Source organism: Papio anubis, chromosome 20, assembly GCF_008728515.1.
Source record: "Papio anubis isolate 15944 chromosome 20, Panubis1.0, whole genome shotgun sequence".
NCBI lineage: Eukaryota > Metazoa > Chordata > Mammalia > Primates > Cercopithecidae > Papio > Papio anubis.
This window is the reverse complement of record NC_044995.1, coordinates 21,788,170-21,853,849: the sequence shown is the minus strand read 5'-3', so window position 1 is coordinate 21,853,849 and position 65,680 is coordinate 21,788,170. Positions and strand designations below refer to the sequence as shown.

General features: G+C 49.6%; 1 protein-coding gene across 1 annotated transcript; it reads left to right on the top strand.

Annotated features, from left to right (window-relative positions):
• The first annotated feature begins 11,088 nt into the window (after nucleotides 1-11,088).
• On the top strand, nucleotides 11,089-32,242 carry WTIP (WT1 interacting protein). Its single transcript, XM_031659667.1, has 8 exons — nucleotides 11,089-11,755; nucleotides 20,388-20,489; nucleotides 23,889-23,956; nucleotides 24,117-24,179; nucleotides 24,344-24,474; nucleotides 25,518-25,569; nucleotides 26,644-26,712; nucleotides 31,064-32,242. The coding sequence occupies exons 1-8, from the start codon at nucleotides 11,089-11,091 to the stop codon at nucleotides 31,202-31,204; spliced, it is 1,293 nt and encodes a 430-aa protein (XP_031515527.1). The 3' UTR covers nucleotides 31,205-32,242.
• Nucleotides 32,243-65,680: the final 33,438 nt, after the last annotated feature.

Sequence of the window (65,680 nt, the reverse complement as noted above, 5' to 3'; positions counted from 1 at the left end):
TTTGCATTTTGAAATTCTGTCCATTCTTTACACATCATCCTGCCTGCCTTTATTTTATTTTATTTTATTCATTTATTTATTTATTTATTTTGAGACGGAGTCTCGCTCTGCCCCCCAGGCTGGAGTGCAGTGGCCGGATCTCAGCTCACTGCAAGCTCCGCCTCCCGGGTTCACGCCATTCTCCTGCCTCAGCCTCCCGAGTAGCTGGGACTACAGGCGCCCGCCACCGCGCCCGGCTAGTTTTTTGTATTTTTTAGTAGAGACGGGGTTTCACCGGGTTAGCCAGGATGGTCTTGATCTCCTGACCTCATGATCCGCCCGTCTCGGCCTCCCAAAGTGCTGGGATTACAGGCTTGAGCCACCGCGCCCGGCCGCCTGCCTTTATTTTTGCAATGGTGCTGTCACAGGTCACTGCAGCCTTGACCTCCTGGGTTCAAGCAGTTCTCCCGCCCCAGCCTCCTAAGTCTCTGGAACTACAGGAGCTCACCACCATGCACAGCTAATTTTTTTTTTTTTTTTTGAGATGGAGTCTCGCTCTGTCGCCGAGGCTGGAGTGCAGTGGCCAGATCTCAGCTCACTGCAAGCTCCGCCTCCCGGGTTTACGCCATTCTCCTGGCTCAGCCTCCCGAGTAGCTGGGACTACAGGCGCCCGCCACCTCGCCCGGCTAGTTTTTTGTATTTTTTAGTAGAGACGGGGTTTCACCGTGTTAACCAGGATGGTCTCGATCTCCTGACCTTGTGATCCGCCCGTCTCGGCCTCCCAAAGTGCTGCATGCACAGCTAATTTTTAAAACTGTTTTTGTGGAGACAGGGTCTCATGTTGCCCAGCTTGTCTCCAACTCCTGGCCTCAAGTGATCCTCCCACCTTGGCCTTGCCAAGTACTGGGATTACAGGCCCTGAGCCACATGCCCTGTCCTCACCCTGCCTTGTAGACACAGTTATCAACAATGTGTTTCTGATATTTTGTGTACGTTCTTTTGTTCTTTCCCATTTGAATGTATAGTACCTGGTGATAAGTGCCAGTTAGGTCTGCGGAGGTGTTTCTAATTTGGCAGACCTGTGGTTTTCATCTTTGCATTAACTATTACTACCTTTTTCAGCAGGTTTGTTAGGAAGGCAGGTCTGACTACTAGTTGCCGGGATCCTGTACAACTAGACAGTGAATCAAAGCCTATCCAAGCTTCTCCCAGGTTCCTAGAGGGTGGAGACACTTCAGATCTTGTGTTGTATTCATGGTTTTTCCATGTAAATTGTCTCACCAGCTGGGAGCTGGGAGTAGGGCTTGCAAAGGGAATTTCCTCAACAGCTTCTTTTCACCTCCAGCCTGAAATACGGTGTTGACAAACCGTCTTCCAGCCTCACTGGGAACAGTGTGGTGAAAGATTACCTGGAGAATCCATTGTCCTAAAGACTACTGGCTACTCAGCATGTGCCATGAGAGGTTCCAACATTTTAATATAGAGCCCAGCCCATTAATGAGATAACTGATGAGGCAAAGATCACTGGATGCCAAAACCTGTCAGGTAAAAGGCTGCTGAGGAACAGAATTTTAGCACAATGCTCAAATGTTGCTGCACAGGTCACTTGCAAAAGGAAAACATCAGTCTTTATTTATTTATTTTAGAGACGGGGTCTTGCTCTATCCCACCGGCCGGAGTGCAGTGATGTGATCACAGTTCACTGCAGCCTTGACTTCTTAGGCTCAAGTGATCTTCCCACCTCACCCCCACCGAGTGGCTGGGACTACCGGTGTGAGCCACCACGCCTGGCGAATTTGAAAAACACCAATCTTCACAATGGACAGATCTGACTGCTGCCACCATAATCAAGTGATCAAACCTAGTGTCACTTATGGGGTGGCTTGATGTTACTGTGCTTCCTAAGATGATACCAAGAACACAGCAGTATCTCACCAAGAAATTGTTGACTGGAATCTAACCAAGCATCTAGACCTCCAGCTGACAGGAAATGGAGAGGGGGTAGAGGAACAAGTTAACGTTCAGAAACAATCAGGTGAGCAGAATATGTGTGATATTCCATCACTGCCAGGGCTCTTCGGTAAGTCACTGTCATTTCAAAAAAGGAAGGAGTAGGTATTCTGGGTTAAAAGGCATTTAAGAGGGAACCCAATACAATGTATGAATCACTTTTTTGCATCCTAGTTCAAAATAAATGATTATAACAATTCTTGTGACAATTGGAAATTTGAAAATGGAATGAATATAGGTAATATAGAATTGTTTTTTTCAGTACGATAATGTGACTGTAATTATGTTCTTCTTTTTAGTGTATTATGGGCAAAGCTTCAATACTAGCAACTTTTTTTTTTTTTGAGATGGACTCGCTCTGGTGCCCAGGCTGGAGTAGAGTGGTATAATCATAGCTCAGTACAGCCTCAAACTCCTGGGCTCATGCGATCTCCCTCTCTCAGCCTCCCACGTAGCTGGGACTGCAGGTGTTATGCCACCACGCCTGGCTAATTTTTTCAATTTTTTGTAGAGGGAGTTTTGCTGTGTTGCCCAGGCTGGTCTCAAAGTCCTGGGCTGAAGCGATCTTCCCTCCTTGGCCTCCCACAAAGTGCTGGGATTACAGCTGAGAGCCACTGCACCTGGCTCAAACTATATGGAGAGGAAAACAGCAAAATTAACATTGATTGAACCCTGGTACTGTGTGTGTGTGTGTGTGTCATTGTACCATTCAGCTTTGAAAACTTTCATAATAAAAGTGAATATATACATACACAGGCAGTCTATTTTCCTTTTGTGCCTGTTTGACTTTTCCAAGTTTGATATTGAGTATGTCCTATGATTAAAGTCAGAAAGGCAATAAAGGTTATTAAACATGTAAGGTGGAAAGAGCAAGTCCTAGTGGGATTCCGGGTTCAACACTGTTGAAGTCAGCTTTACCCATCCTTCTTGTTGCTAGGCTGTGACTTAGGAAGGATTCTCTTTCATTTGAGCCTCCAGAGAACTAAGCCAGGTGGTTCCCACTAGATGAATGGCCCACTCAGAGGCTGCCAGAGAGCATTTGGTTGATAATAGATGTTCCTGAAAATTGTCCATCAGTGGCATACATGTCTGACGTGGACTTGGCCTACGCCCAAGGAACATGGGCAAATGTAAGCCATTTACCAGCCTTTTGTAATAGACAAAAAACAAAAATGTGGGCGAGGTGAAGTGGCCCATATCTGTAATCCCAGCACTTCGGGAGGCCGAGGCAGATAGACACTTAAGGCCAGGAGTTTGAGACCAGCCTGGCCAACATGGTGAAACCCCATCTAAATTAGCTGGGCGTGGTGGTACACACCTGTAATCCCAGCTACTTGGGAGGCTGAGGCATGTGAGTTGCTTGAACCCGGGAGGCAGAGGTTGCAGTGAGCTGAGATGGTGTCATTGCACCCCAGCCTGGGTGACAAAGTGAGACTGTCTCAAAAAAATAAATTCGTGAATGAATAAATAAACAATAAAAATGTCAAAAGTAAAGAAAATCCAAAAAGATCAGAGAAGAAAAAACGTCAGCAGATGTTTGTAGTCATTGTGACGTGTAGAGGTAAAGAGGACCTCCCGTTTCTTTGCATTTCACAGCAGTATTCCTGAGGTCCATTGACCGTTTTGAGGGAGGATATATTTAGAGGAGTATTTTTATTCCGCGCTGGGAACACATTATTTGCATTCTGCTCACAGAAGGAACATTTTCTTTTTCCTGCATCCAATTCAAAACACATTCCACCCAAAAGCTTATTTGAGAAATTTCAGAACTCAAACTAAAAACATAAAAAATCAACAGTGGAAACACAGGGCTACAACGTCACTGTGTAGTTTGGCTATGTTTTGAAGACAATTATCTCCTGGTAAAGTAACATTTTAGGAAGTTTTGCTAAATGTCTCTGACTCATGCCAGTTTAAAAAATTTTAAGTCTAGCAACAAGTGATGACTCACAGATCGGGGAAGATTCCGAACAAAAGCTTTACCAGAACGTACAGCGTCTGAGAAGGTCCTCAGCCTTTGCACTTTAGATCTTTCAATGGTTTACTTTGATTCTTAGATCAACCAATCTCAGGAAATTTAGGCACTGTGCACACGATGTCATTCAGCCATTCTGTCAACACGAATTGCATCCCTGCCCTGTGCAGTGCTGCACTCGGTGGAAAACGTTACCACTGTTGCCAGCCTGGGTAGAAACCTTTAAAAGCGGGCCGGGCGCGGTGGCTCACGCCTGTAATCCCAGCACTTTGGGAGGCCGAGGCGGGCGGATCACAAGGTCAGGAGATCGAGACCATGGTGAAACCCCGTCTCTACTAAAAATAGAAAAAATTAGCTGGGCGCAGTGGCGGGCGCCTGTAGTCCCAGCTACTCGGGAGGCTGAGGCAGGAGAATGGCGTGAACCCGGGAGGCGGAGCTTGCAGTGAGCCGAGATTGCGCCACTGCACTCCAGCCTGGGCGACAGAGCAAGACTCCGTCTCAAAAAAAATAAAAAAATAAAAAAATAAAAGAAACCTTTAAAAGCACAATGAACGAAGGACTGGTGTGCATGAAAACCCAACTCCTCATGTCATTTTGACAGCAGTAGGTGGTGAGTTGGGGATCTGAGTACCCGTACACCCTGTGTGCTGCCACACTGAGAGGCAGATGTCCCAGTTGGTTACAGCAGCAGCTTCTAGGTTTGGAAGTCATAAACACCAACCTCATACTGAAAAGCCTAATGCCAGGTTGGGCATGGTGGTTCATGCCTGTAATCCTAGCACCTTGGGAGGCTGAGGCAGGAGGATCATGAGCCCGAGTTCAAGACCAGCCTGGGCAACATAGGGAGACCCTATCACTACAAAAAATAAAAACCACAGACACATGGTGGCATGTGTCTGTGGTCCCAGCTACTTGAGAGGTTCAGGTGGGAGGATCACTTGAGCCAGGAAGTTAAGGCTGAGGTATGATCACAGCACTGCAGCCTGGCCAAGAGAGTGAGACCCTGTCTCAAAAAATAATAATACCAAAAGCTAATAGGTCCTTCCCATTGAGCTGTAGATTGGCTGGGGTTTTTGCCATGGTACAAAGTTTGGGCAGAAATTCGCATTCCTGCATGCATGGTAAGGTTTCCAGACAAGAAAAGAGGGTCTTTGTCAGATGCAGTGGTTTGCACCTGTAATCCCAGCACTTGGGGAGGTCAAGGCAGGAAGATTGCTTGAGTCCAGGAATTTGGGTAACATGGTGAAACCTCACCTCTACAAAAAAAAAAAAAAATTAGTTTGGCATGGTGGCATACGCCTGTAGTCCCAGCTAACCTGGAGGCTGAGGTGGGAGGCTCACTGGAGACCAGGAGGTCAAAGCTGCAGTGAGCTGAGCCATGATCGCATCACTGCACTCCAGCCTGGATGACAGAGTGGGACCATGTTACAGACACACACACACACACACACACACACACACAACAACAACAAACAAAAACCCCCGCGGAAACAGGAAGGAAGCAAGCTGCAAGTATCATGTCTTAGCCTTCTTAGATTAGGGAACCAATCTTTCCATGGTTTCAGCGGTCAATGCTTTGAATCTTCTTGCGTCCTCAGAGAGGCCTAAAAGGGGTAACAGGACCAGGAGAGATTGAAGTTAACTCAATCTGGTAGAGAAGAAGGGATGAAAACTCCCCTTGGGTGCCCAGCCTGATATTACATTTTTTAGTATGAGGTTGGTTTCTATGACTCTTAGAGCTCCTGGAAGCTGCCTCGCAGCGTGGCAGCACACAGGATGGGTGCTCAGAGAAGACGGGATGGAAAAAGCCCTCCCAGTGGATAGGATAGAACATGCACCTTGAGCCTGGTGCTGTGTGTGGGAGGAGTGGCCCCCAGGAGCTGAGCAGGAAAACTGTGTGTGCTTCGGGTGAGAGACTGGTGCTGGAAATTAGACAAGGGTAAAAACTGTCATAGGCTAACGAGAAAGAAGTGTGGGTCCCAGAAACTTCATGTGGAGTTTGGCTGCCATCCCCCTTCCCTTATAACCCGTTATCCAGTCACAGCTGATTGACAAGTGGCCCAGGACTCCATAGGAAAACCCCTGAATTCTGTCAATACCTGGGGTCCATACAGTACAGACAATTAAGGAGGTCTGATGGAAGCTACATTACAAGGAGGGGCATGGGGGGGCTCCTTAAAACATCACCATGGTAGGCCAGGCAGGGTGGCTCACGCCTGTAATCCCAGCACTCTGGGAGGTCAAGGTGGGTGGATCACCTGAGGTCAGGAGTTCAAGATCAGCCTGGCCAACATGGTGAAACCCCGTCTCTACTAAAAAAAAAAAATATATATATATATATATATATACACACACACACACACACACACACACACACAAGTTAGCCAGGCGTGGTGGTGGATGCCTGTAATTCCAGCTACTTGGGAGGCTGAGGCAGGAGAATTGCTTGAATCTGGGAGGCATCGGTTGCGGTGGTTGTGTAGCCTCCTGTGGAGGTTGTGGTGGTGAGCTGAGATCATGCCATTGCACTCCAGCCTGGGCAACAAGAGTGAAACTCTGTCTCCAAAAAAAAAAAAAAAAAAAAAAATCACCATGATGTGGACAGAGTCCGGGTAGGGTAAGCGCCTGGGTTCTGGGAAGATGATGACGATGGTGGTTCAGGACACGGTACAAGACTAGATTGAACATGTCCTGTTCCGGCCTCCAAGTGTGTCTCTGCTTAAACAAAGGGAAGACCAGGTAACTTGAGAGGATGATAAACTAGAAGCCACAGCGTAGTGAAACCCCTCCTTTGGAACAGTGGGACTCAGGCAGTGGTGTGTAGAGCCGGCTTATCCCAGCTTGCAAGAACTGGTTATACCCATCTCTTTCCAGCTCAGTTCAGTGGCCCCATATTTATAGCTTGAAATTGGCCATGCTGGGAGAATTTATACCATGGTAATTGACAAATGCTACACATCAGGGCTCTTGATTTATACCAATTCCTCCCCAGAGAACTGGTTAGACATTTACCAGCACACCACTGGACTCAGGAGGAAAATGCCCAGAGAGAGGTGAACACAACGAACATTCCTGCAACAGGGGAGGACAGAGGGGGCATCAGTGGGGGCTGGACATTGAGTCCATGGACAGTGCTTTAAATCCCTTGAGAGAGCCCCATCCCCTTCCTTCTCCCAGACTGTGCATCTCAGTCAGAAGGAGCCAGTCTGTTGAGATCACTCAATACCCCTGGAGTGAGAAGACAGAAGATGGGGTCAGGGGGACATTTAGGTAATGTAGAGATGAGACCCCACAATTCTGTAGGACTACTTCAAATTCACCTAACATCGCAATAGTCTGATTCCCAAGTCATTCATTAAATCTTTTGAATATAACTAACTGCTTAATGTATTTCCCACTTCAAGGAAGTACTTAAACTATTCTAATGGTGAATATCGAACATTTTAGGTTGTTTCTGGGTTTTGTTGTTGTCATTTATTACTAGTAGAGCAAGTAACAGGTTTTAGCTGACCCTGGATGTGAATATAGTTTAAATCTTGAAAGCTCTAAGTGGGCAGGTGGGGAAAGAACAGTTACTTATTTTATTATTATTATTATTATTATTTTGGAGCAGGGTATTGCTCTGTTGCTCAGGCTGGAGTGCAGTGGTGTGATCTTGGCTCACTGTAACCTCTGCCTCCTGGGTTCAAGTGATTCTTGTGCCTCAGCCTCCCAAGTAGCTAGGATTACAGGTGTGCACCACTACACCTGGCTAATTTTTGTATTTTTATTTTAATAGAGACAGGGTTTCGTTATGTTGGCCAGGCTGGTCTTGAACTCCTGAGATCAAGTGATTCGCCCGTCCCAGCCTCCCAATGTGCTGGGATTATAGGAGTGAGCCACCATGCCCAGCCAGAACAGTTTAATTAAACTGCCTTTGTTTACTGTTTTTGTAGAGACAGGGTCTTGCTCTGTCACTCAGGCCGGAGTGTGGTGGCACAGTTATAGCTAACTGTAACCTCAGACTCCTGGTTTCAAGTAATCCTCCCGCCTGTCTCCCGAATAGCTGAACTACAAGTGCCCATCACCGCAGCAGTTTAATTTTTTATTTTTTATTGTAGAGATGAATCTTGTGCTGTCATCTAGGCTGAAGTGCAGTGATGCCATCACTGCTCACTGTAGCCTTGACCTCCTGGGCTCAAGCATCCTCTCACTTCAGCCTCCCAAACTACCTGGGACTACAGGCATGTGCCACCATTAGCAGCTAATTTTTAATGTTTTGTAGAGATGGAATATCATTACGTTGCCCAGGCTGGTCTTGAACTCTTGGCCTTAAGTGATCCTCCTATACTGGCCTCTCAAAGCACTGGGATTACATCACACTCAGCTCAACAGCTGCCCTTAAATGCAGAGAGCTCCCTTTGAGCATCTTTTCAGAAGGCTGGAGATCCTAGGACAGAATAGATCAGGGGCTCAATCCCTGGGCCACAGACTGGTATACCACGGCCTGTTAGGAACTGGGCCACACAGCAGGAGGTGAGCAGAGGGTGAGGGAGCATTACCACCTGGGTTTCACCTCTATTCTCACAGGAGCACGAAGCCTATTGTGAACTGCGCATGCGAGGGATCTAGGCTGTGCGCTCCCTATGAGAATCTAATGCCTGATGATTTGTCACTGTCTCCCATCACCCCCATTTAGTTGCAGGAAAACAAGCTCAGGGGTCCCACTGTTCCTATGGTATGGTGAGTTGTATAATTATTTCATTATATATTACAATGTAATAATAATAGAAATAAAGTGCAGAATAAATATAATGCCCTTGAATCATCCTGAAACCATTCCCACCCTACCCATCCCTGTCTGTGGAAAAATTGTCTTCCACAAAACCAGTCCTTGGTGCCAAAAAGGTTGGGGACCTCTGTAGATTATCTAAATGATGTTGGGATTATACAACACGGTTGTGATTGGATTACTGTCTGCATTTTGGATAACTTCCCTTGAACAGATTTTTAGAAGCAGTATTACTGCTTCTATGTGTTCGTGTTCGTATGTGCGGGTGTTGACACCACCAAACTGCTCTCCCCAAAAGGATATACCAATTTGCACTCATACCAGTAGCATATGTGCAACTGTTTCACCATAGTCCTGCCAATATTGTCCTTTTTAAATAGTAGATAATGCAATCCGTGAAATGTGACATGAACTGGCTTTTCCTTTCTCATTAGAAAGGTAGACCATTTTTCTTTTTTTCTTTTTCTTTTTTTTTTTTTTTTTTTTTTTTGAGACGGAGTCTCGCTGTGTCTCCCAGAATAGAGTGCAGTGGCGCAATCTCGGCTCATTGCAAGCTCCGCCTCCCCAGTTCACGCCATTCTCCTGCCTCAGCCTCCCGAGTAGCTGGGACTACAGGCGCCCGCCACCACGCCCGGCTAATTTTTTGTATTTTTAGTAGAGGCAGGGTTTCACCATGTTAGCCAGGATGGTCTCGATCTCCTGACCTCGTGATCCACCCGCCTCTGCCTCCCAAAGTGCTGGGATTACAGGCGTGAGCCACCGCGCCCGGCCGGTAGACCATTTTTCATGCCCTGGCTTCCCTGGGTATTTACTCTCCCAAATGCTGGCTTCTAGACCCCGCAAGGAGGCTCATGCCTGTAATCTCAGCATTTTGTGTGGTGGTGTGCGCCTGTACTCCTAAGTAACTCAGGAGGCTGAGGTGGGAGGACTGCTTGAGCCCAGGAGGTCGAAACTGGGGGGGGTGTGGCATCACTGTGAGCTGTGATCACACCACTGTACTCCAGCCTGGGGGACAGAGCGACAGGCTATGGGAAGGTGCTGGGGTCAGCGGCCCAGCGGGTGCTCAGTTGTGTTGAGGCCACACTGCCCTGGGCCATCTGGCTGGGACAGTTCCCGATGCGGGCTCCCTGCGCGCTGAGCCACTGTAGGCGCCTTCCCGAAAATCTCTGAGCAGAGGCCTGGAAACAGTACTCTTTCATGCAACACTTTTCCTGGATCCATCAGGCCCTGACAGATAACGGTTTGGTTTTCTTCCCTATAGCCGTGTGACTTGTACAAGGGATATTAGCTGTGTCCTTGGGCATGAAGCCCTAGTCACCTCTCAATTCCCCACCTATGTGGCCCCCATGGCTCCGCCGGTTCCAGGACCTCCCCTCGAAGCCTCACCCACCACAGTGGGTGCAGGTGCTGGAAAAGGGAGGAGTCCCCACATTTCACGGGGACTGCCTGTGATGACCACAGGGGAGGTTCGCCGCCGACCGGCTCTGAGCTTGAGGCCTGCTTCTGGCCTGGCCTTGGGGACCTGGGCAAAGCGACCCAGCGCGAGGACCAGTCCCCAACCAACCCCCTCCTAGCTCTGGGTGCCTTCCCCAGCAGTCAGACGGGGGCTCCAGAGGCCCGTGCGCGGCCACATGGCCCCGGGCCAGGCAGGGGGTCGTGGGGACGCATCTGCGCGAGGCGCACAGTGTTCCCGGGCGTGGGACAGGCGCAGCGCCTTGGGCTCCAAGCTGAGCTGGGTCAGCCCTGCAGCGCCAGAGAGCGAGGCGGCGCAGGGAAAGGAGATGGGGCGGGATGTGGGGAACGCTGTCGACTGCTTGGATCTCTCCAGGCCGGATGGCGCCAGCTGCCTTCAGCTCAGCCTGCGGAAATCCGAGCTTTTCCAAGCGGCCCGACGGCCCGGGTGCCCCGCGGACCCTGGGCTCTCCCCGCGGCGCCTCTGCCGCCCGCCCCTGCGTCCTGGCTCGGCCTCCACGCCCCTCCGAGGTCCCGGCGCAGCGCGGCCGCCGCCACTCCCCCCCACATTCCAGAGGCCGCAGCGCCGTCTCCTTCCTCGCATTCCTGCCCCCGCAAAGGAGTCCCTCCGCCCCCCGCGAGGCCGCGGCGAGGAGGGGGCGCGGCCCGGCGTCTGGGAGCGCACATTCCTCCGCCGCGCGCGCTGCCGAGTAGAGCGCAGCGTCCCCCGGCCCACGCGTGGCCGCCGGAGCGACCCCGGCCCGGCGCCGGCCCCGCCCCGCCCCGCGCCCAGGGGTCCCGGGGCGGGCTCCGGGCTTCGGGCGGACGATGCGGCGGCCCGGCCGGAGCGGCGGCGGGAAGCGGAGGCGGAGGTGACGCGCCAGGGCCGGCGGGCCGGGCCATGCAGCGCTCCCGGGCGGCCGCGGACGAGGCGGCCCTGCTCCTGGCCGGGCTGGCCCTGCGGGAGCTGGAGCCCGGGGGCTGCTCTCCGGGTCGGGGGCGGCGGGGACCGCGGCCTGGTCCTGGAGACGAGGCGGCGCCCGCGGTGGGCCGCAGAGGGAAGGGCGGCGGCGGCCCCGAGGCCGGGGCGGACGGACTGAGCCGCGGGGAGCGGGGTCCCCGGCGCGCGGCGGCCCCGGAGGTCAGCGCGCAGCCTGCGGGCAGCCCACGGGCCAGCCTGGCGGGGTCCGACGGCGGCGGCGGCGGCGGCAGCGCCCGTTCCAGCGGCATCAGCCTGGGCTACGACCAGCGCCACGGCAGCCCGCGCTCCGGCCGCTCGGACCCGCGCCCCGGCCCCGGGCCGCCGTCGGTGGGCAGCGCCCGCTCCAGCGTGTCCAGCCTCGGCTCCCGGGGCTCGGCCGGCGCCTATGCTGACCTCCTCCCGCCCGGCGCCTGCCCCGCGCCCGCTCGCTCCCCGGAGCCTGCGGGGCCAGCCCCCTTCCCGCTGCCTGCGCTCCCGCTGCCCCCGGGCCGGGAGGGCGGCCCAAGCGCGGCCGAGCGGCGGCTGGAAGCACTTACCCGGGAGCTGGAGCGGGCGCTCGAGGCGCGCACGGCACGGGACTACTTCGGTGAGCGAGCTCGGCCGGGCAGTTCCCTGCGCGCGCGGATTGGGTCCGGGGTTCCGGGACGGCCTTGAGTAGTCGGCCAGATCAGCGGAGGAGATCACGGGACTGGCTGGGGGTGCGGCGGTACACGGGGTTGGGACGAGGAAGGTGCGTCTCCCGGGGACTGGGGAGCGCAGGTGAGTGCGACTGGATCCCCAGCAACGGCTTCGCCCTGTTTCTGGGTGCCCCACCACACAAGGGGTTCTGGCCGAGTGAGTTGATGCGCGGTTCCTAAATTAACCGGCAAGTCAGGTTCATGGGCACACTGAGCCATTTTCTGATACTTTTTTCTTCTCCCTTTTTTTTTCTTATTCTTTCTTTCTTTATTATTATTATTATTAATTAATTTATTTATTTTGAGACAGGGTCTTCCTCTGTCGCCCAGACTGAAGTGCAGCGGCGCGATCTCGGCTCCCTGTAGCCTCCGCCTCTCAGGCTCAGGGGATCCTCTCGCTTCAGCCTCCCGAGATGCTGGGACTCAAGTGCACACCACCACGCCCAGCTTTTTTCTTTTCTTTTCTTTTCTTTCTTTCTTTTTTTTCCTTTTTTTTTTTTTTTTAAGAGACGAAGTCTCCCTATGTTGCCCAGGCTGGTCTTAAACTCCTGGGCTCAAGCGATCCGCCCTCCTCGGCCTCCCAAGGTGCTGGGATTACAGGCTTGAGCCAGTGCTCCCGGCCTGATCTTTTCTTCTTTACACTTGGTGCTCTCATCCTGTCTGATCCTTTCTTGCTTCGTGATCAGCAGAAAGGGGTGCTTCCTCGTCTGCCCCGCCACGGTATGGGTGTGGACAGCAACCGGGAAGTGGAGTGGCCCAGGTACCACCGGACACCTCCTGACCCAGGCTTTGGTGATGGTAGCGGCGGGAGAGGGAAACTGTGTGAGGGAAGAAAAGCCCACTTTGGGGGAGAGGGAAACCATGCCAGTCACACGTGGCTGCCCTCGCCCGGACTGTGCTGTGGACATAGGATGTTTCCTAAAGGAATCCTGCTGCAGGTGCGTCTGCAAAGCCCAGCAGCCTGACAGCCTCCACTTCCCAGTGTGGCCCAGGCCCCCTGATCTCTAGTTCTTGGGACAGCTCTTCAGGTGAGATTGTGAGTGGGGCAGAGGTATACTGCGGGGCCTGGGGAGAGAACTTCCCAACCTGCCTTCTGTATTAAGCATCTGGCTTGGTGGATGGATGGTCAGCATGCCTGGGACTGCAGCTGTCCTGGGGTTTGTGTCTTTGAGCATTCGATGGTGTCAGTAGCTCATGGCTGCCCTAAACTGGATATATTATTTATTTATTTATTTATTTTTTGAGATGGAATCTCGCTCTGTCGCCAGGCCGGAGTGCAGTGGCATGATCTTGGCTCACTGCAACCTCCGACTCCCTGGTTCAAGCGATTCTCCCACCTCAGCCTCCCCAGTGGCTGGGATTACAGGCATACGCCACCACGCCCAGCTAATTTTTGTACTTTTTGTAGAGACGGGGTTTCACCATGTTGACCAGGATGGTCTTGATCTCCTGACCTCATGATCCGCCTGCCTCATCCTCCCAAAATGTTGGGATTACAGGCGTGAGCCACTGCACCCGGCCCTGAACTGGATCTTGAGGGGTGAGGAGGCTGTCAGTGAGGGGCCAGGTGGGGGCATTCCGGAGAGAGGGAAGAATGAACAGCGGAGGCCAGGTGGGATGAGGGATTGCCCCGCGCTTCCCCCAGGGGTTGCAGTCCAGAGGGCTCAGGTGGTCCAGGGCATGTGTGGGCTAAGAGGAGGTGTGCCTGCTTTGGGACGGAGAGTGCCTCCCATCTGTGAGGTCATAGTGAGACTTTGTGGCTGGGCAGGTCTTGTGGCGGCTGTTGGATGGCCTGGGAGCAGGGAGATGTGCCAGGAGCTGTCGTCTCGCGAGCCAGACAGGTGCCAGGAACAGAGGCTGGGGCTGACTTTTGAAGGGCGTGCTTCCCAGTGCCCTCTGCAGGGGAGAGTACCCATTTCCCAGCCCCTGTGTACTGCAGAGCCCAAGTAGGGGTGTGTTCTGTAGACACCCCTGAATCTTTACATGATATAGGGGTGGCTGAGGTCCCTGGCAGGCAATGTGGACATGGTACGAGACGATAGGGTGTGGTAGCACATTTGTTTTCTCTTTTTTTTTTTTTTTTGAGACGGAATCTCGCTCTGCCGCCCAGGCTGGAGTGCAGTGGCCGGATCTCAGCTCACTGCAAGCTCCACCTCCCGGGTTCACGCCATTCTCCTGCCTCAGCCTCCCCAGTAGCTGGGACTACAGGCGCCCGCCACCTCGCCGGCTAGTTTTTTGTATTTTTTAGTAGAGACGGGGTTTCACCGTGTCAGCCAGGATGGTCTCGATCTCCTGACCTCGTGATCCGCCCGCCTCAGCCTCCCAAAGTGCTGGGATTACAGGCTTGAGCCACCGCGCCCAGCCAGCACATTTGTTTTCTAAGGAGGAGCTGCTAGGCCGGGTGTGGTGGCTCACACCTGTAATCCCAGCACTTTGAGAGGCTGCGATGGGAGGATTGCTTGAGCCCAGTAGTTTAAGACCAGTGTGGGCAACATAGTGAGATCTTGTCTCTACAAAAAATTTTAAAAATCAGCTGGGCATGGTGGCACCCACCTGTGTTCTCAGCTACTTGGGAGGCTGAGGTGGGAGGATCACTTGGACCCAGGAGTTCCAGGCTGCAATAAGCTATGATCGTGCCATTGCACTCTGACCTGGGTGACAGAGAGAGATCCTGTCTTTAAAAAAAAAAAAAAAAAAAAGGGCCAGGCACGGTGGCTCACACCTGTAATCCCAGCACTTTGGGAGGCCGAGGCGGGCGGATCACGAGGTCAGGAGATTGAGACCATCCTGGCTAACACGGTGAAACCCCGTCTCTACTAAAAATACAAAAAATTAGCTAGGCATGGTAGCGGGCACCTGTAGTCCCAGCTACTTGGGAGGCTGAGGCAGGAGAACGGCGTGAACCTGGGAGGCGGAGTTTGCAGTGAGCCAAGATCGTGCCACTGCACTCCAATCTGGGTGACAGAGTGAGACTCTGTCTCCAGAAAATAAAAAAAAAAAAAGAGCTGCTCAGATCAGGCTGTTGTAGCGCTGTGAGAGTGTTAGAGGAGTGATGATAGACCTTTTTTATTTTGTTTTCAAGAAAAGCTAGAAATTGAGATTTGGTAATACTTTCCTGATTTTGTTTACTTTATTTTTTTAAACTTTTTTGAGACGGAGTCTCGGTTTGTCACCCAGGCTGGAGTGCACTGGTGCGATCTCAGCTCACTGCAACCTTGCAACCTCCACCTCCCGGGTTCAAGTGATTGTCCTGGCTTCGCCTCCCCAGTAGCTGGGATTACAGGTACTGTGTATCTCCATGCCCGGCTAATTTTTGTATTTTTAGTAGAGATGAGGTTTCACCATGTTGGCCAGGCTTGTCTTGAGTTCCTGACCTCAAGTGATCCACCCATCTTGGCCTCTCAAAGCGCTGGGATTACAGGCGTGAGCCACTATGCCCGGCCCACTTTCCTGATTTTAAAAAATATGGGCAACTATTTGTTTGAACTATATGGTTCTGATGATATTTGACTTTGTTGAGCTACAAATGTGGCAGTTTCATAGAGCAACCAGAATAATACAGCAGTTTACAAAAGGAAATCTGCAGGTAGCGTAAGCTCAAGTGATCTCTGATAAACCTTGTCGTCGGAGTGTGGCTTTTTTGTTTTAAATTAAATTATTTATTTATTTATTTATTTTTAGAGACTGGGTCTCACCCTGTCACCCAGGCTGGAGTGCAGTGGTGAGACCAGCGCTCATTGCAGCCTTGAACTCCTGGGCTCAAGCGATCCTCCTGCTTCAGCCTCCTGAGTAGCTGAGACCACAGGTGCGCATCACCATGCTCGGCTAAATTTTTTTATTTTTATGTAGAGATGAGATCTTGGTTTGTTGCCCAGGCTGGTCTTGAACTTCTGGATTCAAGCAATCCTCCCTCCTTGGCTTCCCAGTGTTGGGATTACAGGCGGGAGCCACTACGCCTGGCCAGAGCATTTTTTTTTCCTCTGTCCAACCCCTCATCCCTTCCTGTCCTTGGCCCTGGTACCAGCTGACCTCTTGGTTGCTCTTTGCCATTCACTGATGTCTTTGGAACTTTCCCCTCTCCCCTCCCCAAGTTCCGCTGCCACTAGCCAGCCAACGGCCTCGGGCTTCCGGAACCTCTTCAACTTTGGTGACCTCCCTGCCTTCTCTTCAGCCACCCACTCTCAGGGCCACACCCTGTTTCCCCTTCACTCCAGCAGTCCGTAGTGGTAACCCCAGCCTGCTTCTCAGCAGTTCCTCTCATTCCTGTAATCGCCGTCTGCCCAGCAGAACCCCAACTCTGGGCCCATGCTTCGACCCCCTCTGCGGCCAGTATACCAGGCTGGGAAGGGCTCTGAGGAAGCCCTCAGGACCGTGAGAGGTTTGTTGTCCTCACCACACAGGTCTTCCTGGCACCACTGACACCCTAAGCCTTTGTCAGTTTTTTTTTTTTTTTTTTTTTTTTTCTTTGAGACAGAGTTTCGCTCTTGTTGCCCAGGCTAGAGCGCAATGGCGAGATCTCAGCTCGCAGCAACCTCCGCCTCCCGGGTTCAAGCGATCCTCCTGGCTCAGCCTTCCAAGTAGCTGGGATTACAGGCACCCGCCACCACGCCTGGCTAATTTTTTGTATTTTTAATAGAGACGGGGTTTCACCATATTGGCCAGTCTGGTCTTGAACTCCCGACGTCAGGTGATCCATCTGCCTCGACCTCCCAAAGAGCTGGAATTACAGGCGTGAGCCACCATGCCCAGCCGCCTTTGTCGGTTTCCTCTCTTATTCTCTCAACAACCTTCCTCCCTCCTGGGACCCCTATGTTTGCTTCCAACTTCGCTTGGAATCTTGAGGTCAGCAGTTGCAGTCTGTCTCCACCAGCATCCTGCTGCTCCCCTGTAGGTGCTCCAGTCCATGTGGGTCTCACTCTCCTGCCGTCTGAGAGGACAAGGGTCCTTCCATCACCAACCTACACCTCCTGCACCTTCAGTTCTCCTCTTTTCATTGGCCCTTTCCCTTTGTTTCTTTTTTTTTTTTAATTTTTTTTTTTTTTTTTAGAGACAGGATCTAGCTCTGTTGCCCAGGCTGGAGTGCAGTGGTGCGATCACAGCTCACTGCAGCCTGAACTCCTGACCTCAAGTGATCCTCCTGTCTCAGACTCCCAAAGTGCTGAGATTGCAGGCATGAGCCACCAAGCCTGGTCCCTGCCTGCTTTTTTTTTTTTTTGAGACGGAGTCTTGCTCTGTCACCCAGGCTGGAGTGCAGTGGTATGATCTCACTGCAACCTCTGCCTCCCAGATTCAAGCCATTCTCCCACCTCAGCCTCCCAGGCAGCTGGGATTACGGTGTGCACCACCACGCCTGGCTAATTTTTATATTTTTAGTAGAGACAAGGTTTCACCATGTTGGCCAGGCTGGTCTCAAACTCCTGGCCTCAAGTGGTCGACCCACCTCAGCCTCCCAAAATGCTGGGATTACAGGTGTGAGCCACTGTGCCCGGCCCCTGCCTGGTTCTGAAGGCATCTGGACTGGTCTTCTCTCTGCCCAGTGAGAGTGAAGCATGGGAGGCCCTGGGCAGAGCAGGGGGTACCCAGGAAAGCAGGGAAGGGAGATGAAGACCTGGAAAGCTGGGTGCAGGCTGCATCCTGGACGCCAGAGAGGAGGGGGTGTCACCCACTAGCAAGATCAGAATGGAAAGTCCATAGATGGGCGCGGCTAGGAGGTGACCAAGTGTGGGCCATGCTCTCTTTGTTGACTGAGGGAAGGTAGGGAATGGGGCGGCTGGTGGAGGAGGGAGAGGAGGTTATGTAAGGAAAGAGATGTAAGGAGAAAGCAAGAGGGTTGGGGGAGGGCAGCATGGTCTGGAGCTGGCAGAAGATTTACGGTCCAGAGGGCAGGTGGAGGGCCATCTTCATGTGCTGTGTGGCATGGGAGACCCTGGGTGACCCTGTAAAGGGGACATGAGATGAGTGGGCTGCCTGCTTACTGTCTGGGTTTCCAGGAGGGCTGGCCAGGGAGTGCCCTGAGGCTGGAGCCAGGCTAGGCCCTGGGGTTGCTGGTCACCCCTCTGCTTTCCACCTTCCCCGCTGCATGCTGAGTACACAGGTGTGGTCCCTGATTCCATCCACTGATCGCAGGCACCTGCACAGCAGCGACTCTCATGTCTTTCTTCTTTTTTTTTTTTTTTTTGAGACAGAGTCTCGCTCTGTCGCCCAGGCTGGAGTGCAGTGGCGCAATCACCGGAGTTTCACTCTGTCGGCCAGGCTGGAGTGCAGTGGTGCGATCTCGGCTCACTGCAACCTCCGACCCCCAGGTTCAAGTGATTCTACTGCCTCAGCCTCTTGAGTAGCTGGGGTTACAGGTACCTGCCACTACGCCCAGCTAATTTTTGTATTTTTAGTAGATGGGGTTTCACCGTCTTGGCCAGGCTGGTCTTGAACTCCTGACCTCGTGATCCACCCGCCTCGGCCTCCCAAAGTGCTGGGATTACAGGCATGAGCCACTGCGTCCGGCTTCTTCTTCTTTTGGAGACATCTCACTCTGTCACCCAGGCTGGAGTGCAGTGGCATGATCAGAGCTCACTGCAGCCTCAAAGTCCCAGGCTCAAGCGATCCTCCTGCCTCAGACTCCTGAGTAACTGGGACCACAGGTGCACGCCATCATGCCTGGATAGTTTTAAAATTTTTTGTAGAGATGAAGGTCTTACTGTGTTACCCAGGCTGGTCTAGAACTCTTGGGCTCAAGTGATCCTCCCGCTTCGGCCTCCCAAAGTGCTGGGATTACAGGCGTGAGCCACTGCACCCAGCCCCCTTCCTTATTTCCTTCAGGCCTTTGCTCAAATATCACCTTGTGAGTGAGGCTTCTGTGAATCCCCAGTTTAAAAATCACACATCCTTGGCCGGGTATAGCAGTATTTGCCTGTGGTCTCAGCTTCTTGGAGGCCGAGGTGGGAGGATCTCTTGAGCCCAGGATGTCAAGGCTGCAGTGAGCCATGATTGCACCACTGCACTCCAGCCTGGGCAACAGAGTGAGACTCTGTCTTTAAAAAAAAAAAAAAGGCCCGGAGCAGTGGCTCACACCCATAATTCCAGCACTTTGGGAGGCCAAAGCAGGTGAGTCACCTGAGGTCAGGAGTTCATGACCAGCCTGGCCAACATGGTAAAACCCTGTCTCTACTAAAAATAAAAAAAAAATTAGCCAGGTGTGGTGGCGGGCGCCTGTAATCTCAGCTACTCGGGAGACTGAGGCAGGAGAATCGCTTGAACCTGGGAGGTGGAGGTTGCAGTGAGCCGAGATTGTGCCACTGCATTCCAGCCTGGGTGACAGAGTGAGACTCCATCTTAAAAAAAAAAAAAAGAAATCTTGCATCCAAGCATTTTGTTGATCAGCCTTATTTTTTGCTGTAGCACTCGTCTCTGCCTGACGTTATTTGCCCTCCTCCACTCGATGCAGGATTCTTGAGGGTAGGGACCGGGTGCATTGCAGACTGAGTGGTACCTGATCTTAGGGGCATGTGACTCATCTGTGTGCCGACTGACCAAGAGAATAAGTGGACCGTGGGGTACAGAGGAGGACAGAGTGGCTGCAGAGGGCTGGTGACTGCCTGGAGTGCCCGTGTGGTCTTCATTATTGTGTCTGGGTCACAAAACATGTTGAAGAACAGGATTTGGTTCACAAACAGTAGGAAGGATTCTCCCTCAGTCCAAGAGCAGGCCATGGGTGAAAGGGCTAAAAACAACTGTCTAGGTATAAAGATACCATGATAGGCTGGGTATGGTGGCCCACGCTTGTAATTGCAGCACTTTGGGAAGTCCAGGCAGGAGGATTGCTTGAGCCCAGGAATTGCTTGAGCGCATCCTGGGCAACTGGGCAACATAGCAAGACCCTGTCTCCACAAAAGAAAAAGAAAATTAGCCGTGTGTGATGGCATGTGCTGGAAGTCCCACCTACTTGGGAGGCTGAGGCCGGAGGACTGCTTGAGCCTAGGAGGTTGAGGCTGCAGTGAGCTGTGATTGCACCACTGCACTCCAGCCTGTGGGACAGAGCGAACTCCTGTCTCCCTCCCCTCCAAAAAAATTAAAAAAGCCTAAAACTGGTTGGGTGCAGTGGTTCATGCCTGTAATCCCAGCACGTTTGGAGGCCAAGGCAGGAGGATTGCTTTAACCCAGGAGTTTGAGACCAGCCTGGGCAACATAGTGAGACTCTGTCCCTATTTATAAATCAAAAACCAGAAGAATCTATCAGAACAGTTGTGATGGACAGCTTTGATTAGCTCCGACTCTGCACTGGGTGCTTGGCCAAGCCCTTGAATCCTCAGACAGCAGCAGCGGCAATCCCTGGGTCGTGGCCACTCTGATGGTGCCCATGTCAGTCATCAGTAATCGAGTGATGTTGGCCTAGGAAAGTTAGCATCCCCAAGGTCACGCGGGTGGGCGGTGTCAAGACAGGGAGTCCGTTGGTGTGGTGTAGGCTGTGGCGCTAACCCCTGGTGTCCATTGGGTGGTATAGGCTGTTGTGCTAACTCTTGCTCTCTCCTGCCTCTCCTCTCCTAGGCATTTGCATCAAGTGTGGGCTTGGCATCTACGGAGCCCAGCAGGCGTGCCAGGCAATGGGGAGTCTTTATCACACCGACTGCTTCACCTGCGACTCGTGTGGTAGGTAACCTCGTGCCCCGGGTAGCTCTGTGAAGGGGACCCGCCACGTCACCCCCATTCCCCTCAAACCCCGTTGCACCTGAGTCCAGGCAGATGGACCACCCGGCTCTGGCCCAGGCGGGGCTGTGGAGGACTCTGTCTGGGGAGGAGGCATGGGACCGCTGAGGAGCCTTTTGCTGGCGGTAGGACAGGGCTGCCCCCTGGTCGTCAGCTGTGGAGCCTCTGTGCCACGCAGGGCACTGATGTCACCCAGCTGCCTGGAAGCAGCATCGGAATCCCATGAAGGACCTTCTGCCTGTCTGGACATATGACTAATATTTCTTTTTCCCTCAATCTATTTTTGTTGTTGTTGAGACAGAGTCTTACTCTGTTGCCCAGGCTGGAATGCAATGGAGTGATCTCGGCTCACTGCAGCTTCTGCCTCCTGGGTTCAAGAGATTTTCCTGCCTCAGCCTCCTGAGTAGCTGGGATTACAGGCACATACGCCACCATGCTCGGCTAATTTTTTTTTTTTTTTTTTTGTATTTTTAGGTAGAGATGGGGTTTTACCATCTTGGCCAGGCTGGTCTCAAACTCTTGAGCTCAAGTGATCCGCCTACCTCGGCCTCTCAAAGTGCCAGGCATGCAGGTGTGAGCCACCGTGCCTGGCCTACAATTTATTTTTGGTCACAATTTTACACCCAACATAAACTCTAAGTGTTATAGTTTAACCTAGACAAAGTTACAAAAAGAAAAAAAGAAACTATAATCTAACCACCCTAAGAAATCTCCACTCTTGATTTGCCCACTGTTCTTCCAGACCTTGCCTTAATCAGACATCTTTTATTTATTTGCACATTTTATAATTTTAATTTTTTTTCTTTTTTTCTTTCCTTTTTTTTTTTTTTTGAGACAGAGTCTCACTCTGTTGCCAGGCTGGAGTGTAGTGGTGTAATCTCAGCTCACTGCAACCTCCGTCTCCCTGGTTCAAGTGATTCTCCTGCCTCAGCCTCCCGAGTAGCTGGGCTTACAGGCACGCGCCACCGCTCCCAGCTAATTTCTGTATTTTTTTAGTGAGACGGGATTTCACATGTTGGCCAGGATGGTCTCTCTCTCCTGACGTCGTGATCCGCCTGCCTCAGCCTCCCACAGTGCTGGGATTAGAGGTGTGAGCCACCTCACCTGGGCAACAAGAGCTAAACTCTGTAGCAAAAAAAAGAAAGAAAGAAAAAAGTAAAAGAAAAGAAAAAGTAGCTGGGTATGGTAGTGTGTGCCTATAGTCCCAGCTAGTCAGGGAGCTGAGATGGGTGGATCGCTTAAGTCCTGGAGGTCAGAGCTGCAGTGAGCTATGACTGCACCACTGCACTCCAGCCCCCAGGTGACAGTGAGACCTTATCTCAAAAAACAAAACAAAACAAAACAAAACTTGTGAGTTTATTTTCCAATTGTTTGTTGCTAGAATATAAAAATGCATTGGATAGGCTGGGTGCGGTGGCTCACGCCTGTAATCCCAGCACTTTGGGAGGCAGAGGCGGGTGGATCACGAGGTCAGGAGATCGAGATCATCCTGGATAACACCGTGAAACCCCGTCTCTACTAAAAACAAAAACAAAAACAAAACAAAAAATTAGCCAGGCGTGGTGGTGGGCCCCTGTAGTACTAGCTACTCGGGAGGCTGAGGCAGGAGAATGGCGTGAACCCAGGAGGCGGAGCTTGCAGTGAGCCGAGATGGTGCCACTGCGTTCCAACCTGGGTGACAGAGTGAGACTCCATCTCAAAAAAAAAAAAAAAAAAAAGCATTAGGTTTTCATATGCTGGCCTTCTACAACTTTGTGAAATTTGCTTACTCTTGTGTTTTTTTAAAATAGATTATTTATGATTTTCAGCATAATACAATCATGTCATCTGTGATTAACGATCATTTTACCTCTTGTTTTCTAGTCTTTGTGCCTTTCATTTTTTTTCTCACTGTTATTATTGCACTGTCTGGAACCTCTGGTACAATGTTGAATCTTAAGGGAAAGGCATTTAATATTTCACCACTGTGCCGATGTTAGCTGGGGGTTTTTCATAGATGCCATTCATTGGATGAGGAAGTTCCCTCCTGTTCCTAGCTGGGTATTATCAGTTTCTTCTGTCTCTGATGGGACTACCTCTAACAGCATGTTACTGGGTCCGCTGTGGCTGTTGCTTTGACAAGGACACCTCTTTCTTTTTGGGGTCCTTCTCCTGGTGCAAGTTGTACTGCTCATGTTCATGGATTAGCAGGATTATTCTGGCTGGGCTCGGTGGCTCGCACCTGTAATCCCAGCACTTTGGGAGGCTGAGGTGGGCAGATCATTTGAGTTTGAGACCAGCCCGGGCAACATGACGAAACCCCATCTCTACCAAAAAATAAAAAAATTAGCCGAGAGTAGTGGTGTGTGCCTGTAGTCCCAGATACTTGGGAGGCTAAGGCAGGAGGATTGCTTGAGCTCGGGAGGTTGAGGCTGCAGTGAGCCATGATTGTGCCACTGCACTCCAGCCTAGGTGACAGGCGAGACCCTGTCTTAAAAAAAAAAAAACAAAAACCATCCTGGCTAACATAGTGAAACCCCGTCTCTACTAAAAATACAAAAATTAGCCGGGCATGGTGGTGGGCACCTGTAGTCCCAGCTACTTGGGAGACTGAGTCAGGAGAATCGCTTGAACCCAGGAGTCGGAGGCTGCAATAAGCCAAGATCGTGCCACTGCGCTCCAGCCTGGGCAACGCAGTGAGACTCTGTCTCAAAAAAAAAAAAAAAAAAAAAAAAGATTCATTCTCGAAAATTTGCTCTGAGTTCAACTGATCTTAAAGTGAATGTGTTTGTTAACCAACACGTGTATTTACATTAGTAAAATATTTCTTCATATATTTGGTTTGGCAACCATTTGCAGTAATTCTTTTTTTTTTTTTTTTTTTTGAGGCGGAGTCTGGCTCTCTTGCCCAGGCTGGAGTGCAGTGGCCAGATCTCAGCTCACTGCAAGCTCCGCCTCCCGGGTTCCCGCCATTCTCCTGCCTCAGCCTCCCGAGTAGCTGGGACTACAGGCGCCCGCCACCTCGCCTGGCTAGTTTTTTGTATTTTTTAGTAGAGACGGGGTTTCACCGTGTTAGCCAGGATGGTCTCGATCTCCTGACCTCGTGATCCGCCCGTCTCGGCCTCCCAAAGTGCTGGGATTACAGGCTTGAGCCACCGCGCCCGGCCCATTTGCAGTAATTCTATCGACAATATGTTCTCTTTAATTTTTTTCTAAAATTTTGTTATTATAACAATAACAACCTAGAAAACCACCCACAACCGAGTGTCTCATCTGTTGGAGGAGGGTGCTGAGAGCTGGAAGTGCGGCTCCATCCCTGGTCTCCAGCATTCCAGGGACCCCTCTCAACCCTTGTCCTTGCAGGGAGACGACTCCGTGGGAAGGCGTTCTACAACGTGGGCGAGAAAGTGTACTGCCAGGAGGACTTCCTGGTGAGTCCAAGCTGTGCCCCGGCGGTGCCAGGGGTGGGAACTGGGGCAGCGATCCTCATTCTGACTCGAGTGGAGACCTGAGGCCAGGAGGCAGGTGTTAACTGGGCCACGAGTGCCCCTTTGTCACACAACGTGTCCTGGATCCTGTGTCCCCTCCCAGTACTCCGGGTTCCAGCAGACGGCCGACAAGTGCAGCGTGTGTGGACATCTCATCATGGAGATGGTGAGCTCCTGCCCCAGCCTCCTGGAGCCCTTCTGACATGGGTGGAATCTAAGGACCCCACCTTCTCCCCTGCTCCAGACCTGCCAGGGGTTCAGAGCCAGAGCCTCTCCCGGGGTGGCGCTGAGCTTCCTGCCCGTGCTGACCCCTCAGTGCCCTGCCCGCAGATCCTGCAGGCCCTGGGCAAGTCCTACCACCCAGGCTGCTTCCGGTGCTCCGTGTGCAATGAATGCCTGGACGGGGTTCCCTTCACCGTGGACGTGGAGAACAACATCTACTGCGTGCGAGACTATCACACGTGAGTGGCTGGCACTGTGGCGCAGGCGGGACTCGGGCTGTCCTCTCTGGCTCCCCTGGAAGCATTTTTCCCACCGGACTGACTGCCCTTCATTCTTGGCCTTTTGCCTTCTGCCTCCCCTTGTGCACCCAGGCTTGGGTAAGGCATGTGTCTCTGCCTGCATCCCCTCTCCCGTCTCTGCCTGCATCCCCTCTCCCGTCTCTGCCTGCATCCCCTCTCCCGTCCTGCCTGCATCCCCTCTCCTGGTGGTCCGACCACCAGCTGTCTTTTCCTTTCCTCTTCTCTCCCTGTCGTAGCCTGTGTGCTTCTCTACTCCTGGCACAGGGGACCCTCCTGGCTGCAGTATCTACCGTCTCTCCCGCTCCTCCCCTCCATCCCCTGCCAGGCCAGGCCTCTTCCGGCTGGGGCAGGGGATTGGGGACGGCAGCCCCCCTCCCTCCCGCTCAAGGTCTGATCCCTCGATCTGTTTCCCTCCCACCAGACTCCAGGTTCCCGGGAGCTCTGGTTCTGAGCAGGGCCTTGCATGGGATTGGAGTCCTGGGCAGAGGTCCCTGGTACTCAGAGTGAAGTCGGGTCTCACAGTGGTCGTAGCTAGCGGTGCCCCAGACCTGGACATTAAGGAGAAGGGAACTCACAGGAAACATGGGGGTGGATGGCAGAGCAGAACCTGAAGCCATCCTGGAGGAGGTGATTGGGTGGAGATGAAATGGGCAGTCAGATAAGAGGCCAGGACCGGGCGTGGTGGCTCATGCCTGTAATCCCAGCACTTTGGGAGGCCAAGGTTGGGGATTGCTTCAACCCAGGAGTTTGAGACTAGCCTGGGCAACATAGCGAGACCCCATTTCTATTTATTAAAAAAAAAAAATGAAGAGGCCAGTACGGGAAGGCATGGCGGAAGCTGTTCCTTGTCTGCCCCGAGGTGTGCACACAGGGAGAGAGGGCCTCTTGGGCCACATCAGGGGATTCCTGTGGGTGCCCCTGTCCTTGTGCCCTTGGCCTCTGGTCACTCAGCTGATCACTTCTGGTTTCCTTTATTTCTCTAGGGTTTTTGCACCAAAATGCGCCTCCTGTGCCCGTCCTATCCTCCCTGCACAGGTAGGAGCCACTCACCCAGAGATGATCAGGTGCCTGGCCCAGCCGGCTGCTGCCCTGTCCAGCCTGAGTCTAGCCCAGGTCTTGGGCCACAGTGGGAGGGATGAGCAGGTGCTTCTCTGCAGGTCCTTCAGGACTGAGGGGTGTGTGTCGTGCTTGTGCACGTAGGGTATAGCTGTCTCCTGGCATGAGGTGGATGAAAGTGGTGGCCGCTGCTGCTTGGCTGCCCCACTGCCAGCCTCCGCTCCACTCTCCATTGACGGAAGGGCTGTTCCCTGGGTCTTCTCAGCTCTGCAGGCTGAGGTGGGGTGCTGGGGGGGCAGATGAGAGATGGACGTGGTCTGTGTGGGAGCCCCCCGTGGGTGCTGCAGCTCTTCTGGCCTGGGGTCTTCCTACAGTGCTGGCTCTGTCCCAGGCTGGTGTGCCCGGCGAAGCAGAACTGGCAGTGCCCTTTCAAGACTCCAAGGAAGTGAAAACAGGCCAGGCACAGGGGCCCACGCCTGTAATCCAGCACTTTGGGAGGGCGAGGTGGGATGATTGCTTGAAGCCAGGAGTTTGAGACCAGCCTGGGCCACCTAGTGAGACCCCATCTCTACAAAGAAATAAAAAATTAGCCGGGTGTGGTGACGGGTGCCTGTAGTCCCAGCTACTCGGGAGGCTGAGGCAGGAGAATGGCGTGAACCTGGGAGGTAGAACTGGCAGTGAGCTGAGATCGTGCCACTGCACTCTAGCCTGGGCAACAAAGCAAGACTGTCTCAATAAAAAAAAAGAAAAAAGAAAAAAAGAAGCAATGAGGTGAAAATAATGTCCACACCCATTGACACCCACATGACCCTCTTGTGGGCCTTTGTGTGTGCTGCGGGCTGTGGCCGCAGAGGATGTCTGAGGCCCATGTGTGTCTGTGTGTATGCACCTGCTGGTGCCTGTCCCGCCCCACAGAAGCATCGTGGCTGTGCTCCCTGGGGCGGGCATGCACCTCAGCCGGGACAGGAGCATGGTGTGTGGGAGTGTACACTCCTGCATTTTGCCTCCAGTCCCCGCATGCTCATCATGTGTGAACTCTGTCTCTTCCTCCAGGGCTGTGAGACAACCATCCGTGTGGTGTCCATGGACAGAGACTACCATGTGGCATGTTACCACTGTGAGGTGAGCCTGGGCCCCCAGGAGGCTGGCAGCTGGGGTGGGCCTCCTTCCACGTGGCTCTCCTCTCCGGGTGTTCTGTGGGCTCACCTTATCAAAATTTTAGCTTTGCTGGGTGTGGTGGTTCACACCTATAATCCCAGCACTTTGGGAGGCCGAGGTGGGCGGATCACCTGAGATCAGGAGTTTGAGACCAGCCTGGCCAACATGGTGAAACCCTGTCTCGGCCGGGCGCGGTGGCTCAAGCCTGTAATCCCAGCACTTTGGGAGGCCAAGACGGGTGGATCACGAGGTCAGGAGATCGAGACCATCCTGGCTAACACGGTGAAACCCCGTCTCTACTAAAAAATACAAAAAACTAGCCGGGCGAGGTGGCAGGCGCCTGTAGTCTCAGCTACTCGGGAGGCTGAGGCAGGAGAATGGCGTGAACCCGGGAGGCGGAGCTTGCCGTGAGCTGAGATCCGGCCACTACACTCCAGCCTGGGCGACAGAGCGAGACTCTTGTCTCAAAAAAAAAAAAAAAGAAACCCTGTCTCTACCAAAAATACAAAAATTAGCCAGGCGTGGTGGCAGGCGCCTGTAGTCCCAGCTACTCTGGAGGCTGAGGTAGGAGAATCACTTGAACCCAGGAGGCGGAGGTTCCAGTGAGCCAAGATCATGCCATTGCACTCCAGCCGGGGCAACAAGAGTGAGACTCTGTCTCAAAAAAAAAATTTTTTTGTTGTTTATATATATTGGAGACAAGATCTCACTCTGTTGCCCAGACTGGAGCCTCAACCTCCTGGGCTCAAACTATCTTCTTACCTCAGCCTCCTGAGTGGTTACCACCACAGGCTTGCGCCATCAGATTCAGCTAATTTTGTTATTTTTAGTTAGAGATGGGGTTTCATCATGTTACTCAGGCTTGTCTTAAACTCCTGGGCTCAAGCGATCCACCTGCCTTGGCCTCCCGAAGTGCTGGGACCACAACGTGAGCCACCGCGATGGCCTCACCTATTTTATGGCGTCTACCCCATTCTATCTATCCGATTCCTGCCCTGCAGAGAGTGAATTGGGGGAGGGAGTGAAGGTAGGTGCTCCCTGAGCAGCTGGAGGGGTCAGGGTTGGGGGCCCGGGTTCAGGGAAGTGATGGTCAGGCCATAGAAAGGACTGGATTTGGCGAGTGTCTGGATGTGGGGGGTTGAGGGTTGGGGATTGGGAGGTATTCATGAGAACCCCGGCAAAGAGTGAGGGCGGGGGAAGAGGGGATGAGACTCTCTCATTTTTGGTAGCTGGAGATGTCCAGTAGACCTGTAAGTGGGCGGGGGTTCAACGACCCTGCTGACAGCTGTGGGAATTTGGGGTCACTGATGTGTGGCGCTCTCTCCTCTGAATCTTTTTCTTTTTTTTTTAAACGAGTCTCACTCTGTTGCCCAGGCTGGAGTGCAGTGGCGCCATCTCAGCTCACTGCAAGCTCTGCCTCCTGGGTTCAAGCAATTCTCCTGCCTCACCCTCCCGAGTAGTTGGGACTACAGGCGCCCGCCACCATGCCCAGCTAGTTTTTGTGTTTTTAGTAGAGTCAGGGTTTTACCACGTTGGCTGTGCTGGCTGGTTTCAAGCTCCTGACTTCAAGCGATCCACCCACCTTGGCCTCCCAAAGTGCTGGGGTTACAGGCGTGAGCCAGCGCACCAGACCTTCTTCTCTGAATCTTGGCCCTGGGAATTCCAGTTGCCTTGGCCTCCCCAGATTCTCAACTCAAGGAGACCACGGGGCTCCCCTGGGCAGCCAGAGCAGTCTCCAGGTGGTCAGTCGGGCAGTGTGGGGTGTACCTGCTGGGTTTCCCCTCTCTGAGAGATGATGGGCCTCCCTGGTCTGTTGTCCGGGGTCTGAGAGTCACTGTCATCTCTTTAGCCTGTTGTTCTTGTTGTTGAAGGTGGGAGGGGAAATCCAATTTCTGTTCCTCTGTTCTGGCGGGAAGCAAGGGTCCCGTGATGGACGCAGGGACGGCAGCTGAAGCCAGGGAGCATATGGGGTCTTCCAGGGTGAGTTGGAAAAGAAGGAGTGGGGGTCAGGATAGCTCAAGGAGCACCACCACTTAAAGACACACACAGGCAAAGTGGCCACAAAGGGAGGCCGAGGAGGCCTGGGCAGGAGAACCAGGAGGCTGCCGGCGACCGCGCCCCAGCAAGAGCAGAGCAAGTGGTAGTGGGGAATCTGCAGTAGCAATCAGGGATCCCCTTGGGTGACAAGGTCTCCTGGGTGCAGGCGAGTGGCCCCATGGGAGCACTGATCGTGCCAGGGGACCCAGGAGGGAGGACGCGGAACAGAGATAGTCTGCAGAGGGGCCAGGGCTCCCCTCCAGCACTAACAGGACCTCCGCATCCCTCTACCTGCTGGGCTGTCCTGTGGACTGTGCAGCCTGGGGATTGTCCAGTACCGAGCACAGCCAAAGGTCCACGCTGAGAGTCAGAGCAGGGCAGGCGGCTGGTGGTGCTGCTGTGCTGCGATGAGGCTGCTGGATGGGGATTGATACCTCTGGGACCCCGCACTCCTCCCTGGCCTGGTGCGCAGCGGTCACTGGCAAGGCCCAGCCGGTGGCCTGTGGTGGGAGAGGCGAGAGACCAGGGAAAGGAGTGAGGTGGTGCCCCTGCGGCAGTCCAGCTCCCTTCCCCACGCAGGGCGGGCCAGGTGGTGGTGTCAGGGGCTCTGGATAACGGGGCAAAGCTGCCAGCATTCCAGCCCCAAGCTCGCAAAGGTAAAAACGGTGAGATAAGGGACGTGAAGCCAGCCCCCTGCTTCCCCTGGTGTCTCCAGGTCTACTCACCACTGCCTCTTCAGACCACCTGGGGGTGGCATTCCTCCCTCCGCTCTGCTCCAGGGACCCCTGTGTGGCGGGAACTGGTGGACACTTCCTTCCGGGCCCCCCAGCAGCTTCGAGCACAGGGCCGCTCCTTCCTCTCCCTGCACTTGCTTCACTTTGCCCTTGGGGCTGCCGGGTTTTGATTTTCTTCACTTTCGTTTCTCCTTGAATCTCCCCTGCCCAGGCCTCTTCTCTTCCTACCTCCTCATGGAAGGTTCTGCTGCTTGCCCTCTTCTCTTTTCTAGTGGTCTGCACTCCCTGGGAGAGGTAGTCTGCTGTTTTGTATTTAAAAACCATCACGTTTGGCTGGGCGCAGTGGCTCACACCTGCAATCCCAGCACTTTGGGAGGCTGAGGTGGGAGGATGGTTATGAAGCCAAGGGTTCAAGATCAGCCTGATCAGCATAGCAAGACGTCATCCCTACAAAATAGAAGGGACAAAAAATTATCCGGGCCTGGTGGCACGTGTCTGTAGTCCCAGCTACTTGGGAGGCTGAGGTGGGAGGATTGCTTGCGCCCAGAAGTTTGAGGCTGCAGTGAGCTGAGATCGCACCACTGCACTCCAGCGTGGGCGACAGAGTGGGACCTTGTCTAATAAAAAACAGGCCAGGCACAGTGGCTCATGCGGTTGTAATCCCAGCATTTTGGGAGGCTGAGGCGAAGGATAGCTTGAGGTCAGGAGTTCTAGACCAGCTTGAGCAATGTGAAACCCCATCACTACAAAAAATAAGCAAAATTCACAGGGTGTGGCGGGGTGTGCTGGTGGTCCCAGCTACTCAGGAGGCTGGGGTGGGAGGATCACTTGAGCCCTGGAGGTCGAGGCTGCAGTGAGCCGGGATCCAGACACTGCATTCCAGCCTGGGCGACAGTGAGAGACCCTGTCTCAAACAAACAATAAACAACAAACGAATAAACAAAACACACCCAAACCATCAGGTTTTTATGCTGACACCCACGTTGACTGCCTAGTCCTCTCCCCATAGTCTGACTTATATCCAGTGACTTCCTCTTGGATGCCTAAGAGGCAGCTCCAGTCCCCAGTGCTCCACACCGGGCTTCCCATCCCCCCTCTGGCAGAAGAAGAGTCTTTTTTTTTTTTTTTGAGACAGTGTTTTGCTGTTGTCACTCAGGCTGGAATGCAATGTCAGGCCCTCTGCTCTCTGCAACCTCCACCTCCCGGGTTCAAGCGATTCTTCAGCCTCAGCCTCCCAAGTAGCTGGGATTACAGGCATGTGCCACTATGCTCGGCTAATTTTGTATTTTTAGTAGAGACAGGGTTTCACCATGTTGGCTAGGCTGGTCTCGAACTCCTGACCGAGGCGGTGATCCAGCCGCCTCAGCCTCCCAAAGTGCTGGGATTGCAGGTGTGAGCGCCTGTGCCGGGCGGAAGAGTCTTTATGTTGTTATGCGGTCCCCTGCGGCTCTGCCCCGCCCCTCGGTCCTCCCCGTCCCGCCTCGTGACTTCTGATGTGCGCTTGTCTGCTGACTCTGGGGCTGGGGGGCTGTGTTCTTCCCTAGGACTGCGGGCTGCAGCTGAGCGGGGAGGAGGGACGCCGCTGCTACCCCCTGGCGGGCCACCTGCTGTGTCGTCGTTGCCACCTGCGGCGCCTCCAACCTGGGCCTGTTCCCTCACCCACTGTGCACGTCACTGAGCTCTGAGCAGGGGAAAACCCGTCCCAGGGCCGGGGTGGGTGTGGGTGTGGAGGGAGGGCCTGCGTGGGTGGCCCCGGTCAGTGTCGGGGGAGCTCCCTCTAATCCCACTTTCCCACCGAGCTGCTGTCTGCAGGGGCCGGACCCCCGCGTGGAAGCTTCTATTTATTCACCGTCTGTGCCTGCTCAAGTCACTTCCCTGCGGGCCCTGCCTCCCACTCACCCCATCACCATCTTTCCACTTGGAGGCCCCCGCGCCCTGCAGCCTCAGAGTAGGCCGTGGGTCACCAGGCTGGAGGGCCCCAGCCCTGGTCAGGGGCGAGAGGTGACCCGGCTGCATTCCTGGGCGGGAGCTGCTGTCCGTTGTTCAGGGACCTGGGGACACCCCCCCACCCCCCGCAAAGCGCGCTCCCACGCAGGGTGTGGTCTGGAAGGCGGGGCTGGCAGGGACATGGGTGTTCCTGCATCTCCTAGCGCAGTGCCTGCTGGTGGGTGGGAGGGTGCCTGGCTTAGGTGGGGTCCCGGGAGGGGGTGAGGAATGACACCCTTGGGGAGCGGGCCTGCAAAAGGCACTGCCTGTGGCCACGTGGTCACTGTGGGAATTGGTCCTGGGGACTTTGATGGGTGTTTGCGGCCCCACTTGCTGCCCTGCTCCCTCTTCCAGGGCTCCTGGCTTGGCGCCCCCCACCCCCCACTCCCCTGCTCAGCCCGGGAAAATACCCCGTGCGGCTGCAGCCCCGGGTATTGCTCAGGAGCGACGACGGGGGCGCCCTGGCCGCGCTGCAGGAAAGCCTGTGTTTGCGCGCGGGGCACGGGGTTCCAAGACAAAAGGACAGGATTTGACTTAAATTAAGTTTTTCCCTTGAGGATATTTTCATTTTCTTTAAAAGAATATAATTTTCTTCTAAGATCTTGGACCAGCCTTGTTATTTTTAAAGCAAATTCCAGCAAACTCACAAGTGTCTAATTTGTCTGTCATGGAGCTGGTTTTCAGGTGGTAAGAACCTTGTGGTTTCAGGACTTTTGTATAAATTCCTCTAAAACCTCGATTGCGTGTCCGCCTTTCAGACTTTAGGGCAGTGTGGGGTTCCGTGTGTGTAGGGGTGTTGATGGCGGTCGCCCCATGAAATGCAGTGTGGCGGTCCCTCCGTGCTCCCTGGGACACACTGACGGGAATGTGGGGTCTGGACGTGGGGGAGCCTGGTCCTGATGTGGAATCTCCGCGGGTTCAGGGGACGTTTGGACTGAAGTCGCTGGCTTCTGGGAGACCCTGGACCCGCCTCTTGGCTGCTGCTCTCTCCTTCCTCCCCCACCTTCAGGTGCGAGGTCAGTGAATCACCCGCGGGGCTGGGCCAGGCGCCCAGAACCAGCTGGGCTGTACAGGCTGAGCCCAAGGGACCACCAGGAGGCGCCCACAGGGAAGTGGCGGCCGCGAAGTCCAGCAGGGCCAAGGCATGGCGCGGGCGCCTCCTGGTGGACTGAGCCGGCAAGTACAGGGACGGTCAGGGATCCTTAACCAGGGACTACCACAGCGTGGAGAGCGCTGCATCTCAGAGTGGGGCTTTCAGCGGGACCAGGGGCCACTTCCTGGAGGAGGTAATCCCAGTGGGGCCAGAGAGTAAAGTCAAGGTATGGAGGCTCCGATGCTGGCTGTCTCTTCCCTGCGAGCTGAGCTGCTTTTTAAAATTTATATATTTATTTTATTTTTTAGACGGAGTGTTGCACTGTCACCCAGGCTGGAGTGCATTGGCACGATCTGGGCCTATTGCAACCTCTGCCTCCCAATTAATTGTCCCAAGTAATTCTCATGTCTCAGCCTCCTGAGTAGCTGGGACTACAGGTGTGCACCATGACGCCCAGCTATTTTTTTTTTTTTTTTAAGACAGAGTCTTGCTGTGTCACCCAGGCTGCAGTGCAGTGCCACGATCCCGGCTCACTGCAACCTCCGCCTCCCACATTCAGCAATTCTCCTGCCTCAGCCTCCCAGGTAGCTGGGATTACAAGCATGCGCCACCATGCCTGGCTAGTTTTTGTACTTTTAGTAGAGTCAGGGTTTCACCATGTTGGCCAGACTGGTCTGGAACTCCTGGCCTCAAGCGAGCCATCCACCTCGACCTCCCAAAGTTCTGGGATTATAGGCATGAGTCCCCGCGCCCGGCCTTACTTTTTGTATTTTTAGTCGAGACAGGGTTTCAGCATGTTGGCCAGGTTGGTCTCAAGCTCCTGACCTCAAGCGAGCCCACCTTGGCCTCCCAGAGTGTTGGGATTACAGGTGTGAGCTACTGCGCTTGACCTGAGCTGCTTTCCCTTTGAACTGGTCAGTTGCAAAGCTGTTCTCTGAACTGTCCTCTCTGCTTTCTCCCTCAAACCTGCTTTGAGCCGGGTTTCTCCTTGTTGCCAACCCAGTCCTCCTCCCCTTTCTCTGCATGTGCCATGGTGGACCCTGCTCTTACATCCATGCGGTTGCCTCAGTGAACCCTGCTCCATCCCGGTCACCATGCACGCTCCTGCCAGCTGGCCTGAGTCATAACAGCTTGGAGTCCCCCCAACCCCACCCAAGGAACCCGCTTTGTCAAAGGTCACAGCCAAGCGAAGGGCAGTGGCCTCACTAGGCCACACTCTGCCTTTCTCTCTGGGTCCCTGGGCCCCGCGTTGCCAGGGCTGGTGGCTGCCGCTCCACTTCCTCCCCCGGAGGTGTGCACTGCAGTTCCCTCCGCCAGAGCCACTCTCTCCGGGGGTTTCCTCCTCCTCAGCCTTCTCGTCTCGGCCACTGTGAAGTCAGGCCCCAGTCGTGACACCTCACTTGACACCCACAAGTCTTGGCCCCGGCTCTCCAAGCTCATTTGCCAACAGCAGCGTCTCCATTTCATGCCCAGTGGTGACATTGACTCCATGGTTATAGAGATGGAGGATGCCCTGTGAGAACCGGGCTAAGCGATGCCAGTGGCCTGTGACCCTCCAACCCTGGGTGCCACCCCCCACCTGCTCTAGGGGACCCCCAGTAGTGTGGTCTCTGCTGACACCTGCGCCTGTGCCTGGGGTCCCTGTCATCCTTCCCTGGTCTGAGTGGCAAGTCTCCTGCCATCCATCCCTGCTAGGCGGTGAGCTCTCCAGCCTGGGCCCGCCTAGTGGCTCATGCTCCTTTCTACAGCGCCTGGTTTAGGGTGAATGCTGAGGCTGGAGCTGACCCTGCCCTGGCCTTCAGAGTCTTGGCTTAGTTCCACCTGCATTGGTCCAAGCCCAGCCTGGTTGCCCAGTGAAGGATCCACAGTGGGTACATACAGGGCCAAGCACTGTCCACACGGGCACATCCCATGTGGGCATGAGTGCTCCCTGCAATCCCCAGACAAGCCTGCCTCTCAGCGGGGCTTAGCTCAGGGCTGAGTCTGCCTCTGTGTGTGTGTGTGTGTGTGTATGTGAGAGAGAGAGAGGCAGGGATGAGGGGAGAATGTGTGTATCAATGAGAGAGATGGAGAAAGTCATGTGTGAAAGGGATTGAATATTTCAGAAAATGAATGAGAGAGACTGGGAGACATGGTGGGAGGTGGAGTGGGAAAGAGACCTGTTGTATGAGAGGGAGGCTGTCTCCGAGAACGAGGGGGAAAGATACGGAGACAGGATAAGCGGCAGGGAGAGAGAGGGAGAGAGGGATTGAACTGGAGCGAGACCAAGAGAGTCCGGGGTTCTCCCCGCCCTTCCTGGCAGGCGGGCTGCCCTGAAGCCAGGTGATGTGGGAGGATTTGGTGGGTTCTCAGTGACCCCACTGAGGCCTGACCCGCAAGTGGAGAAGGTTCACCTCCTGCAAATGACCAGACTGTGGGCTGTAATTGTGTGTGTGTGTGGGCCTTATGATGGCCTCTGGAAGGGTCCTGGGGTGGGTGGGTCTTAGGCATGGGGTGCCCTCTGCCCTTATTCTTTCCCTGCCCCTGCTGAGATGGGAAGCACAGATGTCAGCTTGCGGAGCTGCAGGTACCATGACAACCCCAAGTGGACCTGCTCTGGGGGACTGGGTGGGGAGGGGCCACTGGGCAGGATATATGGGACCTGGGCAGGGCTGGGCAGAAGCGTGGAGAGCAGTGTGGGTCAGAGGGTGACTGGGGTTTGGGGTGAGTGGGGTGGGGTGCAGCTGTGCTCACCCCTCCCACCCAGCCTCACCCTGAGGCTGGTCTCCAGCTCCGTGAGCAGAGGCCGAGAGAAGGCCCTTTCCGATCATGGGGTCCTGTCTCCTCCATGTCTGGCAGCCCTCACCTAGCCAGGAGGCCAGCAGGGACTTCCAGTGCCGCACTCGGGAGGGGTGAGGGCGTTGCTGGCTGTAGGGTTAGGAGTAGCCTCAGCCTGTGGGGCCCAGGAGAGCCTTGGGGTGGGGATCAAGAACAGGTCTGGGAAAGGGGGGAGCACCAGGGCCACCTGAAGCCTCCACCCAGCCCAGCTCTGGAGGCTTTGCCCCCACTCCCCCCATGGTAGGTGTGCACCCTAGAGACTGGTGGGGACCTGGGAGAGGGGCATGTGCACACATTTCATGGGAACGGTGGGGGATTCTGGGAGCCAGCCTGGGTGGGGGCTCAAAGACGGGAGGGGCCCTGAGGCCTGAGGTGGCAGAAGAAACTCACCTGTCTCAGGCCCAGGCCCTCCCCAGGTCTCCAGTCCCTGGCTGGATACCCCAGGATGGCCTGGGATCCTGGAGAGCGCACAGGAAAGTCAGGAGGAGAGTGGACGCAGCTCCTGTCCTTTCACCCGCTTCTCCGACCCTGAGGGCATTGCTGGGCCACCCTTCCAGGCCTGGGGCATGTGTCACAGGGCTGCCAGGAGGGCACAGGGCCCAAGGATTCCCCAGGGATGCCAGGCCCCCTGTGGACCCTCAGGACTGGTAGACCTGGCCCCCCTGGCACTTTGTAGGGAGGTGCTCAGCAGTGGTGGTTGTGTGCCTGTCACACCCACCCACCTGTGCCTCCCCTCACCTGCCACGCCCATTGTCCTATACCCAGCACACACTCCCCTCCACGCTGCGCACGTGAACCCGCCCGGGTCACACACCTGCCCTGCCATGGTGACAGGACTGTGTGGGATCTCTTCCTCCCTACCTGAAGTTCCTGCCACTGGGACCTGTCACAGGCACTCAGGACACAGCTGGCTCACTCTCTTCTCTGACAGCACCTGGGACATCCATGCCCCCGTCCATTGTCAGCCCTGCTGAGGAAGGGTTATAGGGTGGGCTGCAGGCTGGAGGCCAGGGAGAGGTGCAGGACCAGGCCTGGTGTTTACTCACCCTCCTCCCATCCCGCATTGTCCTGGAGCCTCCATCTCCACCTGAGCCAGCCGGGCTGATGATTTCCAGGCATCCTCAGTGAGGCCCATGGCCTGGGGTCGCCACCTTCCTGAGCTGCGTGGATCTCAGCCAGGACTTGGCCCTGAGAACAGATGGGGGCTGGGAGTCCCAGCCCGTTCCTGGACCACCCTGCCATTAGCTTGCCCAGCCTAGTTCCCTTTCTCTTCTGCACTCTGAATGTGCCCTCCGCGTGTTCAGACGCTCATGGTTTCTGATGAGAAGTTGACTGTGTCTCTCACGGAGCCCGTCTCGTAGGTGATGAGTGACTTTTCTTTTGCTGCTTGTCGAGATTCCTGGCTATGGATTAGATGACTGGGAAGCGCTGTCCCTGAACAGCCCCTGTGACTATGGGGCTGTCCTTCCACAGTGTGTACTGAAGGTGCAGGCCGAACCTTTTAAAGAATAAACAGAAAGAAATCGGCTCTTTCACTTTTTGCAAGTTGGTGAAAACAGACTTCCAGGGAATTTTACCTTTTTATCATCCCATTTACTCTGGAAAGCCTTGTCTCATGTTTTAGAGCTTGTAGGGTTTAATAAAACTAGTTAACAGCCAGGCACAGTGGCTCATGCCTGTAATCCTAGCACTTTGGGAGGCCGTGGCCAGGAGTTCCAGACCAGCCTGGCCAACATGGTGAAACCCCATCTCTACTAAAAATATAAAAACTAGCCAGGTGTGGTGGTGGGCACCTGTAGTCCCAGCTCCTGGGGAGGCTGAGGCATGAGAATCGCTTGAACCGGGGAGGCGGAGGTTGCAGTGAGCCGAGATCACGCCACTGCACTCCAGCCTGGGTAACAGAGCTAGACACTATCTCAAAAATAAATAAATTAATTAATTAAATTAAATTAAAAAACTGGTTAAAAATTCAGTCTCCCTGAAGTAGGTGCTCTTTCCATGTGAAAACTACCTTTTTGGTTTGGTTTGAAGGTAAGAAAGTGGGGTGGGGGGGAACTTTGCTCTTTTCGTTTAATAATTGCGTTTGGCCTATAATGAAATATTTGATTATTAGACAGCAGTGTCACTAATAAGTTTTAAGTTGTCCAGAGTTAATTGTAAACATCAGAACAGGATTCTTAGGACAAAAGCAGTTGTCTTAAGATGAATGGCCCATATTTGGGTGCAGTGTTTGATGTCCAAAAGAAAACGTTACAATCACAAACAAACATAAACTAAAAAAAAAAAAAAAAAAAAATTGCTGGCTGTCCCCTTTGGATGCCAGTTGAATCTGTGTCTTGTGCCTCCTGAGGGTCTGCCCGGTCACATCCCCTTGTCTTCTCTAGGGTTCATGGGGATCCTTCTCATCCTCTTCCGGGTACCAGATTCCATTAGTTTTGTCTGTCAGTCTTGTCACCAGGGAGCTGGAGACCTGGAGGGGAGCCCTGGTGTCTGGGACAGTGCCTGTCAGTGGATGGGCTTTTGCTTGGGGGGATGAGGTAGAGAGTGAGCCACTGCATTATAGACTTGGACTAGGCGGATGCTATTGTTCCTGGTGGTGGTGATGGCAGATGCTGTCGGGTTATGTCACAGAGGAAGCCCGAGCTCCCTGCTGAAGATGATAAGAGATGCACAGATTTTAATCCATCCTACGGCTTCAGCCTCCCGTCCTGGTCCCACACATCCCCTGGAGCAGAGCCTGATTCCCAGCCTCTGTAGGGGATTGAGGAGCAAATAGGTTTCCCCGTCCTGACTCCACCTTGGAGCACCCTCCCCTGAGACTCACCAAGCTCCGTTTCAGTCGCAGCATCTTCCTCCTGCTCCATGTGGTTGAAATCTCAGGTCCTCTAAGGATCCCTCCTCATTCTCTTTGTTAGTGTGAGGTGGGACTTTTTTTTTTTTTTTCTGAGATGGAGTCTTGCTTTGTCACCCAGGCTGGGGTTCAGTGGCAGAATCTCAGCTCACTACAGCCTCGGCCTCCCGGGTTCAAGTGACTCTCTGGCCTCAGCCTCCCGAGTAGCTGGGATTACAGGCACGCGCTATCACGCCCAGCTAATTTTTTGTATTTTTAGTGGAGATGGGGTTTCATCGTGTTGGCCAGGCTGGTCTCTAACTCCTGACCTTAAGTGATCTGCCTGCCTCAGCCTCCCAAAGGGCTAGGATTATAGGTGTGAGCCGCTGCACCCGGCCTGTGAGGTGGGAAGTCTTAGTACTCCCTTAGCCTTGGTTTGGTTTGGTCACCAGAAGGAGGGGACATGGTGAAGGTTCCAGTCCACCCTATGTAACCGGAAACCTCTATGGTTTTATTTTGAAAGGTGTGTTGACCTGTGTACCTTTGCATGGACATGTTTTTATTTGGGGTTACCTTTGTGTTGACTTTATGTGGCCAGGACCCTGGAGATGAGGCCAGGATGGCCGATGCCAACCCCATAGCTGCTTCCTTGCCCTGTATGGAGCAGCTGAGCCGGGGATGCAGGAGCAGCTCTGTCCCTCCCCTCCCGCCAGGCCTCTCCCCCTGCCTTCTGGGACTGGTGGTTCCTAGGGGTCCCAAAGCGCTGAGCTGCAGGAGGATACTCATGGCCCCGGGACACACCCATCACCCCATCCGTATTGAGATGTTATCTAGAGAGACGCCTCCAGTAAAATCCGCTCTGCGAAGGTGGTGTATAAACATTTTCTGTGCAAGGACCTTGCTCTCTTTTCAAAAATGTAAGTATCAGTCCCACGTGAAAAATTTCTTCTACAATGCAACATATGTTCATTGTGGTACATTTAGGAAATTTAAGTGGTTTATTTCTTGTAAAACATCATCTGTTTTTCTACTGGACCTGGCTTTATAAATCATGTGGTGACAAATAATGTGGCAGTTAGAGCTGGGTGCGGTTGGCTCCTGCCTGTGGTCCCAGCTACCTGGCAGGCAGAGGCAGGAGGAGCGCTTGAGGCCAGGATTCCAGGCTGCAGTGAGCTATGACTGTGCCAGTGCACTCCAGCCTGGGTAACGGCAAGACCCTGTGTTAGCCTGTTTTCACGCTGCTGATACAGACATACCCAAGACTGGGAAGAAAAAGAGGTTTAATGGGATTTACAGTTCCACATGGCTGGGGAGGCCTCAGAATCATGGTGGGAGGCAAAAGGCACTTTCGTGGTGGCAGCAAGAGAAAGATGACAGAGATGCAAAAGCAGAAATGATCTGATAAAACCATCAGCTCTCGTAAGACTTATTCACTACCATGAGAACAGTATGGGAGAAACCACCCCCGTGATTCAAGTTATCTCCCACTGGGTCCCTCCCACAAAACATGGGAATTAAGGGAGTACAGTTCAAGATGAGATTTGGGTGGGGACATGGAGCCAAATCATATCATTCTGCCCCTGGCCCCTTCAAATCTCATGTCCTCACATTTCAAAACCAATCATGCCTTCCCAACAGTCCCCCAGATTCTTAACTCATTTCAGCATTAACCCAAAAGTCCACAGTCTGAAGTCTAATCTGAGACAAAGCAAGTCCCTTCCGCCTATGAGCCTGTACAAGCAAAAGCAAGCTAGTTACTTCGTAAATACAATGGGGGTAAATACAGCTATTCCAAATGGGAGAAACTGGCCAAAACAAAGGGGTTACAGGACCCATGCAAGTCCAAAATCCAGCAGGTCAGTCAAATTTTGAAGCTCCAAAATGATTTCCTTTGATTCCATGTCTCATATCCAGGTCACGGTGGTGCACGAGGTGGGTTCCCATAGTCTTAGGCAGCTCCGCCCCTGTGGCTTTGTAGGGTATAGCTCCCCTCCTGGTGCTTTCACAGGCTGGCATTGAGTGCCCGTTTTCCAGGCACCTGGTACAAGCTGCCAGTGGATCTACCATTCTGGTGTCTGGAGGATGGTGGCCTTCCTCTCACAGCTCCACTTGGCCATGCCCCAGTAGGGACACTGTGTTGGGGCTCTGACCCCACATTTCCCTTCTGCACTGCCCTAGCAGAGGTTCTCCATGAGGGCCCCTCCCCTGCAGCAAACTTTTGCCTGGGCATCCAGGCGTTTCCATACATCTGAAATCTAGGTAGAGGTCCCCAAACCTCAGTTCTTGACTTCTGTGCACCTGCAGGCTCAACACCACATGGAAGCTGCCAAGGTTTGGGGCTTCCATCCTCTGAAACCATGGGCTGAGCTGTAGCTTGGCCCCTTTTAGCAATGACTGGAGTGGCTGAGACACAAGGCACCAAGTCCCTGGGCTGCACACAGCATGGGGAACTTGGTCCAGCCCACAAAACCATTTTTTCCTCCTAGGCTTCTGGGTCTGTGATGGGAAGACCAATGACATGCCCTGGAGACATTTTCCCCATTGTCTTGGGGTTTAACATTCCCCTCATTGTTACTTATGCAAATTTCTGCAGCCAACTTGAATTTCTCCTCAAAAAATGGGTGTTTCTTTTCTATTGCATCGTCAGGCTGCAAATTTTCCAATTTTTTGTGCTCTGTTTCCCTTTTAAAATGGAATGTTTTTAGCAGCACCCAACTCACCTCTTGAATGCTTTTCTGCTTAGAAATTTCTTCCGCCAGATACTCTAAATCATCTCTCTCAAGTTCAAAGTTCCACAAATCTCTAGGGCAGGGGCAAAATGCCACCAATGTCTTTGCTTAAACATAACAAGAGTCACCTTTGCTCCAGTTCCCAACAAGTTCCTCATCTCCATCTGAGACCACCTCAGCCTGGACCTTAGTGTTCATATCACTATCAGCATTTTTTGTCAAATATTAAACAAATTTGTAGTAGGTTCCAAACTTTCCCACATTTTCCTATCTTCTTCTGAGCCCTCCAAACTGTTCCAACCTCTGTTACCCAGTTCCAAAGTTGCTTTTTTTCGGGTGTGTTTTCAGCAACACCCCACTCTGTACTGATTTATTGTATTAGTTTGTTTTCATGCTGCTGATAAAGACATACCTGTGACTGGGAAGAAAAAGAGGCGTAATGGGACTTGCAGTTCCACGTGGCTGGGAGGCCTCAGAATCGTGGCCTGAGGCAAAAGGCACATGGTAGCGGCAAGAGAAAATGAGAGGCGCAAAAGCGGAAACCCTCCATAAAACCGTGAGATCTCATGAGACATATTCACTACCATGAGAACAATATGGGGGAAGCTGCCGCCATGATTCAAAATATTTCCCATTAGGTCCTTCCCACAACACATGGGGATTATGGGAGAACAATTCGAGATGAGATTTCAGTGGGACAACACAGCCAAATGATATCAGACCCCGTCTCTCCAAAAAAAAAAAAAAAAAAAAAATGTAGCTAAGTGTTTGGGCCTGGCTTTCATTATTTACCAAGGATCAAGACCTGACCGTGAAAATGGCAGGCCAAGTGTTCCTGCCTTTGGATGCACATGGCCACCTTGCCTACTAGAATATCTGTGCCAAGCAGTGTTCCCATCCATCATAGGAAAATACCGTTTCCCGCATCCTCACCAATCCTAGATATTGCCAGTAAGAAAACAAAGTCTGTATGAATTTGATGAAAATAATTTGAATGTGCGCATTTGATGAACTGTGAGAATGAGCATCTTTTGCATGCATTGGCCGTGGGCTTCCCTTTTGTGATTTGCCTGTGAATGTCCTTCTTCCAGTTCACTAGTTTGGGATTGAATATTCTTACACATTCTTGATGAAGAACTTTTATTTAAATTATGAAAAAAAAACTTGTTAGAATTCTGATTTGAAGTGCTTTCAAATTCTGTATTAATTTGGAACTGACACCCTTTAATATTGAGTCCTGGCTTTGAGGGCCCGGTGCGTTTCCTCCATTCACTGAAGTTTTATTTTACATCTCTCAGTAGAGCTTTATGGATTAGGGTCTTCAGAAGCCTCACCTGTTTTTCTGTCTCTGATTTCTTGTCCAGAAACTCCACCCCTGTGCTAAGGAGACAGTGGTGGAAGTGCTGGGCGTGCTGCCTTTCTCCTGGCTCTAATGGGAAGGCCAAGAGGCAGGTCAGAGTCAGACTCAACCTTGAGTCTGGCATTGGCCATTGGCATCATGAGGACCGCAGAGATTGTACTTTGATAAAATGAATACATGGAAATCTTCTCTAACTCAAGAATGCCTTATGTGTTGTGTGTATCGTGCACCTGCCTGTGGAAACAAGTTCACTTGTGAGAGAGAGCGAGCCCTGGCATGCAGATGATTTCAGGACCGCCCCCAGCCCGTCCCGTGGTGCAGGATCCAGGCAGCTGCAGTGCAGGCGGGAACCCGTGGCTGGGCACGGTCCTGGGGGGTCCCTGTGCAGTGCAGGTGTCCATATGCTCTGAGACTCTCGTCCTGCTCTGTGGCCTGTCATGTTGTGTGTGCAGCAAAAGGTTTGGGTGCACGTGTGTGAGAATGGGATTGTGTGTGTGTGAGTGGAATGCGCTGGTGGGAGCGTGTGGGGTGTGTGTGTGGCACCTGTAGTTGGGGTGTGTGACTGTGTAGGGTGGGGATCTGTGATTATATGAATATGAGGGTATGATTGTGGCTGGGACTGGATGTGTGGCTGCCTCTGTCTCTGCCTCTGTGTCTGATAGAGACGGAGAGATGGGGGAGGCCTGCGGGGCAGGGCCAGGGAACCCTTCCCCACTTTACACCATCTGAGGACTCTCCCCAAGGGGAAAAGCCGGCTACAGTGGAGAAGCACTGGCGGAGTGAGCTTCGTCCTGGGGACAGAGCCTGGGAGACTGCAGCTGAAAGGGTGGGCTCCGGGAGGGCTGCAGGGGCTGAGCAGCAGGGTCAGGGAGCAGAGGGCCTGGGAGCAGAGGGCCACCCTCCCTCCATCTTCCTTCCGTCCCTGGACCTATAGCACTGTGTCCCCCTCCCACCTGCACAGCTGCAGGTGGTGCCAGCTGGGGGGCTCTCTAGAGGAAGGGGGCTCCTCTGAGGGCAGAGAGGGCCAGGAGGCTTCCTGAGGACCTGAGGCCCCTCTAGGCCTCCCAGGGCTGGGCCTGTGGCTCTGATCTGCTTTGCCCTGGGAGGGACGTGCTCAGTGGTGGGGTTTGTGTAGCTGTCACTCACTCACCTGCCTGTGCCCAGCCACACACCTGTGACTCCCATCAGCCCCCACCCAATACACACGTGGTTCCTCAACTACCATGAGGGGTAGTTCCTGCCTGTGTCACAAGCATCCATCCCACCAACCACACTGCAGGTTACAAGACTGTCCCACAAGCACCACCATGCCGCCTGAGGTTACCTGCCACACGGGTATCCTCACCTGCATGACATGACCAGATCGTGCACTTTCTATGCTAGGGCCAGGGTAGGCTTGCACCTTCAGCCTTAGGGACACGGAGGGTGGTGATAGCTGGAGGCCAGGGAAGTCACCAGGCTGGAGACATCATCTACCTCCAGGAGAGGGTTGATATCAGACATCTCCCATGCACCACTTGGAGCCACCTCAGCCTCACCTGGGACTCTGGCTGGCACCAGCAGTTCCATGAAGGTTTAGACCATCTCTAGGCTTAGGAAGGGCCTCCCTTGTCATCAGTGTGGTCTGGGCTTCCTTGTGACCAAGGGCTCTGGACAGCAGATGCAGCCAGCCAGAATGTGGGGGGTGAGGGGCCTGGGCACAGGAAGGACTCGAGGTCTTCCCTGCACCCCCATGGCCACCATTTCAGAGGGAGGACAGCAATTGTTTGGGTTTATCCTGTGAACGGCAGCAGAGGGCAGGGCCCCGGGCAGGTCCAGGTCCAGACAGGCATCCCGTGCTGCAGCCTCGGGGCCACCAGGGCACACGATGGGGCCGGTGTGGGGGTGTCCCTTGTGCCAAACACCTGGAGAGGAGGTGTCCTGGGGTCGGTGGGTATGTCGGGGCATTTGCAAGATTTCCGGTTTCTGTTGGAGTTGTGTGTCCTGGAGGATGGAGGGAGGAGAGAAGGGGTGGAGAGAAGGGGGAGATGGCCCCTGCTGCTTCCTGGCCTCTGAGTGGGGGTGATGGGTGGTAGGTGAGTGGCAGAGGGGTCAGCGGGAGCTTCAAGGCTGAGCCAGGGAAGTGGAAGCAGCAGAGATGCAGACCTTGCCTGAGGCTGACTCGGGGCTGGGGCTTCTTAGAGGCCAGGACCCTAAAGCTCCCGGACAGGGAGTTGGCAGGAACAGTGACACAGCACACGACACAGCACAACTCGACACAACACAACCTGGCACAGCAGAGCAGCGTGCGGTGCACTGGGCTGCAGCAGAGTGCGGCCCAGGGTCCAGGGAGTCATGTAGGCTCCGGGGAATCATGGAGCTGACTGACCTGAGCTGCGTCCCTCAGCCAAAGCATAGGCTCCTGGCCTTGAGCCACCCACTTCCTTGTGACAGCCAGATGCCCTAGTGTCCCTGGGGCTGAGGACAGGGCTGGGGCTGCTGTCCAAGGTGAGGTCTGACTCTAATCCCCTGCCTGTAATCCCCAGTGGGAACTTGAGCGTCTTCCAGGGGACCCAGTGGTGCTGATGGGATTTCTGGGCACCTCAGCCAGGCCTCCTGCTGGCCTAGCCACACTGGTTGCCACTGCAGTCTGGCCTTGGGGCCTGTGTGGCCTCTGCTTACTGAGCCCTGTGGTTCCCTGCCAGTCACCGTTGGCCCTGCGGCCAGGCTGGCACCTGGAGAATGGCCTGTCCCCAAAGCCTGCACTCCTCCCAGCTCACCCGCTTTGCTTTTCTCCCGCACTGGGAGGTGGGAGCCAGGTTGACACTGGGGGAGGAGCTCCCTCAACTGTGGCTTCACCTTAGGGTTCTGGGCAGGGTTTTGGGCAATGAGACTTTTTGGATAGGGGCTGGAGGTCAACAGCCTGCTCAGTGGGGCGTGGTCCCATAGCAGAGAGACCCACGGTGGAGGGGTAGGGTGAGGTGAGGCGAGGCTTCTGCCTCAGTCTCCCAGTGTAGCTGGTATTATAGGCGCCCGTCCCCATGACCAGCTAATTTTTGTATTTTTAGCACAGATGGGGTTTCACCATGTTGGCCAGGCTGGTCTGGAACTTCAGACCTAAGGTGATCCACCCGCCTTGGCCTCCCAAAGTGCTGGGATTACAGGCGTGAGCCACTGTGCCCGACTGTATCTTTCTTTGTTTTTCTTTTTCTTTTCTTTTCTTTTTTTTTTTTTTGAGACAGAGTCTCGCTGTGTCGCCCAGGCTGGAGTGCAGTGGTGCAATCTCGGCTCACTGCAAGCTCTACCTCCCAGGTTCATGCCATTTTCTTGCCTCAGCCTCCCAAGTAGCTGGGACTACAGGTATCTGCCACCACGCCTGGCTAATTTTTTGTGTTTTTTAGTAGAGATGGGGTTTCTCTATGTTAGCCAGGACGGTCTTGATCTCCTGACCTCGTGATCCACCCGCCTTGGCCTCTCAAAGTGCTGGAATTACGAGCATAAGCCACCGTGTCTGGCCTGTATCTTCCTGTTTTGTTCAACATTGTTGTTGATACCAATCCACGTTGCTGTCTTTATGTTTTAAAAATCTACGATTGCAAACTGATTCTATTATCATAAACAACACTACAGAGGGCTTTTAAATTCACATTTGTTAGGGTTTGTGCCCACGTGTGGAATTTTAGGTGATAAGACATTCATATTCTTGACTATTCTAGGAAACAGGAAACCTTTTTTTTTTTTTTGAGGCAGAGTCTCACTCTGTTGCCCAGGCTGGAGTGCAGTGGCCGGATCTCAGCTCACTGCAAGCTCCGCCTCCTGGGTTCACACCATTCTCCTGCCTCAGCCTACCAAGTAGCTGGGACTACAGGCTAATTTTTTGTATTTTTCTTTAGTAGAGACGGGGTTTCACCGTGTTAGCCAGGATGGTCTCGATCTCCTGACCTTGTGATCCGCCCGTCTCGGCCTCCCAAAGTGCTGGGATTACAAGCTTGAGCCACCACGCCCCACCGGAAACAGGAAACCTTTAAAGCAGTTGTACAATGCATACCCCCAGCCACACTGTAGTATTTCCTGCCGCTCTAGACCACCACACTCTTGTATCGTCAGTGCTGAGTGAACCATCCGGTAGGCAGGTGTCAGGGGCATCTCATTGGGTTCCCATTTGCATTTTCTGGTGTAATGAGGTTGAGGCCTCTTCATGTGTTTATTGGTCATTTAGTGAAGTGTGAGTAGAAGGCTTTTTTCCCATTTATATATTGCATGTTCTTTTCTTTTTTCCATCTCTGGTTGATTTGTAGGAGTTCTTTGTGGTTCTTTTTTTTTTTTTTTTTTTTTTTTGAGACAGGGTTTCTCTCTGCCGCCCAGGCTGGCACACAGTTGCATGATCTCGGTTCACTGTAGCCTCAGTCTCTTGGGCTCAAGCGATCCTCCTGTTTCAGCCTCCTGAGAAGTTTCTACTACAGATGTGGGCCACCACGCCGGCTGACTTTTCTATTTTTAGTAATGACTGGGTTTTGCTATGTTGTCCAGGCTGGTCCTGAACTTCTGAGTTCAGGTGATCTGCCCACCTCGGCCTCCCAACGTGCTGTTCTTTGTATTTTCTTCATAAGAGCCCTTGTTTGGTTATTTGTGGAAAATGTTTTCCCCAGTGGATCAGATTTGTATTCTCTTAATGATTTTTAATGAGCAGAAGTTTAAAGTTTACTGTAATTAAATTTATCAATGCTTCCTTTATGCTTAGTGTTGTCTGTGTGTTTAGCTTAAAAACAATTCTTATCTTTCTTATTTTTATTTCTTAATATGGTTTTATTCCTTTGGAAAAAATGATTCTTATCTCATGGTCATAAGGATATTCTTTTACATAAATACTTGTAAAGTCTTTACTATTTTGCCTTGTCCATTGAAGTCTCTAATCCACAAATGGTCTTTTGTGTGAGGTGTGGGTAACAGTCCCCTTACTTTTTAATTATATAGATTCCCTGCTGTCCCAGTACTGTTTAGGACAGGGTTGTGTCATCTTTAGCTTCTGTGGGCCACACTGGAAGAAGAAATGTTTTGGGTCACACATAAAATACACTAACTCTAACAATAGCTGATGAGCAAAAAAAAAAAAACTCAAAAAAAAATCTCATAATGTTTTAAGACCATTTACAAATTTGTGTTGGGCCACATTCAAAGCTGTCCTGGGCTGCATGGGGCTGCGGGACGCAGGTTGGACAAGCTTGGTTTGGGAGAAGATGGCCCTTATTCCATTTTTCTCAATGTCACCTTTGTCAAAAAACAAGTGCCCCATAGAGGGACATAGATTTGCTTCTGAGTTCTCTACTTCATGTCGCTGGTCTGTTTGTCTGTCTCTAGGCCAATGTGGCACTGTGTTGAATACACACTAAAGCTTTAGTTCTTGACTCTGGCAGAGGGAGTCCTTCTGCTTTGGCCTTGTTCCTAGAGTGTCTTTGCTGGTTTTGGCCCTCTGCATTCCCATATAAGTTTAGAAACAGCTTTTTGAATTCAACTTGGAGAGAGTTGAAGTTTTGATAATACTGAGTATTCCTCTCCATAACACTGGTATATGTTGCCATTTATTTTGGTCTTCCCTATTTTCTCTCATTAACTTTTTACATATATACTTCTGTGGTGCTTTTATACATGTAGTAATTGATTTATTTCAAGGCATCTTTTATTTTTAATGCCACTGTAAATGTTACATTCTTTTAAAGTGTAAGTTTATAAATGTTTGTGCTGCCATATGGAACATTTTAACTATTTCATATTGTTTTGTATTTACCATTCAAAAACTCTTTAGTCTCTGTAGATTCACTAAGACTATTTATAGAAATATATTGAATGCATATTTGTTTCTTCCTCTTCAGTCTTCATATATTTTACTGGTCTTGCTTTATTGCATTTGTGGAATCTCTAGCACAATGTTGGATAGCAATGGTGAAGGAAGGCATTTTTGTTTATTCTAAACTCAAGAGGAATTTTTTTTTTTTTTGCTGTTAATAGCATTGTATTTTATATAAATTTTTAAATTTCATATAATTTTAGGCTTATAAGAAAGTCATGCAACATTTTACAAGTATTTCTGGATACCCTTCATCCAGATTCAAAAGGATAGCTTTTGATATTTCACCATTAAATAGAAAGTTTAATGTAAGATTTTTTGGTAGATGGTCTTTGTTAGATTAAAGATATATTATTCTATTTCTATTTTTTAGAGAATTAAAAAAATTTTTTTGAGACAGGGTCTTGCTTTGCCACCTGGGCTAGAGTGCAGTAGTGCGGTCTTGGCTCACTGCAGCCTCAACCTCCAGGGCTTAAATGATCCTCCCACCTTAGCCTCCCGAGTAGCTGGGACTACAGGTAGATGCCACCACACCTGGTTAATTTTTGTAATTTTTGTAGAGACAGGGTTTCTCCATGTTGCCCAACGTAGTCTCAAACTTCTAGCTCAAGTGATCTGCCCACCGAGCCTCCCAAAGTGCTGGGATTATAGGTATGAGCCACTGCCCCCTGTGTAAAATAGTTTTTTAAATCCAGAAAGGATGAATTTTATAACACATCTCACTTGCATTTAATGAAATGTGCATGCAAATTTTCCCTCAGTTCTGTGAATGTGTTAAATTACATCAAATGATTTTCTTTCTTTCTTTCTTTTTTTTTTTGAGACGGAGTCTCGCTCTGTCTCCCAGGCTGGAGTGCAGTGGCGCGATCTCGGCTCACTGCAAGCTCCGCCTGCCGGGTTCACGCCATTCTTCTGCCTCAGTCTCCTGAGTAGCTGGGACTACAGGCGCCCGCCACCACGCCTGGTTAATTTTTTTGTATTTTTAGTAGAGACGGGGTTTCACAGTGTTAGCCAGGATGGTCTGGATCTCCTGACTTCCTGATCCGCCCGCCTCGGCCTCCCAAAGTGCTGGGCATCAAATGATTTTCTAATTTGAAACCTACCTTGCATTTCTGGTTTAAATTCTCCAATCAGTGTATAGTATTCTTTTCTCTTTTTTTTTTTTTTTTTTTTTTTTTTGAGGTGGAGTCTTGCTCTGTTGCCCAGGCTGGAGTGCAGTGGCCGGATCTCAGCTCACTGCAAGCTCCGCCTCCTGGGTATACGCCATTCTCCTGCCTCAGCCTCCCGAGTAGCTGGGACTACAGGCGCCCGCCACCTCGCCCGGCTAGTTTTTTTTGTATTTTTTAGTAGAGACGGGGTCTCACTGTGTTAGCCAGGATGGTCTCGATCTCCTGACCTCGTGATCCACCCGTCTCGGCCTCCCAAAGTGCTGGGATTACAGGCTTGAGCCACCGCGCCCGGCTTTTTTTTTTTTTTTTTTGAGGTGGAGTCTTGCTCTGTCGCCCAGTTTGGAGTGCAATGGCGTGGTCGCAGCTTACTGCCACCTCTGCCTCCCGGGTTCAAGTGATTCTCCTGCCTCAGCCTCCAGAGTAGCTGGGATTACAGGCGCCCACCACCATACCTGGCTAATTTTTCTATTTTTAGTAGAGATGGGGTTTCATCATGTTGGCCAGGCTGGAGCATATAGTATTCTTTATATATAATTTCATTCACTTTGCCAGTATCTTGCATGGAACATTTTGTCTATGTCTTTGAGTGGTTGGATTTTGGTGTCAGGATACTAGCTCATTATGAACTGGGGGATGTAGTGGTGATTTCTATTTATTTCAACAGAGCTAGTTGTCTTCTTTTCACAGCTTGCTTTGTACGCCAGGACCTGGCCTTTTCTGGATGACATCATTAGGCTATGTTGCCCTTTGGTTTTAACAGTTTTTTCCTTACATCACTTCAAATATATCATACCACTACCTTCTGGAGTGCAGGGTTTCTGCTGAGAAATGACTTGATGATCTTATTGAGGATCCTTTACAGGTGATGTGTTACTTTTCTTTTACTGCTTTCAAGAGTCTCTCTGTCATTCGGCATTTCACTATTATGTGTCTCAGTGGGTTTATCTTACTGGAGTTCACTAAATGTATCGAATATATGCATTATGTGTTTCCTCAAATTTGGGAAGTTTTCAGTCAACATTTCTTAAAGTAATTCCACCACCTTCTCTCTCTCTTTTCCTGGGACTCCCATAATACATATATTGGTCCACTGATGGTTTCCCATAAGTTCCTTAGGTTTTATTCACTATTCTTCTTTTTACTTTCTATTGCTGAGATCTGATCATTTAAAATGTCTTATCTTCAAGTTGGCTGCTGAAGTCTGCTGTTGAACTCCTCTACTTATTTTTTCATATTGACTAATAGATTAATATATTTTTCAGCTTCACAATATCTATTTGGTTCCTTTCTATAGTATCTATATCTTTTTGTAGATATTCTCATTTTGTTTTAAATCATTTCCTTGATATCATTTAGTTGTGTTTCCTTTATGTATCTGACCCTATTTAACAGTTACTTTAATATCTGAGCATATTTAACACAGTTATCTTTGTCCAGTAAACCCAATGCCTGTCTTCAGAGATAATTTCTGCCACTTTGTATTCTTCCTTCGAATGGACCATGTTTTTTCTGTTTCTTTGATTGTCTTGTGATTGTTTAAGTGAAAATTGGGCATTTGAAAAAAAACAGCCACATCCGTCAGTCTTTGCATACTGGGTCTGTTTCAGGAAAGTCCTTTAATAATTAGCTGGGAATGTTCTGTGCCTTGGGATCAGTATGAGGAAAAAGCTTAAGGTTCTCGGGTATTTTCTGAGCATACATCTTGGCTGGGTCTGTGTGTGGTTTTTTTTCAATCCCTCTACACAGCTGCTTTTAAATGTCTTATTTTTCCAAAGAATCTCACCCTGGGTTTTCTTGGGGACTTAGACAGGGTATACATATCTCCACCTGTATTATTTTACTCCATGTGTCTACAGGTCTTAGTGTCCTTGCAGCTATCCCAAGTAGTATTTGATGCTTCTTGCTGCCTGAGATCTGAATTAGGTGAGGTAGAGACCAGTCCTTCTGACTCTGCAAGTCCACCCCCCACTTCCCATTATTGATGTCACAGATTAGATCTTTATACATTGTGTTCCCAATAACAGGTTAGTTGTTTTTATGCATTTGTCTTTTCAATCCTGTAGAAGATTTAAAAAGTGGAGTTACAAACCAAAATTATCATAGTATTACATTTTATAGTTTACCATGTATTTACCTTTACTAGAGATCTTTACTTCTCTATATGGCTTTGAGTTACAGCCTGGCTTCTTTTAATTTCAACCTGATAGACTTCCTGTAGCATTTTTTTTCAGGGCAGGTCTAGTGATAATCAACTCCCTCAGCTTTTGTTTATCTGGGAATATGTTAATCTCTCCCTAATTTTTCAAGAGCATTTTGCTGAATATAAACTCTCTATTGACAGCTTTTTTTCTTCAGCACTTTATGTTTATTGACCAGCTTCCTTCTGGCTTCCAAGATTTCTGATGAGACCCTGGTTGATAGTCTTGATGATCCCTTGTATGATAGGAGTTGCTTCTCTTTTGCTATTTTCAAGATTATCTGTCTTTGGCTTTTGACATTTGATTTTGTATCTCACTGTGGGTCTCTTTGCAATTCTCCTACTTAAGAGTTCATTCTGCTTGCTGGATTTGCAAATTCATGTCTTTCATCAAATTTGGAGATTTTTCTTTTCTTTTTTTTTTTTTTTGAGACGGAGTCTCGCTCTGTCGCCCAGGCTGGAGTGCAGTGGCCGGATCTCAGCTCACTGCAAGCTCCGCCTCCCGGGTTCACGCCATTCTCCTGCCTCAGCCTCCCGAGTAGCTGGGACTACAGGCGCCTGCCACCTCGCCCGGCTAGATTTTTGTATTTTTTTTTTTTAGTAGAGATGGGGTTTCACCGTGTTAGCCAGGATGGTCTCGATCTCCTGACCTTGTGATCCGCCCGTCTTGGCCTCCCAAAGTGCTGGGATTACAGGCTTGAGCCACTGCGCCCGGCCAAATTTGGAGATTTTTCAGCCATTATGTCTTCAAATATTTTCTCCTCCCCTTTCTCTCTTTTCTCCTTCAAGGATTCCCAAATTGATGTTGTGCTACAGTACCATTAAGCTCTGTTCACTCTTTTTTATGTTGATAAATTATATTTTTTGTATTTTTAAGTTTGCTGAATCTCTCCTCTAATTGCTTATCTTTTGAATCCCTCTACTGTAATAATATTCTTTATTTCTGTTATGTAATTTTTGATCCAGATTTTTTTCATTCTTATAAAAAGTTTCATCTCATTATTTCTATCCTCAGTTTGCTCATACATCTTTTTCCTTTGTTCATGTATTTATTTCACTTTTAAAGCACCTTTAAGACTGTTGTCTTTTTATAGTGAGTCTGACATCTGGGCTGCCTCAAGTATGTTTTCTGTCAATTCATTTTGTTCCTTTAATTGGGTCATACTTTCTGTTTTTTGGCATGCCTTCAGGTTTTTGTTGTTGTTGAAGACTGGACATTTGAATATTACAAGGTGATATCTCTGGAAATCATATTTCCCCACTTCCCCTGGATTTGCTGCATTTTTGCCTTTGTTTGTATTATTATGAGATAACTATGTGCCAGAGATCAGCCTAAAGTAAAAGCTGAATAAGGTCTTTGCAGTGCTTGTATCTTTCCTTGGGCATGTGAGGTGGATTTCTGAATTCTTGCATATATGTAGTTGATTTTGAATAATAAAAAAAATAGTTGCAAGTCTTTAAAATCTCCTGAAAGTCACTTCATCCGGTGGGTTGAAACAATGATGACTAGCCTACAAGCCCACAAGATCAGAAGCACCAGTCCACAGTCAGAACACAGAACCTCAGTATCTGTGGGATAAAGTATTTATTGCCCTCCCTGGCTGCAGAAATCTGCACCAGAATCACATTCCCATCCCCAAAGCTGCTTCAAGGAGCTGGGAGTGAGGAATGGGTAGCCAACACCACTCTGATGGTTGCAATCAACACAATTGTAATTTATTAGACAAGCTGGAAATTACAAGCATTCAAATAAACTCTGAAGTTCCAAAATAGTCACTTCAGAGAGCTGCCAGAATAGTTGTTCAGGTACAGTGACAGATTCATGACACTTCCTACTTGGTCATTTTCCCTGACATCACATTCTACATATTTGGTTTTGTAGACTTTCATAGCATCTGAAATAATATATCTCTAAACATTTATGTGATCTGTTGCAGACAGTAAAATATGAAAAACTGGGTACTCACCTTTAAGATGTGATCATAAGAGTCTTTTGATGCTCCTTCCTAGTACCTTTCTGGATGCTAATTTGCCACTGCCTCAGAGAATATGAAGACCTACATTACCCAGAAGGATGTGCTTCATAGGCCCAAATGACAGCCTAGGACAGGAGTGTTCCCTGCAGCCTGCATTGTCTTGGGTTGGACTTTTGGCACTGCTAGGATGCACTTTCATTTGTCACATGTCCTGTCTGCTCACACCACCCAGGAGGAGCAGGTGACTCTTTGGGACCAAGCTAAGAAGGCCAGTAAGAAGGATGGGACCCATCTAGACACCTTTGTAGGGAAAGAGTTCAGCTGAGTCTGAACTACTTATACAGTCGTCTCCCTTCTAGCACAAGTGTGTTAAGTATCCCCAGTCTCATATTCTTGGACTCTCAACCACACGGCTGTGGCACACTGACATGGAGGATCGTGGCATCCTGGGGTTCTGCAGGCCTTCTCTTCCTGTTGTTAGGGTCACTGTCAGTCCACGGTCCTAGACAAGAGAAAATTCCTCTTTCTGGAAATCAGTGGTATGTGGTGGGGAAGTATGAACTATAACTTCTTAGTACCCTCCATTCTGTGGGGAAAAGAGAGATCAGACTGTTACTGTGTCTATGTAGAAAGAAGTAGACATAAGAGACTCCATTTTGTTCTGTACTAAGAGAAATTCTTCTGCCTTGAGATGCTGTTAATCTGTAATCCTAGCCCCAACCCTGTGCTCGCAGAAACATGTGCTGTGTTGACTCAAGGTTTAATGGATTTAGGGCTATGCAGGATGTGCTTTGTTAAAAAAGTGCTTGAAGGCAGTATGCTTGTTAAAAGTCATCACCATTCTCTAATCTCAAGTACCCAGGGACACAATACACTGTGGAAAGCCGCAGGGACCTCTGCCTAGGAAAGCCAGGTATCACAAGGTTTCTCTCCATGTGATAGCCTGAGATATGGCCTCATGGGAAGGGAAAGACCTGACTGTCCCCCAGTCCGACACCTGTAAAGGGTCTGTGCTGAGGAGGATTAGTGAAAGAGGAAGGTCTCTTTGCAGTTGAGATAAGAGGAAGGCATCTGTCTCCTGCTTGTCCCTGGGCAATGGAATGTCTCAGTGTAAAACCCAGTTGTATGTTCTATTTACTGAGATAGGAGAAAACCACTCATATGTTCTATTTACTGAGATAGGAGAAAACTGCCTTAGGGCTGGAGGTGAGACATGCTAGCAGCAATACTGCTCTTTAATGCACCGAGATGTTTGTATACGTTTACATCAAGGCACAGCACCTTTCCTTAAACTTATTTGTGACACAGAGATCTTTGTTCACATGTTTTCCGGCTGACCCTCTCCCCACTATTACCCTATTGTTCTGCCACATCCCCCTCTCCAAGATGGTAGAGATAATGATCAATAAATACTGAGGGAACTCAGTAACCAGTGCTGGCGTGGGTCCTCCATATGCTGAGTGCCAGTCCCCTGGGCCCACTTTTCTTTCTCTATACTTTGTCTCTGTGTCTCTTTCTTTTCTCATGTCTCTCATCCCACCTGATGAGAAACATCCACAGGTGTGGAGGGGCAGGCCACCCCTTCATCTGGCGCCCAATGTGGGGCTTTTCTCTAAGGTGAAGGTACGCTCGAGCGTGGTCATTGAGGACAAGTTGATGAGATATTCCCGAGTATGTCTACAGTCAGCCTTGTGGTAAGCTTGTGCACTCAGAAGAACTTAGGGTAACAATGGGACAGACTAAAAGTAAATATGCCTCTTATATCAGCTCTATTAAAATCCTTTTAAAAAGAGGGGGAGGTAGAGTCTCTACAAAAAATCTAATTACGCTATTTCAAACAGTAGAACAGTTCTGCCCATGGTTTCTAGAACAGGGAACTTTAGATCTAAAAGATTGGGAAAAAATTGGCAAAGAATTAAAACAAGCAAATAGGGAGGGTAAAATCATCTCACTTACAGTATGGAATGATTGGGTCATTATTAAAGTAGCTTTAGAACTGTTTCAAACAGGAGAAGATAGGATTTCAGTCTGATGTCCCTGAAAGCTGTGTAATAGATTATGAAGAAGAGGCAGGGATAGAATCCCTGAAAGGAACAGAAAGTTCACATTGTAAATATGTAGCAGAGCCAGTAATGGCTCAGTCAACGCAAAATGTTGACCATAATCAATTACAGGAGGTAATATATCCTGAAACATTAAAATCAGAAGAAAAAGGTCCAGAATTAGCAGGGCCATCAGAGTCTAGACCACAATGGCCAACTCCTCTTCCAGCAGCTAAGATGCCTGAAACATTACAACCTCAAATGCAGGTTAGACAAGTACAAACCCCCCAAAAAAATCAAATAGAAAAAGATAGAGTCTCTGTCACGGCAATGCCAATCCAAATACAGTATCCACAATATCAGCCAGTAGAAAATAAGAGCCAATCGCCAGTAGCCTATCAGTACTGGCCACCAGCCAAACTTCAGTATAGCTGCCCCCAGAAAATCAGTATGGACAGCCAGGAATGTTTCCAGCACCATAAAGCTGGGCTCTATATCCTCAGCCGCCCACTATGAGACTTAATTGTACACCACCACCTAGTGGACAAGGTAGTGCATTACATAAAATTATTGATAAGGCAAGGAAACAAGGAGATTGAGGTGTGGCAATTCCCAGTAATATTACAGCTGATACCACCTGGAGAAGGGGCCCCAGAGGGAGCACCTCCCCTAGCTGAGGCCAGATATGAGTCCTCTTCTATAAAAATGCTAAAAGATATGAAAGAGGGAGTAAAACAGTATGGACCCAACTCCCCTTATATGAGAACATTATTAGATTCCATCGCTCATGGACATAGACTCATTCCTTATGATTAGGAGATTCTGGCCAAATCATTACTCTCACCCTCTCAATTTTTACAAGTTAAGACTTGGTGGACTGATGGGGCCCAAGAACAGGCCCGAAAAAATAGGGCTGTGAATCCTCCAGATAACATAGATGCAGATCAACTATTAGGAACAGGTCAAAATTGGAGCACTACTAATCAACAAACAATAATGCAAAATGAGGCAATTGAGCAAGTTAGAGCTATCTGCCTTAGAGCCTGGAGAAAAAATCCAGGGCACAGGAACTGCCTGCCCCTCATTCAATACAACAAGACAAGGCTGTAAAGAGCCCTACCCTGATTTTGTGGCAAGGCTCCAAGATGCTGCTCAAAAGTCAATTGCCGATAAGAATGCCAGTAAGGTCATAGTGGAGTTGATGGCATACAAAAACGCCAATACTGAGTGTCAATCAGTCATTAAGCCATTAAAAGGTAAGGTCCTGGCAGGGTCAGATGTAATCTCAGACTATGTAAAAGCCTGTGATGGAATTGAATTGGAGGAGCCATGCATAAAGCCATGCTTATGGCTCAAGCAATCACAGGAGTTGCTTCAGGAGGACAAGTTAGAACATTTAGAGGAAAATGTTATAATTGTGGACAAATTGGTCATCTAAAAGGGAATTGCCCAGCCTCAAATAAACAAAATATAACTATTCAAGCTACTACAATAACAGATAAAGAACCACCTGACCTATGTCCAAGATGTAAAAAAGGAAAACATTGGGCTAATCAAGGTCATTCTAAATTTGATAAAAATGGGCAACCATTGTCAGGAAATGAGAAGAGGGGCCAGCCTCAGGCCCTACAACAAACTGAGGCATTCCCAATTCAGCCCTTTGTTCCTCAAGGTTTTCAAGGACAACAACCCCCACTGTCACAAGTGCCTCAAGGAATGAGCCAGTTACCACAATACAGCAATTGTCACCCGCCACAAGTGGCAGTGCAGCAGTAGATTTATGTACTATACAAGCAGTCTCTCTGCTTCCAGAGGAGCCCCCACAAAAAATTCCCCACAGGGATATATGGCCCATTGCCTGAGGGGACTGTAGGACTAATCTTAGGAAGATCGAGTCTAATTCTAAAAAGAGCTCAAATTCATACTGGTGTGGTTGATTCAGATTACAAAGGCAAAATTCAATTGGTTATTAGCTCCTCAATTCCTTGGAGGGCCAGTCCAGGAGACAGGATTGCTCAATTATTACTCCTGCTTTATATTAAGGTTGGAAACAGTGAAATAAAAAGAACAGAAAGGTTTGGAAGCACTGATCCAGCAGGAAAGGCTACATATTAGGCAAGTCAGTTCTCAGAGAGCAGACCTGTGTATAAGGCCATTATTCAAGGAAAACAATTAAAGGTTAGTAGACACTGGAGCAGATGTCTCTATCACTGCTTTAAATCAGTGGCCAAAAATTGGCCTAAACAAAAGGCTGTTACAGGACTTGTCGGCATAGGCACTGCCTCAGAAGTGTATCAAAGTACTATGATTTTACATTGTTTAAGGCCAGATAATCAAGGAAGTACTGTTCAACCAATGATTACTTCAAGTCCTGTTAATCTGTAAGGTCGAGATTTATTACAATAATGAGGTGCAGAAATCTCTATGCCTGCTCCATTATACAGCCCCATGAGTCAAAAAATCATGACTAAAATAGGACATATACCAGGAAAAGGACTAGGAAAAAATGAAAATGGCATTAAAGTCCCAATTGAGACTGAGGAAAATCAAGAAAGAAAAGGAACAAGGTATCCTTTTTAGGTGTGGCCGCTGTAGAGCCTCCTAAAACCATTCCATTAACTTAGAAAACAGAAAAACCAGTATATTTAAATCAGTGGCTGCTACCAAAACAAAAACTGGAGGTTTTGCATTTATTAGCAAAGGAAAAATTAGAAAAAGGGCATATCGAGCCTTCATTCTCACCTTGAAATTCTCCTGTGTTTGTAATTCAGAAAAAATTCAGCAGATGGCGTATGTTAACCGATTTAAGGGCTGTGAATGCCATAATTCAACCCCTAGGACCTCTCCAACCCAGGTTGCCCTCTCCGGCCATGATCCCAAAAGACTGTCCTTTAATTATAATTTATCTGAAGGATTGCTTTTTTACCATTCCTCTGACGGAGCAGGATTGTGAAAAATTTGCCTTTACTATACCAGCCATAAATAATAAAGAACCAGCCACTAGGTTTCAGTGGAAAGTGTTACTTCAAGGAATGCTTAATAGTCCCAACTATTTGTCAGACTTTCCTAGGTCAAGCTCTTCAACCAGTTAAAGACAAATTTTCATACTGTTATATCATTCATTATATTGATTATATTTTATGTGCTGCAGAAATGAGAGACAAATTAATTGACCATTACATATTTCTCCAAGCAGAGGTTGCCAATGCAGGACTGGCAATAGCATCTAATAAGATTCAGACCTCTGCTCCTTTTCATTATTTAAGGATGCAGATAGAAAATAGAAAAATTAAGCCACAAAAAATAGAAATAAGAAAAGACATAATAAAAACATTAAATGACTTTCAAAAACTGCTAGGAGATATTAATTGGATTCGGCCAACTCTAGGCATTCCTACTTATGCCATGTCCAATTTGTTCTCTATCTTAAAAGGAGATTCAGACTTAAATAGTAAAAGAATATTAACCCCAGAGGCAACTAAAGAAATTAAATTAGTAGAAGAAAAAATTCAGTCGCTCAAATAAATATAATAGATCCCTTAGCCCCACTCCAACTTTTGATTTTTGCTACTGTACATTCTCCAACAGGCATCGTTGTTCAAAATACTGATCTTGTGGAGTGGTCATTCCTTCCTCACAGTACAATTAAGACTTTTACATTGTACTTGGATCAAATAGCTACATTAATTGGTCAGACAAGATTACCAATAATAAAATTGTGTGGAAAAGTACTTCCCATGTTAAAAAACATTTATTATCTTGTTTTGCTGTAATGGAGTTTCAGAAGAAATTAAAACTGACGATGGACCAGGATACTGTAGTAAAGTTATCCAAAAATTCTTTTTTTTTTTTTTTTTTTTTGAGACGGAGTCTCGCTCTGTTGCCCAGGCTGGAGTGCAGTGGCGCGATCTCGGCTCACTGCAAGCTCCACCTCCTGGGTTCACGCCATTCTCCCGCCTCAGCCTCCAAGTAGCTGGGACTACAGGCGCCCGCCACCACGCCCGGCTAGTTTTTTGTATTTTTAGTAGAGACGGGGTTTCACCATGTTAGCCAGGATGGTCTCGATCTCCTGACCTCGTGATCCACCCGCCTCGGCCTCCCAAAGTGCTGGGATTACAGGCTTGAGCCACCGCGCCCGGCCAAGTTATCCAAAAATTCTTAAATCAGTGGAAAATTATGCATACAACAAGAATTCCCTATAATTCCCAAGGACAGGCCATAGTTAAAAGGACTAATAGAACACTCAAAACTCAGTTAGTTAAACAAAAAGAAGGGGGAGACAGTAAGGAGTGTACCACTCCTCAGATGCAACTTAATCTAGCACTCTATACTTAAAAGTTTTTAAACGTTTATAGAAATCAGATTACTACTTCTGCAGAACAACATCTTACTAGTAAAAAAGAACAGCCCACATGAAGGAAAACTGATTTGGTGGAAAGACAACAAAAATAAGACATGGGAAATAGGGAAGGTGGTAACGTGGGGGAGAGGTTTTACTTGTGTTTCACCAGGAGAAAATCAGCTTCCTGTTTGGATACCCACTAAACATTTGAAGTTCTACAATGAACCCATCAGAGATGCAAAGAAAAGCGCCTGCACAGAGACGGAAGCACTGCAATCGAGCAGCATTGACTCACAAGATGAACAAAATGGTGATGTCAGAAGAACAGATGAAGTTGCCATCCACCAAGAAGGCAGAACTGCCAACTTGGGCACAGTTAAAGAAGCTGACACAGTTAGCTGAAAAAAGCCTAGAGAACACAAAGGTGACACAAACTCCAAAGAACATGCTGCTTGCAGCTTTGATGATTGTATCAATGGTGGTAAGTCTCTCCATGCCTGCAGGAGCAGCTGCAGCTAATTATACCTACTGGGCCTATGTGCCTTTCCTGCCCTTAATTCGGGCAGTCACATGGATGGATAATCCTATTGAAATATATGTTAATAATAGTGCATGGGTACCTGGCCCCACAGATGATCATTGCCCTGCCAAACCTGAGGAAGAAGGAATGATGATAAATATTTCCACTGGGTATCATTATCCTCCTACTTGCCTAGGGAGAGCACCAGGATGTTTGATTCCGGCAATCCAAAATTGGTTGGTAGAAGTACCTACTGTCAATACCAGCAGTAGATTTACTTATCACATGATAAGTGGAATGTCACTCGGGCCACAGGTAAATTATTTACAGGACTTTTCTTATCAAAGATCATTAAAATTTAGGCCTAAAGGGAAACCTTGCCCCAAGGAAGTTCCCAAAGGATCAAAAGACACAGAAGTTGTAGTTTGGGAAGAATGTGTGGCCGATAGTGCGGTGATATTACAAAACAATGAATTCAGAACTATTATAGATTGAGCACCTTGAGGTCAATTCCACCACAATTGCACAGGACAAACTCAACCGTGTCCCAGTGCACAAGTGAGTCCAGCTGTTGATAGTGACTTAACAGAAAGTTTAGATAAACGTAAGCACAAAAAATTACAGTCTTTCTACCTTTAGGAATGGGGAGAAAAAGGAATCTCTACTCCAAGACCAAAAATAATAAGTCCTGTTTCTGGTCCTGAACATCCAGAATTATGGAGGCTTATTGTAGCCTCATACCGCATTAGAATTTGGTCTGGAAATTGAACTATAGAAACAAGAGATCGTAAGCCATTTTATACTATTGACCTAAATTCCAGTCTTACAGTTCCTTTACAAAGTTGTGTAAAGCCCTCTTACATGCTAGTTGTAGGAAATATAGTTATTAAACCAGACTCCCAAACTATAACCTGTGACTATTGCAGATTGTTTACTTGCATTGATTTGACTTTTAATTGGCAGCACCGTATTCTGCTAGTGAGAGCAAGAGAAGACGTGTGGATCCCTGGGTCCATGGACTGACCGTGGGAGGCCTCGCTGTCTGTCCATATTTTGACTGAGGTATTAAAAGTCATTTTAAATAGCTCCAAAAGATTCATTTTTACTTTAATTGCAGTGATTATGGGATTAATTGCAGTCACAGCTATGGCCGCTGTGGCAGGAGTTGCATTGCACTCTTCTGTTCAGACGGTAAACTTTGTTAACGATTGGCAAAAGAATTCTACAAGATTGTGGAATTCACAATCTGGTATTGATCAAAAATTGGCAAATCAAATTAATGATCTTAGACAAACTGTCATTTGGATGGGAGATAGGCTCATGAGCTTAGAACATCATTTCCAGTTACAGTGTGACTGGAATACGTCAGATTTTTGTATTACACCCCGAGTTTATAATGAGTCTAAACATCACTGGAACATGGTTAGACGCCATCTACAGGGAAGAGAAGATAATCTCACTTTAGACATTTCCAAATTACAAGAACAAATTTTCAAAGCATCAAAAGTCCATTTAAATTTGGTACCAGGAACTGAGGCAATCGCAGGAGTTGCTGATGGCCTCGCAAATCAAGAGAAGACATGTGGAATGGTGTGAACCCGGCAGGCGGAGCTTGCAGTGAGCCGAGATCGCGCCAGTGCACTCCAGTGGATGCTCAAGAAATAGTTAATAGGTATGAATGAGGAAAAATATGATGTCAGTGACATCATAACATCATTATGACATCAGCCCAATCTTCTATCATAACAAAGTAATGGTCTCTTATTGCTCTTAAAAGCTTCTTTATTTAAAAATATGGCCTTCTGGCTGGGTGTGGTGGCTCACGCCTGTAATTCTAGCACTTTGGGAGGCCGAAGCGGGCAGATCACCTGAGGTCAGGAGTTTGAGACCAGCCTGGCCAACATGGTGAAACCCTGTCTCTACTAAAAATACAAAAAATTAGCTGGGTGTGGTGGCACGTGCCTGTAATCCCAATTACTCGGGAAGCTGAGGCAGGAGAATTGCTTGAACCCGAGAGGCGGAGGTTGCAGTGAGCCGAGATCGTGCCATTGCACTCCAGCTTGGGCAACAAGAGTGAAACTCCGTCTCAAAAAAAAAAAAAAAAAAAAAAAAGGCCTTCTTTTTCCTAATTCTGTTATTGTGAAGGCACTTTAAATCGAGAAAGGTAAAGCATTACCACGTGTATGCTCATGCTTTTTAAATGACAAAGCACAGGAATTTCGACGAATCCTCTCATAACAAAATGACATGGTGGCATAAAACTATATGTAGTGGAAACAAATAAAATCTGGGCATTATAGGACTACTTCATCTTTGTGGTACCAGTTCCTTGGGAGAGCAGAGGAAGGACAGAGAATGAGAGAAAAGAAAGCTACTGTCATTATCCCATAAGTATATATGTGGTAGGTAGACTATCCATAATTACAACTGTTTGATACTACGTCATACTTCCTTAATTATATTTATTTTGGAATCAGAGTGTTGTTCTGCTGCCAGGCTGGAAAGCAGTGGTGTGATGATGGCTCACTGTGACCTTAAACTCCTGTACTCAAGCAATCCCTCCCCACTCAGCCTTCTGAATAGCTAGGACTGCAGGCGTATGCCTACCCCTGGGTAATTAAAAATATATATATTTTTAGAGACTGAATCTTGCTATGTTGCCCAGGCTGGTCTCGAACTCCTGGCTTCAAGCAATCCTCCTGCCCCAGCCTCCCAAAGCTCTGGGATTACAGATATGTCCCATTGCACCTGGCCCTTCCTTAAATCTAAGATCTCGCAATGTTTCATAGAATTTCAATATGAATTTCATTATTAAAATTAAATCAAATGAAAGATAAAATCCCTGCAGAATAGTAAAAATTTACCACCCCATTCCAAACCTACTGTCTCTATTCCAAAGTGCTATTGGAATATGCCTCTATGCTTTTAGCTTTCAGTTAAGGTAGTACATGTATCAGAAGAGATACATTTTGTTGACAGTCAGAAACCTTATCACTCATTTCACACCAGAATTCTTGTATGTGTAACATAATGTTCCTTTTTAAAATAATAACATATCTTATGATTCTCACCTGCCATAGTGAACAAAATCTGAAGCATAATCCATATCACAGCCCTTCCCTTGCATCAGTGTCCATACACTCCAAATCAAATTGATCTGCATTACCTTTCTCATCACAAGATAGGAGGATTCTAATCACAGGGCCAGTGAGACTGTTCCATTTCTTATCTAGAACTTAGAATATTTGAAGCCATCCTCCCTCCTTACAAACCATAATTATCTGTCAAGGTTCAGTGCAGAGAACAAAAACTCTCTTAACTATTTCAAGACATATATTGCAGTAAATTAGTGCTTTTGAAATTGGTAGGTGGGCTGTAAAAGCAATGAGGACACTTCTGGACTAGTGATTTCAAGGTAAACTCCCATAATGATGACCCAGAGATAGAGAAATGACAGTTGCTGAAACCAATGATGCTGCCAACAGTGCTACCTCAAAGTCACAGAATCTGAAACTAGACATGGGAACATGGAATCCAGCTGCAGCAAGCATGATAGAACTCGACTGCTTTACCTACAATAACACGCAGCACACCACATACACACACGCACAGGCACATGCAGGGATGCACACAGCTACATGAGTACTACTCATTACATAATTAGTGTTCATCATTTAGGATTCATTTCAAAAAATCACATCTCACTAAGCCTGCTCCGATCTCTTATAGTATGTTGTTTCTTGGTTATGTTCTCATAGCACTTGTAAACGATTATTTCAAGTTTATTTGCTATCCATTTCTCTTGTCAGATAATGTCTCTGTGAGAAAAAGACCACATTTGTTAATTATTACAATGGTTATCAAAATGTGCTTTCTGGACAAAACTGTTAGTGTCACCTAAGAACGTGTGAAAAATGTAAATTCAAATCAACTCATACAGAAACTAGAATTGAGACTTAGCAATCTGTGCTTTAACAAGCCCTCCTAACGATTCTGACATACCACTAAAGCTCAGAATGACCAGATTCCTATTTCCCATCGCTGTGTAATATACATGAGTGATGCTCAGTACATTTTCTTGAAATGTATTAAGCCCACGGAAATGGACTCTGAATAATCCTCACCAAAATACTGCTATTCTTAGTATAAAGAGCAGGCATTTTTCTCTAGGTTTGCTTGTCTCCCACTAAAGGCTATACTAAGGCTAATCTTAGTGAAGGTTTTTTGCCAGTAATAGTCACAGAGAAAGAGTTCATGATATACAAAATGATTTTATTAGATACCAAAACCTTTATTCACACCATTATATTTCTTTTGCAGCTTTAATTTTTAACATTATAACATTTACTGGCTCCTTTGGGTGACTAAATATCTTCACATGCACACTAGTTAAAAATAATTTCTAAGTAGAACTTAAAACTACAAGCTACTGCTCTAAGAAATACGTAATTATGTCTATTTGCTCTCCTGTAGAATCCTGTTTACAAATAGCATCACTGCAAAGATTTACACGTGATTCCTAAATCTTTCAGGTTGTTCTACCATTAATCTTCTGATGGGTAGCAAGATAAACACTCCTAGTGAACACTTTGCTACATCTCTTAAATGAGATTTCTCTCCAGTTTGAGTTCTTTGTAAAATAAGTGATGCACTTGGAACTGAAGTCTTCCCTCAATTTTTAAATTTTCTACATTCATACAGTGTCTCTCCTGTAGGAGTTTGTTGGAGATTCTTACTGCCTTTAGTCTTTCCCATATTTGCTACATGTACAGGGTTTTATCCTAGTATGAGTATACTTATGTCAATTAAGGGATTAATACTGACAAAGGCTTTCCCACATTTATGGTCTTCATGTGATTTCTCTACAGTAAAAACTCTGATAAATAAAAACGTCTACATCATTGCTGAAAGTCTTCCCATATTCCCTACATTCATAAGACTTTTCCCTAGTATAAATTTTTCTGATGTTAAATGAGGATCTATGAACGAAGTTTACCATGCTAAACGCTGCTTCATACACATTCTCTTGTGTAAGGTTTCTCACATGTACAGTGATTCATATGGTCTAGAGGCTTTTCCACACTTACCACACTACTGGGTTTCTCTCCATTATGTACTTTGATGGGCAGTAAGATTTCAGCCTTTGCTAAAAGCTTTCCCACACTCATTACATTTATATGGCTTTTCTCCAATGTGAATTCTCTGATGTACAGTAAGGTTTGAACTACAGCTGAAGGTCTTCCCACATTTAATACATTCGTAAGTTTTCTCTCCAG

Bases quoted from the DNA above. Each gene is read 5' to 3' on its own strand.
- WTIP (XM_031659667.1), top strand. From the start codon at position 11,089: ATGCAGCGCTCCCGGGCGGCCGCGGACGAGGCGGCCCTGCTCCTGGCC. The intron at 11,756-20,387 runs GTGAGCGAGCTC...CTCCTCTCCTAG, and splicing joins CACGGCACGGGACTACTTCG to GCATTTGCATCAAGTGTGGG. The intron at 25,570-26,643 runs GTAGGAGCCACT...CTCTTCCTCCAG, and splicing joins GTCCTATCCTCCCTGCACAG to GGCTGTGAGACAACCATCCG.